The 72,089-nt window shown below is 33.9% G+C and overlaps 1 protein-coding gene and 1 non-coding gene across 2 annotated transcripts; both read right to left on the bottom strand.

Annotated features, from left to right (window-relative positions):
- Positions 1 to 25,669: 25,669 nt before the first annotated feature.
- On the bottom strand, positions 25,670 to 48,178 carry LOC129226139 (musculin-like). Its single transcript, XM_054860734.1, has 3 exons — positions 47,738 to 48,178; positions 36,779 to 37,120; positions 25,670 to 26,633 (listed from the first exon to the last, which is right to left on the bottom strand). The coding sequence occupies exons 1-3, from the start codon at positions 47,994 to 47,996 to the stop codon at positions 26,509 to 26,511; spliced, it is 726 nt and encodes a 241-aa protein (XP_054716709.1). The 5' UTR covers positions 47,997 to 48,178; the 3' UTR covers positions 25,670 to 26,508.
- A 9,052-nt stretch (positions 48,179 to 57,230) lies between these two features.
- On the bottom strand, positions 57,231 to 57,312 carry Trnas-uga (transfer RNA serine (anticodon UGA)). Its single transcript has one exon. It is a non-coding gene; the product is annotated as a tRNA-Ser (tRNA).
- Between the last annotated feature and the right edge of the window lie 14,777 nt (positions 57,313 to 72,089).

Below are 72,089 nucleotides of genomic sequence, written 5' to 3'. Positions count from 1 at the left end.
TTCAAAAATGTGCACGAATCCAATGCTTTCTTCTATATATTAGATATAGAAGAAAGTAAAAATCAATGTCAAGTATTTTATTTGCTATTAAATAGAAACTGGCAACAGATAAAAATTTTAAATCATTGCGTATTTCCTTGTCGGCCAACAATGAATTCGGTGATCAATCGCGTGAATAAAGACTTTATTAAAATCTGCTTTAAAAATAACGTTATAATTCGAATTCTATGAAACATGGAAATTCCAAACACATTCTATCACACGCGGAAAAAAATCTCTTTATTTTGGTATTAAATTTTAAAACTTTTAAATATGTTTTCACTGGTAAAATCGCGAAAAACCTTTTAGAGGGTTTTAATTAATGTCTTCGTTAATTAATGTCATCCACAGATGCAACCTAGCTAAGAACACTCTCGATCAACTCTCCTTTCGAATAATTTTTTTTTCAAAATCGGTTCATCCATTTAGGCACTAGAGTGCCACAGACAGACACACAGATACATAGATACACAAATACTTCATACTTATAACCCCCTTCCTTTTGTGTGTCGGGGTTAAAAAGGCTTAGCCGTATTTAAAATCTGCCTTAAAAAGCGTTATAATTCGAATCCTATGCAACATGGAAGTTCTAAACACATTCTATGAGGCGCAGAAAAAATATTCTTTACTTTGGTGCCAAATTTTAAAATTTTTAAATATAGTTTCACTACAAAAGCGAAAAACCTTTTAGAGGTTTTAAATTAATATCTTCGTAAATTAGAGTCATCCAAAGACGCAACCTAGCTAAGAACACTCTCAATCAACGCTTCTTTCGAACAAAATTTTTTTTTTCAAAATCGATCCATCCGTTTAGACGCTAGAGTGCCACAGACAGATACACACACACACACACAGACGCGTTAAACTTATAACCCCCTTCCTTTGTGTGTGGGGGTTAAAAAAGGGAATGGCATAAAACCGAATAGCACATTTAATAGCAGAAGGCAAATAGTCTTATTCATAAAACAGCTTCTCATCAGGATCCAATACATAATAAAAATTAAAACTTCCTCATAATAATTGAAGAGTTTCCGAAATTTTAAAAGCATTTTTTTTTTCTGAAAGAGCATACTTAGAAACATAGGATTTAACCATTTTTGAATACTTTGACAAACTTTAATATTTTTTAACAATTATTTTCCTCGGTGCGCATATTCAACTTCATTTTTTTACGCTTCTGCACATGACATCTCAAGTGATAAAATGCCATTCACTGATGCCCTTAGCACGGAGAGCAATATTTAATTCGCTCCTTAATTACCATAATCAGGATACGCGGTAGACAGCAAGCGTAAGCATTCAGCGCGCCAAAGTACATCACTAGTGACGTCACAAACACCACGCCGCGGTTCCAAAATCGAACATTTAAAAAAGTTAAACAAAATTTAAACATTGGGAAAATGAAAATTTTCTCGCTCCATGGTTTTTTTCCTTGCTTATTCTATTAATTTCAGTGACTAAAAGTAGTACTTTTGACTGAAGGAAACAATCCCATTTAAATGAAAAAGTAGAAAAAAGCTAACAACAGCGTACGGACGTCTTCCCTTTTTTTTTTTTACCATTTCTGCTCAAAATATTCTCACGAGTCGAGTGGTACGATGCGTGTAAAATTACATCTATCATAACTTGACGATAACTTTTTTTTAAACACAAAAGCCGACTCTGTTCGAGGGCCACTTGAATTGAATAGCGGAGAAACAGTATCACCTATATATTTGACGCCCATACTCGTATTTCATCGACGAGCGCCTCTCCAATCCACCAGTCCGCGACACGTGGCGATGAGAACTTCTCCTCTCATGCGCGAAATTGGCGCATTACGCTCAATTTGGCGCTGGTTTGGCGGTTTTCACGCGTCGTGGGAATCCCAGAACCATCAAATTGGTTACGCTATCTGTAATCACGCGGGGTTACTTACTTTGCATAGGTATCGCCTTACAGGTAAAATACAAAAAGAGCTCTTCACATGATTTTTTTTCTCTTTCAGAAAGAGGAATGCTGTCGTTTCCGAAACTTTAAAAGTATTCTTGTGTGAAAACTGCTTAAAAACATAGGATTTGACCATTTTTTTAAATAATTTGACAAAGTTTACTATTTAAAAAAAAATATTTAAATCGCTGTGCAGACTCAATTTCATTTCTTACGCTTCTGCGCATGACATCACAAATGATGAACTGCGATCCACTGCTACCATTAGCGCAGAGCGCAAAATTTAATTCACTTCTTTATTATCGTGTTCTGGCAACGATACGGTTGATAGCAAGCGTAGAGCGCAATATTTAGTTCGCTTCTAAATTATCATAGCGTGGAAACGCGATAGACAGCAAGCGTAATAATTCAGCGAGCCAGTGGAATACGCGCCTAAGTTCATCATTTATGACGTCATAAAGACCACGTCTTGTTTGAAAAATCGGACATTTAAAAAAAAGTAATTAAAAAATAGCTGTTTTGGAAAATTAAAGTATTTTGTGGGTCCATGTTATTTTCTTTCTTTTTGCTCATTCTTTCAACTTCAGTGACTAAAAGTAGAACTTTTGAATGAAGGAAACAACCCCATTAAGTGTTGTTGAACGCAATAAAATTCAGAAAACAGCACACAATATCCAGCATCCAACCCTGACATTCATTTGAATTTTGACAGTCACAAATTGCGATAGAACCCATTTAGTTCTGAACGGAACTCCTTAAAAAAATGTTAGAAATAAGCCTTTCAGTTTTTTTTCTGTAACTTTATTCTGTTCAAAAACGATTACATCAGTATCTCAAAAAACTCAAAAGAGAAGGTTTTGTCTAAATAAATATATAGTAGCAATTTGTGCCAAACTCACAGTTGAAATTCTTTTACTGAATTTCTCTCACATCTTAGATTTTGTTAGTATTTAAAAAAAAAAGAAAGAAAGAAAAGAAAAGAAAAGAAAATAAAGGGAAAAAAAGAATTTGAATAAAAGACATTGTGAAAATACACAAAATGATGCTTATAAAGTAAAATGTCTTAATTTTTGTTTGAACATTATTTATTTTATTGTTAAGAGATCCCTTTTTGTCAACTCAAAATGCCAAAATTTGAGCGCTTGAGGTTTTGATTTTTACAAAAGATCGAATTTTTAAAGGAACCTTGTTTATAAATTTAAATACACGAATAAATATTTTATGACTGAAAAATACATTCCAGACGTAAAAATATTTTGCCATACAAAACAATCACGGCCAAGTCTTTAAACAAATTTTCCTATTGCTAATTTGACATCATTTTAAATTGTTGATTTTGTTCATTATTCGTAAAACATATTTTAGAAAACGAAAGAAACAATTATAGTTTCCTTATTAGTAATATCTTCGTACGATTCACGTATTTTAAAGTATTTGTATTGAGTGAGTAGGATAAATATTTAATATTCAATTTTTTTTCTCCTCCTTGATTAAGAAGTTCATTTTCAAGAAAATGCTAAACTCAAAGGGTTAAATATTGAACACCCCTGCTTTAGCATATTTTATGTGCAAGTTACAACACTCGATATGAAAAATTGCTCCACAACTTAGCTGTAACTTATTTCTAGGGTTTTAATTACTAACAGTTTTTAATAAAATATTTTTTTAACTCATTTTAATTATCTATACTTAAGCTGTTTTTTGTTTCTAAGTGAGAATATCAAATAATAATAAAATGAAGAGATCAAAAGAAAGTTTAATGATATAGCTGTAATTAAGCAAAAAAAAAAAAAAAAAAAAAAACGCAGAGTTTAGGAACATATTCATTTAGTTTTTATGGATGATTTCTTCGCGTTTTTAGTTCATTACACATATCGATGGAAATAATTTAAGAAACTGCTTCTTCTTTACGCTTTTTTAAAAAAATTCTTCATTGTATCTTCTATTAAAAACGAAAAGTAAAATAATAAAAGATTTAAGTAAAAGGTGTATGAAAAGTCTAATGAACGGGGAATAAATTAGGAAGATGAAATCCACATCAAAACTTATATTTGTAATTTATAACATTTGTAATCAATTTTAATTCGTGATTTAGATATATTTAACTTGTCATTTTATAATTTTAAGTCTTTATGTTCTAATATTTTAAATATATAATTTGTTTTAATTGCTATTTTTACATCATTGTTGTCACTGTAACTGGATTTTTTCTGTAGTGTGAAATACTTTTAATAAATAAATGATAAATAAATAACATGGAAAACATATCATTTGAAACTCAGTGAAACTTCCGAATCAGAAGAGCTCACCTTTCTGCCCAAATTGGCTTTATACCCTCCTCGCCAACTCTTGAATTCAGAGCCAAGCTGCTGTGATAGGTTTACCGCAAAAGAGGAAGATGCGACCGCATCCGATGGGCACGTGACTTCCTGCACGAGGAGTATTTTCTTTCTGTGGCGATACAAAAACAGCTTTTGGATCCGTTTCTGATTTCCCCTCACATCGGAAGGGGAAATGTTCTTTGGTATAAACTCGGTTGTTAGAGGGGATGCTAGGGGGGATTGTCAATGCATCTAAGCACAAACAGTGCTGCGTTTGAGAGCAAGTGGGAAAATTAAAATTAACGGTATTTCATTTGATAAGAACAAAGCTAGTTACTCAGTCAGGCTAACTTTGTTCCACCATTTTGCTACTTTTAACTGCCTTAGTCCTATTTTAATAGAGGTGTTGCATCTATAAGCATAAAACCTAGGAAAAACACCTGAAATGTTGTGCAGTCATCCAAAATTACAAATTAATATAAGCATTACAAATAAATAATAATAATAATAATAATTCAGCACACAACATCAACATCTAGCATTTATCCCCGAGCATTAATTTGAATTCTAATTGAAGCAGTGAGAAGCAAAGGGGCAATTCTATGTCAGATCAATCAATTTTTGACCTCACCATCTCCGATTTTAGCGAAAATTAGTGTGAGGGACACATATGTCAAGATAAGTTATCCTGCCAATTTTTAGAATTCTACTTTAAAAATTTTACGAAATGCAGGGCTGTTAAAAAACTTAAAAAGTATGAAAAAAAAACGAAAAGTTGTGACATTCAGTCATGTTTTACATCAATAGAAAGCTCTATTCTTTAGCTTTACTATGGTTTTTGAATTTTTATTCTACTATAATTAGGAGAGAAGTTACAGTCATTTTAATTGGAATTCTAAAAATTGGCAGGATAACTTATCATGGCATATTTGTCCCTCACACCAATTTTCTTTAAAGTCGGAGACGGTGAGGTCAAAAAGTGATTGATCTGACATGGAATTGAACAAAGGGATATTTGGGGCAAAATTTAAAATTTGGAGAAAACCACTACAAATGGTTGGTGAACTCCTCCTCTGTCTTGGGGCAAGAGTAATAGTAGCCCTGGTAGATGATGTTATACTAGCATCATTTAGAAAAACATTTTAATGAAAGCCTACCTCAGGATTTTATCTTTAAACGTGCTTTACTCAAAACTTAAAACTGTTCACTTACATCCCTCTGCTTCTCACTGCCTCAATTATGTTTTTCGTAATTATGAATTGCCATAGGAGCCTACTCATTGAGTTTCTTGCTTCTACAAATGGCTCTTATCGCAACGCAATCATAATTGCGAAAACAATAATTTGAATTCAAGACGCCAAAATAATAAAGAAATCCAGAGGCTGGATGACGACTGGACTTTGTGTGCTGGATGCTGTTTTTGTCGAAAGAGGATTGTGTAAAGTTGAGACGGTCGAGTATCAATAAAGTCGATTCTGGGGAACATGGACGAAGAGCGGCGATGTCCGCCACCGCCACCACCCAGGAGAAGCACCCGTGCTTGGAGGTTGATGGACCTCCAAAAGAGTAGGACATCAACTGCGGTCAAGTGTAAACTATAAGCAATTGTGATTGCTCAACAAGTTACAAAATATTTAAAAATGATTGTTGCCAAAGAATGAATTTAAACCATGCAAGTACTTTACCATGCAAGTACTACTTTTGTTTTATAATACAATAAGGTTTCTATAATTTATTATATTGCACAGAATATTACATTGTAGGATAAAATTTTCCCCAACCTCAAGTTAGCCCTTAAGAACATAAGTAGCTTTTATCTTTCAAACAATAACTCCAGAATAAATGAATTATGCAATCAATTACATTTAGTGTTGCCAATTTAGTGTGTAAAATAAACAGTAGAAAACTGAATTAGCTACTTTCGATCAAAGTGCAGCCGTAGAGGTCAAAACTCGTGGTTGCCATTCACTACATAGTGACTAAATAAAAAACAAAATGACTATTACATTACTATCACTTTCTCAACCGTTTTATCATTATCTATTCCGAAAGTACTTTTGTATGTTTTCAGATTGTCAACTTTTTGTTGCGAACTCTAGAGAAAAAATAAGAGAAATAATAAACTGAATTTAGCCGTGCTTTAAAAATTTCTGAGCAATTCATTTTTATGCTTTGATACCGTCGCCTCAAAGCAACAGTAAAATATCTTAGTGCTATTTCTGGGATTAGATATCTTACTCTTGCTCTGAGACGACGATTTATCAATTAACTCTTTAAGGTACGAAATTTTTAAGGAAAAACTTGCAAAAAAATTATAGGTTTTTTTTTTTGAGCAATTAGGATTGCTTATCGTTCTCACTTGACTGTTTTTGGCGTTACGCTGATTTTATTTTCCCTCAGCAGCACCATTGTCGACCGGCCTCACGATGCTGCTCCTCCAGCGAAAACAATATCCAGGTTGCGTCCATATCCTACACGCATACATACACACTCATACCTACACACAGACACAAACACACGCCGCCTACACACACACATACACATACACACACACACTCACACACATACACACATACTCCTCAGTATGACTTTCTTCAATACGAACTTTATAAACAAGTTATAACAATTGGATTAACGTGACCTCCAAAACTGAAAAAATTTGCTTGCACCTGAGTACATTGTGCAGTTCCTTGAATTTATTCACAGTATTCCTTTTCTTTGTCTTTGAATTTGCAATCTGTTTTTCATCTTTGTCTGTCGCTGTAAGGACACCTGATTTACGTTTTGTTCTCTATGCATCTTTAGCTGAATGTAATAGATTGTGGATGCATGTGGTATGACTTGCGTCATGGAGCATGCTGTAAATAAATTATTTTATACTTAAAAAAAAAAACATACATACCCACACACATAAACATATATACACACCCACATACCCACATACACACACATGCCTGCACACAGACACAAACACACACGCCTACATACACACATACCCACACACACACACATGCCTGGTGCACATACGCAAAAAACACGTGATTGCGAAAAACATAATTTGAATTCAAGATGTCAAAATTCAAAGTAATTATTTTTTATTTTATTTTATTTTATTTTATTTTTATTTTATTTATTTCTTTTTTTATTTTTTTTGACAGAAAATTAATATTTATGCATAGCGCAAGTTATGTTTTGTAATTTCAGTTGTGTAGGAAAAAGGGTTACTAACAAGCGGAACGCGAGCTAATAAGTATTTTTAACAAAGTGGTGTACAAACAAAACGCAAACGATTTGATTATGCGTTTATTTTAAGTTTCAAAATAACAAAATCATGTTCATTCAAATTGCTATACTTGCAAGAATAAGAATGGATAAAAATTGAAAGAAAATGGATGCGTCACCTTTTCTAAACTAAGCAACTGCTTTATAATAAAACTAATAGGGTCAGGTGGGGTAAAATGGGTATAAAAAAGCCAACTTTTGGATTTTGACTCGACTAATTTTGCCAAAATATTTTGTTTCTATTTTTTTTTTTTTTGTTTTATGTATACATTACATATGTTGAGAGTAGAATTAAATGATTTTCACACATAATTTGATACAAACTTATTTTTGAGAGGAGTGTTTATGACTATATGTTTTCTATACCCATTTTAACCCACGCAGGTGAAAATGGGTAGCCTGTGGGGTAAAATGGGTATTGAAGTCTAAGAAGTGATAAAAAAGCATACTATTTGTTCAATACAGTGTAATAATATAGACTTAAGACTCAGTTAACAAAATTTTACTATTTAATTTAAAAAAAAGAAATAGTGCAAACAGTAAATTTGACAAAATATTAATGAGGTTCCTTTCAATGCATGATATCCATACTTGTCATTCTTTTAAAAAAAGTAATGGCCTCTATTGTTAAATTGTGGCTCATTAATTTTTTTTATTATTTGATGTTTTTCAATGAAATCCATGTCGTCTATATCAGGAAAAATAAAAATCCCCCATCACGGATTTTTAAAAAATATTTCATCTCATAATATTTCCCTCAACAGCCATATATTTGCCAATAAATTCTTTCTTGCTTGTTTCTTCTAAGTTTATACCCAGGCACCTGTGATTAAACTTTGCTTTATAAGCATATTTTTAGCAGTTTCTATTCCAGATACTTCCTCTGAATGGAAACTTTCTTTTCCACTATTTTTTATTTTCTTGTTTTTTAATTCATTATTGTTTTCACTTTCAACTCTTAGCCTTCCTGAAACATCTTTGTCAATATTTCCTGTATTTGCCAGCATACATTTAAGTTGTTTTAAATAACTCATGCAGGTAGTTGTCAAATCTGAAGCTCTTATTGAAATTGCAGACAATTTTGCACTTTTCAAATCTTTATAAGGTGCCGAAATCGTGCTTTGTGACGTATAATTTTCGGATTGAAACGAGAATGTGTTCTGAGAATTTAAAGGTACATTAGAGAAGTTGGTAGCATCTGATTGCAATCAAATACAAATGTGACGACCAGCAACAGGCTGGGCCCAGCATATTCTGAGGAAATTGTTATTTTGTGCGCAAATGCACAAAAACTCTAAAATAAGTATACCGCTGGCTTCTTATTATTTGTTATGATGGAGCGAAGTTTATTTTATAAAGTCATGACATTGCATACTTTTATGTTTCAATCATTTTAAATTAACCACAAATGAATTAATGTTCATTTAAAGGAAAATATGATGTTGTATCTTTTAAAACAACTTGCTGGAATGATAAGCCTAACCATATACCCATTTTACCCAATTTTCAAAATATGAGATTAAAAATAGAAAAAAAAATTTTTCTTCCCTGTAAGTTGAAGCAGCAACAAAAATGTCCAACTAAAGATATTATGACACATTAATAAAAATTTATCAAAAATCAGGAGCTGGAGATAGAAGTTTAAGCAGATAACATGCGGCTTGAATTTATCTACTTCAATATAAAGTGTTTCCTCTCACTAAAAAATAATCTATTGAAAAAATATATTTTGTGAAACAGAATTCAGAACAGCCAAATATAATGTCCCCCTCAAAAAAATGCAAATTTAATAAAAAATAATTTGTTTTTAAAACCATATATTTTGACTACTCATTTTACTCCACTACCCATTTTACCCCACCTGACCCTACCTACTTGAATAAGTAAACGTATATTTTCATGAGTTTAACGGGAAAAAAATATTTTGGCATTTACTTGGTAACACACGTTGTTAGCACTGCATAAAAAAATCTGTTATGACTCATTTTCGATATCATTTGAGGCAGTGAGAAGTAAAGGGATGTACTGGAAGGACATGGAAAGGCTAATATCCGGTTTATAGGCGGAAATGGACGTATATATTATTTTATAGGGATGTTAGTTGGTTTGTTTTCACTAGTGCACTTTTGCCTCTCTATTATTTAGCCTTAATTTTGTAAAAATGAAAATTTGCTCACAGAAACATTTTTTAAATTTAAAGTATATTCGATCTATATTCTCACGGAAAAAATTAATTCCTTTAGTTATTCGCACCGAAGTTTTGAGCTTACCATTTTGCTTTTACGTTCCTGAACGAAATGAAAATATTTTATTTTATTTTTGTTGTTTCCATGGTAACTGTTTTTGTTTCCCCTTATTTTATTTTTGAGAATGCAATAAATGAATAAGGCACTTGTGACATTATAAAACGCGTGCATCAAAATCCCATCGTTATTTTCCCTTCTCCCCTGTTAGATTCATTCAGATGGAATCGTCTTTACTTGGCAGATTGCCAAATTACATACAATCCGTGGTCAAACAGTAAGTGGACATTTTCAAGTTTTGAATAAAATGCGTTTAAAGATAAGGTCCCAGGTAGGTTTTCATTGAAAAGTTTTTCTGAATCATGCTGTACAGCAGCACCCACGAGAGCTACTAGTACTACCTCTTGCCCCAAGACAGAGGAGGGGTTCACCTACCATTTGTACTGGTTATCTCCAAATTTTTAATTTTGCCTCTTACATTCCTTTGCTTCTCACTGCTTCATTTCTATTTTAAAATTTATTCATCTTGTGAAAAAAAAAATAGCTCCGTTATCACCTGCGTAATAGTACATATTGCATTTATTCCTGGTTACTATCGATGTATAATATCCATGATTATTTAAGATTAAGTTAAAAGTATTTCTGTAAATTATATATCAAGATCCAAATTTTATACGCTTCATTAATGAATGTACACCCAAACCTGTTTTTATGCGGTGAATAGGGACCGCATAAAAAAAATCGCATAAAAAAATTGTTCGAAACTTCACGAGTAGCTATAAAAAGTTGTTTTCGTAACATAGTTTAAAAAAAATTTTCTATGCGGTGGATAGGGACCGCATAAAAAAAGTCTCACGTAGAAAATAACCCGAAAAGTTATTTATAAATGGAGTCAAAAGAAACGAAGTGATGATAATTTTGCCAACTGCCGAAAGTTTCCCGAATAAGGAAATTTTTGGGAGGTCACAGTGACTTCTCATCGGGATGCCCCTATCGTTACTTGAAGATTCTACCTCGCACTAGTTTTATAAATAGTTTCCGCTCGTTTTATAAAGAATCTTGATATATCGCACAAAAAAAAGAAAAAAAAAACACACACACAAAAAAAAATCGCACAAAAAAAGACTGCACAAAAACAGGTTTGGGTGTATCAATTATTAATTGAACTATTTAGCATTTTTAAGACATGTTTATTTTCATTTACTATATTAAGTTCAAATGAGTGAAACGAAAAAGAATGTTATTCATTTATAACGTAATTGAATTTTGTATGTAATACGTTCTATATCCATGTGGTCAGAGAATTTAATAAAACTTTTTCCAAAAAAGTTTTGTCTAAGATACATTTTGTTGTGAATAAACTATGCACACTAAGAATTTGTTGCTGGCAAAAAAGAAAAATAAATCATTGCAGAAAAAAAGAATTTGTTAACAGTTTCCTGATATTCAGCTTTGCTGCAGTGTTACTCTGTCGACTGAAAAACTAGTTTTACAGAAAATAATACTGACGACGTTGAGTGCGATTCATAGTTCTATAATTCTCCCTCACTAATTCGTCAGAGCCCAGTATGTTGTTATAAAAACTAATGATTTCAATTATACTGCATTGTGCATTACGCTGTTATTGATTTTTCCCTTGATTTCTTATTTTAATTACAAATGTGGAGATCTCCTAACTTTCGAAATGTCCCTGAATTACAATACGTATCACAGAGTCAATAAAATGTAACCTATTCTTACATATACTGCCGTGGGCAGGTAAACGGAACTGCAGATTTTTCGATTTTCATTTTTTTGCATTTTTGATATCTATATTGATATAGTTTTATGGTACAAACATGTTTATTTGGTTGCCGCAGAAAAAAAAAAACTACCAGTGGTAATTAGCAGTAACTGCTTTTTTCGCAACATTTTGTAGGTAATCGGCAGAATGCACTTACTGCTCTTTACCTACACACGGAAGAACGGAAACTTTCTCCCGTGGACAGGCAAACGGCAGTAACTGCAAATTTTTGATTTTCATTTATTTGCATCTTTGAAATTTTTTGCCCATAACCGTTCTGCCGTGGGAAGATAAACGGCAGTGACTGCGAAATTTTCCATTTTCATCTTTTTTTGCATTTCTGTAATCTATATTACTTCAGCTTTATTGTGCAAACATGTTTATTTCCTTGCCACTAAATAAGAGCATTTTTTTAATCAGTGGTGATTAGCAGTAATTGATATTATCGCTGCATTGTACAGGTAATCAGTAGCATGCATTTACTGATCTATACCGGTCCATAACCATTGCTCGAAGAATGGAACATAAATGAATCGCTGCCAAAATTGTCACCAAGACGCAAAAACTGTTTTCACGATTTTTTTAATACTCAACTAAGCGCAATCAATAGTGCCCCGATTGGAGGTCATTGTGTGGCCTCTCAAAAAATTCCTTTATTCTGCAAATTTAGAGACAATATTGCATTTTTAAAAAATATTCCAAGTCGCTTCTCATCAGATGTAAATATGCGTGCCAGGTCGTATTTTATCAATCGGCAAAATTGGGAATTATCGCATCTCAAAAATTTACCTTCGGGCGTCCTTCAATGCAAGAGAGACTTAAAACCATTACTTGAGGAAAATAACCATACTTTATTTCAAATAAAGTCGAAGAAAACGTTTTGTGATTTCACAGGCATCAGACATTTAAAAAAAAAGTTCTTTCATTCGTCATATTCGTGTTCTAAAAACAATAAAATAAAATCAGTTCTTGCTAGAATATAGTTATAAAAGCTAACATACGAGCAAACACAAGCAATACTTGGCAGACGATAAATAAACGTATAGCAACAGAACGATTTTGTTCCATTTGTTTTGTTTTGTCGCAGACGATATTTTCCGCAATTTTTAATATTGAGCGGCTGCAGTTTTAGTTGTTCAATGAGAGCCATTGTTAACATAGGAAGCATTTCTTTTGCCTAAATTTTCATAGAAATTTATTGGAACATTAAGCGATTTTTCATTAAAAAAAAAGAAGAGAGAGAGAGAGAAAGGAAAATCTACTAAAGTTTTTTGATATTCAACGTTTTATTAAAGTCAAAAAATATAAACTAGAAATCTGAGTTTGTTTAGCAAGGACTGTTTAAATAAGCAAGTATATCTGGTATTTGGGTAGCTACGTATATATTATTGCATTAAATTTCTGTCAAATGTATGTAGGTCATTTTGTTTGATACATATTTAAGTTATATCTTTTTTCAAAAAAAAAAATAAACCAACATATATACAAAAAGGCATTTATTTTCAGTTTTAAATGTAAGAAAATAAAATTTTCTTTTTATTTTCAAGTTACATTTAATTCATTTATTTTAAATTTATGTCAAGTGTATACATGGTATTTATTTATGTTTTAAAACAAAATATATTATTCACTTTGCAATGAATATACTTCGTAATAACGTATCTATTCCGTATTATGTCAGCTGTGTAATTATTGGTCATTCAATAGCATATTGTGCAGTTAATGCTAACTACCAGTCAAAAGTGGATGAAAAATACTAGTGCAAAGAGCAGATAAACGGCAGTATCTGCATTAATCAAAATTTTTATTAAAAAATCAAAATGAAACAGATTACCCAAAAATATTTCTATATAAACATATAGAATCACCTAAAATCAAACTTTAATATTTTAATAATGTTTGTGGGAAATCAAAAACGCGTTTCTTCAAATATTTCAAAAACTCATTTTTGTAGATACTGCCGTTTACCTGCACACGGCAGTATATTCGAGCACAATTCTATAGGTCCAAAGCCATACCATCCATTTTTAATTGCTGAAATTATGAACACTAAGCATTCAGGCAGAGATTCTCTATTGAGATCTGATTACGAGATTTTTCGCCGTATTTCTTGAATTTGAAGGTTAAGCCTTACTGGAACAAAATGTATCAATGTTTGCCCCGTCTATTTTTCTATACTTTTTCTTAAATTTTATCCTCTTCTTTTTTCCATTTATTGTATTTCTGCTCTTCATTCTACTATAATTTTATTTCGATATTGTATTTGGTTTTTTTAACCATATTCTACCATCTACTTTTTGTTTTTTAAACCGATTTTGTTTTACGTTTTCTTGATCTTCGGCAAAATATTTTTCTGAAGAGCCCAAAGACTGTACTATGTACGTGGGGGGGGGGGTGGAGGGTGTAATATATTTCTATAACATACCCCCCTCCCCTGAAAGAAAAAAGAAAAAGGGCGGAAAAAAGGACATGTAAAGTTAAAGTAAATTTTTTCCCCCAAAATAAAATCTGTACAGCCCTGTTTTTTTTATTTATTTATTTATTTTTTTTTTTTTTTGCAGTTGTTTTTAGCAATTTATTTTTTGTTCATAAGAAATAGCTGCCGGCAACGTTTGATATTAATGATTTATTGGGCTTTGTTTTTCATTTAAAATGGTTTATAATACAAGGTGTTTCAAAAAGAATGACCCGATTTCAAAAAATCATATAAATTCAGATTTTAATCTGTTTCATTAAATAAAGGTATCGTTAGAATGGAAAAAATTTCGAGTTTTACGGAGTTGCCGAAATATGTAGCGCTAACTCTCTTTTTTCATCTGCGAATTCAGTGTTTGTGAAAATGGAGATTGCACGACAAAAATCGTATTGTGTTCTACGCTTCGCAAAGTGCGAGTCCGTAACAACTGTTCAGCGTCATTTTTGTCGAGAACACCCTGGTTTTGAACCTCCTGCCCCGAAGAGCATTAAAAAATGGTATAAACAATTGAAAACACGCGTTGTTTGTGAAAGCAGTGAAAGCAGTTGATGCAGACATGCTTGTAAAAGTCTGGGACGGATTTGACTACCATGTAGACATATGCCGTGTATCCAAATGTGGACAGATTAAGCACATTAAAATTTTGTGTGTAGAAAAACTTTATTATTTTCTGTGTAATACAAACTTTATCAGAAGTGTCTATTTTCAATAGTTTTCATAATATACGCATTTCAAATCGGGTCATTCTTTTTGAAACACCCTGTATTTTAACAACGTTTAAAAAGTAAAGTTTCTTGTTACAATACAGGGTGTATCAGTACAGAGTTTACAGACTTTCAGGGCAAATAGAGTACACCTAGACGTTGGGAAATTAAATAGCAATGCATGGTCGGAAACGCTTCCCTGGCGTGATAGTGACGACACAAAGCCCAAGACAGGACACGAGTAAGAGGAGAAAACATGTTTATGATTTTTAATATAGCAAAACTTCTGGTTAGTTTTTGTCGATAGATATCGTTACGCAAACCGAAGCATCAGATAACGGTGCATGCTCACAAGCAGTTTTTGGTGCCGCGCTCGCTTTGACGTTCGATTCTGAATGCGCCGGAGATGTGAGGCATTCATCACGGCCCGGGGTCGCAATTTCGAACACCCACTTTGATGACGATCGTTGGGTTCTTCATGTTCGCTTTTCTTAGTTTTTTGCTGTGCTAAGGATAATAAACATGTTTTTTTTCTCTTATTTGTGTCTTGTCTTTTTGGTGATTTGTGTTGTCACTACCGCGCCGGGAAAGTGTTTCCGACCATGCATTGCTGTGTGATTTCCCATCGTCTAGGTGTATTCGATCTGCCCTGAAAGTCTGTAAACGCTGTACTAATACACCTCATATAATAACAGCTCGGTTATGACATCCAGAGACTGCAGTTTCATCCTTGTTAATGAACTCATCAATTTGGAATAGTCAATGATCATGCTTCAGACAGATGTCCTCTCATTGAAGTTGAGATTATCACCAATGAATAAAAGCAAGTATAGATTTGTGGATTTAGGTCTTTTGAAACTTTTCAAATAATTCTTTTAGACTTTCCTTGATTCAAATCAGCAGTTTAAAAGCGTTTTTTTTTTCTGGGGGGGGGGGGAGGTAACGTGAACTAGTAAAATATTTTCATTTTGTAGGGACACCTCAATAGCAATATTTTAACTATATTCTTATTCATATAGTTAGTTCCTTGTTCTGTGCATTGTGTTTGTGTTTTCTACTTTAGTCTCTGTCTCTTCTTCTTCTTACTGCCAGCCATTTAAAAGAAAAAACATTACTTAAAAACTGCTGGTGTCCAGTGCATTACTTATTTAGTTAATACCCGGCATTTCTTAATTTTAAATGCTTAATAATATTCGTCAACTGCAAACGGGACAAAGTGAATAGAGCAAAGTGAAATAGTTTATTTCGTTTATACTTATTCATTTGTAAAACGTTCATTAATTTATAAAATCACTTATAGGGGAAACTGGGGAGGTTTGACCCACTTTTTACAAAGTTTTTTTTAAAAAAAGTTTCCATAAGAAAAATTCCCAGTTGACTTTTTTTAAAAGAAAATATACCTGAGCAACATTTTACATTGCTGTTTTTTATTTAAATTAAAAACTATTTTTTTTATTTACAATTTTTCAAAAGTGTCCAAACTGGGTCAAACCTCCCCACTTGAGGGAGATTTGACCCACCATTAAGGAGATTTGACCAACAGAGGTAAAAAGTTATAAAAACTACCCACTCTTTTCCTACTGAAATGCATTTAAAAAAACTCAACGAAAACAACGTTCATAAAACCTGTCTGTTTATTTACAATATATCTTCGGTTCATATAAACAATATCAGCCCTTTCCCTTCAAATGATGCATTTTATTATAATTTAAAGTACTACAATATATGACTAGAAGTATCAAAGTATTGCACTATGTACGTTTAATACAGACTAGCATTATTAAACGCTTTTGAAAACAAAACAATAAATAAAATAACATCTGAATAACACATTGAAAACAATATTTTCTTTTCCAGTTTTGCCCTTATTTACATCACTGAACAATAATATTTACAATTAACTTGCCTATGAAAGAAGTACATTTTACATTAATATTCATAATTCCATAACTACAAAAGTTTTTTGACACACATGAATTTTCCAAACCCTAAAGTAGATACATAAAATAAAAATGATTTTAAATGTAAAGGAATGTACCAAAAGAATTCATAACTGTATATTTTAGTAATTAGTTGCCTTCTGTAGATTGCATCAAAAAATTTTAGCTCATGTTTTTTTTTTTTTTTTTTTAAACATTAATACTTGAAAAACTTTTTTTTGACAATAATTACTGAGTTTCAAAAGTACATTTCGGCAAAATAAAATAAATAGTTATAATTGGGCATTATGTTTCCAGAAAGCATGAGGAGTAGCTTCAATATATTACATTATTGTAGCCGAATAACTGAATACAAGAATTATAAATCGACAGAATCGTGTTTTTAAAAAATAAGCGATTATTGAATAAAAATAATTATTATTTTTAAAAACTAGAAATAGAGTTATTTATATTTTTAAAATAAAACATTTGGGCCCTAATTTGAAGTTACTATCTATACACCTACACCTTCGACGAACTAAATGCCTGTTTGTATGTCTGTACAGCGGCGAATCCAGTATAACTACAGCTCTTTAGAACATGAATTTTGTTTTGCATAAAATAATACGCATATTAGCAGACTAATATGTACAACAAAGTAATTTTACAAAAAAATATTTACATTAAACAATGTGCGTTTACAGTAACAGATAAAATTTTAAAGTAAATAGTTATCAACATGCAATATACTGACTGCTCGGTTATGTCATCCAGAGACTGCAGTTTCGTCCTTGCTTAATACCGAAGCTTTGCCTTCAACTGACGAGCTGAACCGCATCACTGCTGTGAACTCTTGCTGGTGTGCTAAATTTAATTTAGTTACCAGTTTCTTGGCACTTTCAGCTTCATTGCGATAACATCTGCTTCAGCTCGGTTATTGTCTATTTCAGACTGATAAGTACCAAACAAGAACGAAATCGTAGTCTCTGGATGGTATAACAGGGCTGTCGGAATATTGCCTTAGCCCTGGCTTAAGGGTGGTAACTTACTGCGGAAATAGTTATCAACTTTTGAATTGAAGCACAGTCGGGCAGAAATAGATCATCGAGATTAATTTGAACGCTGCTCTTATGTTGAAACAAAACATGAAAAAATATTTCTAGCTTGTCCAGTAGATGCAGCAGATTAGAATCAAGCAAGAGTCTAAAACTGCTACATTTGCTGGACAAGTTTTTTTTTACTGTTTTATTATTTTTTAGTTTGAAATAAATGCAGCTGTCCCACTCCTCCCGCTGTCCCATTCCTCCCGACTCTCTCCTACATAATATATGAAATCAAATGACTAAGAGAATATTGATCCTTATACATCAATTATTACCAAACTGTTTTTTACAGACAGACATCACTTTTCTGTTTGCCAGATAGAGGTTCTGAACAGGATAATCATTAGATTTCATTTCAAATAAAACTGTAAACACAGTTTATCTTACGGGCATTCCATCGAAATTACATCAGATACTAGAAGTTAGTTCATTAGCATTTAGAATGTGACGACATAGTGATATAAATTGAATCGTTTATTCCAAAAACCAGTCAAACGACAAAATTTCAGAAAACAGTTTCTATCATCACATTAAATTATTCAAATGCGATTACAGTACTTTTTACCGAAAGAAATGTATCTAAATATGCATACATTTAAGAATGAAATATAGTAACCCTTATTGATTTTCTTTAAAATAAAGTTAAAAATGCTTTTTCAAAATTTTAGAGCTTGCCGCTTGCCTGGTTTTTGAAATAAACGGTTCAATTGTTACAGTGTTTACCTAATTACTGTTTCCATTTGCGCGTTTCCTGTTTTTTTTTTCTTTTTTCTTTCCCCGTAACATTCTTCCTACTGCACAACGATTCACAATTCACTGTTAAACATTTGAGAAAATGTCAAGGTAAATATCATGCAAAATGATATTATTATAAGCATGTTGAAACATTTACCGGAAAAGTGAAAGGTCACTTCACTAATTGGTACACTTTTTAGCTTTTTTTTACCACAAAATTTTGCAGTGAAATAAGAGTTTATGGCGCAAAGTTCTGACGATATGTGGTTGCACTGCTTTTTATCGTACATTTTGATTTTTTCCTTTTTCCTTTTACTTAATTTGCTTCTGAAGTAGAAGATAAAGAGCTGAAGAAATTAGAGTTGAGCACGTTCAACTCATCAGCAGCGATAGAGGGAGAAAGAGAGAGAGTTGAGTCAGCACTGATAAACTTCTTAACATTTAAATTTTTGATGCCATGGTGTAGGCAGCTAACAGTTGGAAATTTTTGATGCCAAGGTGTAGTCGCTAAAATAGAAAATTTTGACGCCATGGTACATGCAGCTGCATCGAACTGGGATTTTAATGAGATCTCATGCTATAAATAAAACTTTTTTTAAAGTTAATTTTTGAAAGCATAGGGATTTTTTTTAATACTGTAGCAATTTTGATTTCTCAAAGCTAGTTATTAGCACTACAATTTCAGATGAAATTCTTCGTTTACTAAGCTAGGAACTATTTGAACAGCGAATATGTATACATTAGAAAATCGCCCGTCAAGGTATGACGGGTGAAAATTGCTTCTACATTTGAACGAAGCCATTGCCTGTTTGGTGATATTTTCATAGTTGAAATTGTGACCCTAACTCCAGTGGATCGAACCCTAAACTCCAGTAGGTAGCGTTCATTGTTGACCATTTTTTCGTTTCTTCATTCCCCCGAAATGAGTCTTACCAGTAAACAGTTAAGTTACCGGATCGAGTTCAGCCTTGTCACAATAAAGTCTTTCCTTGCATGTCAAACATTACTAAAACTTATTATCAAATTATCATGCCGTGGCGCGAGTTTTGTTGTTGAATCACACGGGTTACACAATCATCGGCTGTTATTTATATGAGGATGTTTGTTTTGTTCTTTGTGTGCATGATTAGTTTTCTGTAACATTGAATTTCTAGTTGGTTTTTTATTCTGCTGTACTCTTAGTTATCAGCAGACACAACTAAATTCGTGGACGATTGATCGTTCTATTTTCACTTACATACGTAAAAGTTGAACTATATTAGTTTTGATATAGATAATTATTAGGTTGAGCTTAGGTTCGGATGGGTTTAAGTTAAACTATTAGTTTAAGATTTAACAGTAAAATATTATAACGAACATCCTTTTAAGTTAAAATTTCAGTTAAATATTTACATTTTTGCGTACGCATCGGAAAAGAATTCGTACGTATACACTGTTAAAAATTTTCCGGAAAATTTACGGTAATTGTTACTGGCATCCATGTTGCCAGTAACTATTACCGTAAAAATCAAATGTTGCTGTAAAATTTTACGGTTTCCTTGGTAGGCCGCAGCAACCAATTGGTGCTGGGATCGCTTATTTCTCCGGTAAAAATTACCGTAAAAATCAGCGATGCGTTAGCCCGCCATTTTACAGTAACAATTACCAGAAAATCTTCCTGAATTTTTAACAGTGTAGCATTTCGTGTTATAATTTTAAAAATCATGAAAACTAAATACAGTAAAACCTGTCAAGTTGACCACCCTTGTAAGTTGATTACCTGTCTATGTTGACCGCCAATTTACACTAAATTTGGCTGAGAATCATATAACAAACCACCTGTAAGTTGACCACCTGTCTAAGTTGACCACTAAAGTACTGCACCGCAAGTGGTCAACTGTAATTATTCACTGTAATTATTTTCACATCATAAGACAATTTAATATATTTTGCTTCCTAAATTTTACCTTTAATTCAAAATCACAATAAAATTTACAGTTTAGCTAAAAATGATTGATCATACGATTTATTGAAAGGTTTTCTTTTGAAAATATGAAATGAAAAAAATCTTTTCAGTAATTTCATTTAACAACGATTGCATAAACTGCAGTTGCGGATCCTCGAAGTAAAACCAAATATATGAACAAAAGCAGAGACGTGCCTAACTCTCTTGGAGCAAAGAGAAGCTCATCTAGGGGCAACTAGGGAGAAAGTATTTCATTCTGTGATTAATCTTTATTTGAAATATCTGTTGAAGAAAGTGGTGTTTGGGTTTGGCATTAGAAAAGCGAAGCGCTTGAGAAAAGTTGTGTAAGACGTTCTCTCAAATTGAGACATCTTTATGGTACGGGGAGACATGAGAGTTGCTGGAGCTGGACAATTGTATGCATCTTAAAACAATGTTTATTCCGCTTTTTATCAAGATGTACTGGATTACTCCATGATACTTCTGAGGCACAGTAGGGACACATTCAGTGACACATTTATTTTTCAGCAAGATTCCGCTTCGTATCACTTCTCTAAATCGACTCACAGATTTTAAGCAGAAAGAAGGATTTCGGTATTAAACTGATCAAGCAACTCTACCGATCTCAATACCATTCAAAATTTGTGGCAACGTCTCATATAAAGAGAAAGGTTCAAAACATCGAGCCCGTTAACAAAGCTGAACCCATTGCCTCATTGAAGAGGGTATGGAACCCGCATCAGTAGCCTTGAATGTAAACAGCTGGTGGAATTTAAATCTGAAAGGATTAAAGATGTGATTCTTCAAAAATATGAAGTTATAGAATATTAAAATTGTTTTGTTTAAAAATGTTTTCCAAATTTTAATTCTAATATTCTATTTTTTTGACTCAGTGTAACATATCATTATTATAAACTTTTGGATAATTCTGTCGAATAAGATAATTTTTAATTAAGTTTATTTGAAGTGTTATGTGCCCTTTAATGTCTAAGAAAGGCGGCACGTTCATTTAAATACCTACTCTGTTCATATATTTTGTTAGCTTAAGCTTTTTTCTCAAAAAATAAAAGTATTCTATTTTTTTGAATTTGGGTTGTATTAGTTTTTTATGGATGTCAGCTTTTGCAGATGTATATTAGCCTCTAAATTAAGCAGAGTCTCATTCAAATGAGCGGAACACGTGCATCAAATCTTCACTTTTCCCCCCTCATTCGGATAGACTCATCTTAACTGGACGTTTGCCAATTCCATGCTATCCGTGTTTGGGCAGTAGTTTGTCTGGCGCCTAAAATTTATTCGACACTTAAGATTCCCCAATTTTTGTCTGATTCTGTAAATGCATATTAAAATAAGTAACTTCAAAATTAACATTGTATACACATAAACAAAAGAAGAAAGGAAATTAAAAAGTTTCAAAAATAATCAATACAGTGATTTGTAAATTTAACTGATAATAATATTGAAAATCCAAAAATGTCATAAAAAAATATTTTAACATTTTGGAATACATTTTAGAAAAAAGATTTCCTCGTTCAAAAAATAAGAATTTCAATATATTTGCATATTTTTTTTGCTATATATGTATCACATCCGCTTGATCTCATTATTTTTCAAAGAAATAATATTTATAATATATGCAACCAAATTTGGATTATTCCATCTTTGTGTGATAGTTTGGGAAACAATTAAATATTCAAATTAATTTCATCAAAAGAAAAAAAAAGAAAAAGAAAGAAAGAAAATGACATGCGAAATAAACTCTAAGTTATATAGTTTCACATTTTAAGCTTTAGAATGTAAATTGGTTCTAATTTACAAACACACAAATTTGTAAAAATAATGGGACATTGCTAACCTATTCATGAAATATCATTAAGTATTTTTCAAATCAATTATTTGATCTAAAAAAAAAGAAAAATAATTCATTTCTAAATAAATAATGTTTACAATGTATAAAAATCACAGGCACTCAAAAATGTATACATACAGATAAATGAAAGACAAGAAATCGATAAAATACCTTTGTACTGAAAAGTAAAAGTCAATATGCAAAAATTTTCAAGATAACTGCAGACACATGTTTCGGAGTTACTAAAAACCTCTTTTTCAATACAAAACAAAGTGAGTTTATGGATGAATGAACGCCCGACAAAAGGTTCCTTGGATGTCTTTTCATGTATAAGCTCACTTCTTATGCATTGAAAAAGGAGTTCCTTGCAAACCCGAAACACGTGTCTGCAGTTTTCTTACAGTTTATGCATATTAATGCTGAATTATTACTATATTTTGGATGTAAGACATTTCACATAAAATAATGTTTCATTTCTCATTTCAAAAATAGCAAAGTGGGGAAAGCAGTTATTGTAATGGAATGAAAACAGGTATATATGCCAACTTTCAATAACATTCTGCTCGGTAATAATAATTCCGCTATGATTTTAACAAGTTTAACATGGAATAGAATGTCTAATAAGGGCGTATAAGAAAATAGTTATCATTTATATTTATAAGTTGAAAAAATAACCAATATTTTAGACAGAATTGCATTTAAAAAAACAGTAGTGAGCACGAAATGTAAAAACTCAAATTGAGTCCTAGTTTAGTAGTTTTTAAAAGCATATGATTCAATTTTTTGTAGTTAAAAGGAAAAAGATATGTACCAGATAAATGTTTTTCCAAACGATGCCTTGCTGTTTCTGACAGAATATAACTTAAAATTGCAGTCATGTGCTTTCTTCAGGAAGATATAATTAAGTATGACACATAGATTTTAAACTATTCCTTACGTTTTTGAAAAAAAAAACAAATAAACAAACACATGAACAAGTTCCTGATAAAAGTCCTGCAATAAGCATCTAAAAGTACAAAAGAAGATTAAGTAAGAAGGAAGATCTGGTGCAGTAAGTTAAAATTGTGAGTTAATTTAATAAACGCAAATAAGTGCTCATGTCTGTATAAATATTATGAATGTTTTTTAAAAAATATTTATTTATTTTTTTACTTTTGAAATGGAATCTTTCACTCAAACAACTGATATAATTCTAAAGTTCTCCATCGAGTTCTGTGACACCTTCTCGCTGAGGAAGAATGTTAGATTTTTTTTCTGGTATGTAAGTCGAATTTCAAGCTCCTTAAATAAAATCAAAATGACGGATGAACTTAAACATTAAAAACTAAACCTTTGGCCTCTGTTAATTGACGATATCTGAATTTCTGATTGTCAATACTTCATAAAAATTTTTAGTCATAAAAATCGTTGTTTTCGATACGCTTTACCTATGCTTTGGCTCTATATGTTACAAAAACTCTTTCGCATGTTATATAAATTACGTCTAATTTAAACAGAAATTAAGGCAGCTGAATAAGTTTTATTTTTATTTTTTTAAATTGCATGAAAGTTCAGCAAAAAGCGCTTTTACAAAATACTGTCAGGCAGACAAAATCCGGTACGAATTTTTTTTTTCCTCCAAAAAATGCTTCTTTACTTTGTTTACTTTAAAAAATTATTTTCGAAGGAATGTCTTTCGATGCCCACCCCCCCACCTTCATTCCTACACCATACCCTCAACAATGGCTACCCTGTCATCAGTTGCATGTACTATGACTAACGTAACAGAAACACCACCGATATCTTTGAAAACAACAAATATCAACGTCATGAAGGTACAAATCATTTTAGTGTAAGAAACTTCCAAATTATTTTTAATATTTATTTGTTTTGCATTTGAATTTAATTTATGAATTATTTTGATTTGAATTCCCTTAGCAACTACGGAGATAAGCTGTTAGAGGGTGTGTCCTGCATGCCCCTAATGCAACCAAATATTAATAGCTAAACTTAAGCAATTTCATAAATCATTTTTAGTAACTAAAAATATTTCTTATTGTTAAAAACTTAATAAAGTTGCATTAAAATAAGTAAAATTGAAATTAAATAAATAATTATTTCTAATAACAACATCTTTTGAATATTAAATGAAGCTAATTTATATGCTTAAATTCTGTTGTTAACGCATTTGAATATCTTTGATGCTGTCTAGCAAAGATAGTCAAATATTATCCGGCTCCGGAGAGGTGAACCAGTAACAGTGAATCTCCATTTAAAGGAAAAAAAATGAGCAATTCCGTCTAAATTGGAAAACATTTTACTTTACATTTACTTTACATTCTGAGTACTAAGTTGAAACTTCAGAAGCTTTAGATACATAACTTATCTGTTAAATTTGGCCATGGCTTTGTTTGTTAGTTAGTTGTCTTAGTTTACAGCGAAATTTACAGCGAGAAAAAAAAAAAAAAGAAGGAACGAAAAAAACAGAAAATATATCTGTCAAGCTTCATGTATTTTTCTATCCCGTCTCTTTTTTGAAAATTTCAAAAAAAAAAAAAAAGACAGTACAAATGCAATACAGAGTTGTAATTATCACCATTCATTAATTTTGTTTTACATCATTTTTTCTTATTTTTCTTTTATCAAGAATAATTTTATCTAGAATAGAAGAGGATTAGAATAGATAGAACAGAATATCTATTTTATAACGTTTAAAAAATAAAAATAAAAATATATTTTTTTATTTCATATTAGTATATCCGAGCAAAGTTAATCACTGACGTTATGGTTTTGCACAAATTCATGCAGAATTTTTTTTTTTTTTTTTTCGACGAAACTTACTCGTACTTCCACTTTTCTGAGACATCGTTTCTTGACCTTTTCCTGACCTTCAGATGCAAGGTATTCCAATAAAAGTTAAAAGATACCCAAACATCTTTTAATTAAATACACTAATTCTAAATTGCAATGAAGTATTACAAAGTTCAATAGCACTAAGTATGAAGAAAATAATGTAATTAACTAATGACTGATAGGGGTTAAAATAATTAAATATTAAATGAATAATTAAGTTATTAACGCGAATGTTCGCTTTCCTATAACAGGAGTAAACAGGGTAGGAAAACGTTAGAGTAGAGTCGGAAGGAATGGGACAGACATTCATATGCCGATTTAAAATGTTAAACATTATTTTCAGCCTGTTTCAAAGGTGTTTGTGATCTGAAGTTTCTGAAAATTTGGGTTTCCGTTTCCGAAAACTTTGGGCTGACAGCACATTCTGAAACTGAAAAATTATTTTAAAAAAAGAAAAAAAAAGAAAAAGAAACTTAAAAAAAACATTTTAATGATTTTTGTATGCATATTTAGAGAGTTTTTACGGGGCGGGTAGAGGGGTTGAGCTTCCTCATAGTTTCTGAAACTTTCACGCTGCTTTCAGGAAATTTTACTTCAGTCCACTATCACCCCTGGCTCTCCCAGTGAAACGATACCTCTGAGGGTGCTGGACCATGGATTGTTCGGTTTCTGGTCTGGTTCAAAAAATCAGAGCTGTCTTCAGGGTCCCTTTAAACTGATTAAGCCACAAACAATGGTTGGTACGGTGGACTCTGGTGTGAAAAAAGTGTCACCCCTAGCCTATTCAATAGATGTAGCAGCTTTAGACTCTTGTTACTACATCTACTGAACAAACTATAAACGGCTTTTCACATTTGATTTCGACATATAAATGCAACTGTCCCATTCTTCCCATTTCTACTCCCTCCACCCATTCTTTTTCTTTCTTTCTTTTTTTTTTAAATATTCAAGCGATTGCATCTTTCACAGGTTAAGAAACGATGTCTTAAGGTGTAATAGTGTCTCATAAACATGTAGAAAATTCTTCATTACGAACAAACTATGAAAAGGCAGCCAATTATAACTTGTTAAAATGCAATTGCACCATCTTTTTTTTTTTTTTTTTAATGTGACTTGCATTGGTTGCGGTGGAATATACCATTGCAAAAATTCTGTAACATTTAGACTCTATTATCCGTGCACTTCTGTGTATACCTCTCTTTAAACCATGTTCCGTTTTTCAACAAACTAGTGTTTGTTACAAATCAAAAAATTCGGTGACTAGAAATCATGTTTTAGCTCTGCTGCCATTCGAAGCATTTGCAAGCAAGTTCAGCGAGGTGGAAATGCAATCTTTGAAAAAGGACCTTTAAGTTCCGTTATGACATGCTGCCAGGGTATCCGTTGTTAGAGACAAAGTGGTGAGGACACTCCTGCGGTTGGGATTGACTCCTAAATTTTCCCAGTTGATCCAGGATAATCGAGCAGTCAAATCTGGGGACGAAAAGTAGACATTTAGTGTACTGAAGAAAGAAAGAAATGGCTAACCGCAGAAACAAATGGTTTTAGATTTTACAAAACGTTTGGTACAACACAGCTGTTAGAAACGGAACGTTAGAGAAATTCATACATTTAGGAGACATTTGATATTCTCTGGTTTTGTTTTTTAAAACACAACGCTCAGGAACTGAGATTTCGAGAATTAATTTAGACACTTAGAAGACATTTGATATTCTCTGGTTTTGTTTTTTACAACACAACTCTTAGGAACTGAGCTTTAGAGAATTAATTCAAACACTTATATATATAGAAGACATTTTATATTCTCTGATTTTGTAGCTTTTAAAGGCGTAAAGAACTATTACCGTTCTGTTTCATCTTTCTCTTTTTTTTTCATAAAATATCATCCACTTCATTGTCAAAAAAAAAAAAAAAAAAGCTGTATGTAGGTACCCAGACTTGTATAATCTGGTATTTTTTCTATATCTTTCTGATAACTGAATTTCAGCTTTACGAGTGTAAAATAGTGAATAATTAATAATTTTTTTAAAAAAAAATTACTGAATCAATTGGAGGAAATATAATTATAACTCAGACTACGGAAACAGAAGAGACATTCTGAAAGCTCCAGATATTTTCTAACTGAGTAGGACATCCTTACTTCCAGCTGACACCAAGAAAAAAGTAGTTCATTGAAGTCCTTTACTCCATACACCAGTGGCGGATCCAGAAATTTTTGTTAAAGGGGTCAAGTCTCAATGGCCAGGGCTATAGCTCCTATGTAAAAAGTATCTATTAAGCCTAACCCCCCAAGGGTGATGGAGCACCCCCCCCCTTCCCACAAATGAGATCAAAATCTTTTCTAATTGTCCCTTCTCCTCTAATTTTTCCAATGGCGTAGCCGGCGCTATGGATCATATTCTTTCAAATTTTCATCAAAAGTCATATTACGTTCGGCAGACAGGCTGGTCATGTTACCGTAAGCTTTGAATAGATGAGATTACAGTTATAAAATTGTTGAAAAAGCATAAACAATACACAAATACACACATTGGTTTGAGGTGGAAGGGTGCTCTGGAAAAACGTTTAACTCATTTGAAATGATTGTTATTTTGAAAAGGAACAGAAATCTCAAAATAGCAATAGCCCAGTAAATGAACCCAGTCAATCCTTTGAGTTTCGACGTTCTAAGAAGAAATTCCTTACAAAAAAAAACTTATTTCCACTACATTTTCGGATCTAAAAAATTGAAGTAATAGTAATCACATTATAAAATTCTTGTCACAGGGGGTCAGCGGATCCTTTGACCCTCCCCTGAATCTGCCCCTGCCATACACATTCTACACACTGGGATAATTGGAAGAAACTTTTTTTTTTCTTTTCTTTTTGAAAGATAAGATTTTGGTGAATATCTACTTTTGTGTGCTTTACATAAATTTATCGTTCAGTTTAATTTTCGGGCATGCCTTTCCTCTTTAAATGATTTTTCATTACATTTGGAGGATTCAACGGGCCTCAATCTGCGATCTATGGGCCACAGATGAGTATTGTTGCTGAAGATTTTTTTTTTATCTCAAACTTTAGATTCGAGTCACTACATGGACTGGAAAATCATTGCTCGTTTTGTATTTCATCATAACCCTCTTTCAATTGTCTTTTTCCTCCTTACGTCCTATTTCCCAAGTACTTTCCTGTCAGCTAATTCCTTTAAGTTCTTTCTTAAGTCCCTCAAGAGAGGTCTTAAATCGTGCGTTATGTGCAACGAAATAAGAGTATCAGACTATTGTCATCCACCAAGCTCATCCACTTATAATATTAAGCCTCATTTATGGTACTAATAATAAAACGGTGACGTCACTTACCGAACGCAAGATAAGTTAAAATCTTATCGATTCTTGCTGCACATTCGCTAGCTAGAATTACGTTTTTTGAATAAAAACCAACTGCGCATGGGTTAAAAGCGGCTTGCGTATTTTAACGAATCAGTCTCAATATTAGTTTATAATGCTTAGAACTCTCTGTTTCATGTTTTGCCATAAACTTTTTAAAAGGTTCATTAAAGAATTTTGCTGATGTGGACAGCTACTTTTTTTTATTAACCCACTGTAACACAATTGTGCGTTTTCATAACTTTGCTAAAAAGTAATTAAAGTTAAAATGATTTGTTAAGTCTACATCACTAACTAAAATTAGCACAAGGCTAAACCAATGATTTAAAACTTTTATCCGTTGCCAGTTTTTACTTGTTAACAAATAAAATACTTGTAAATCATATTAATAAGAAAGGCTTTTAAAAGGATTTTCAATTTCCGTTCTTGATTCTGCTTTTTGTGACTAGCAAATTTACTAGTTGTGATTATCTTTCTTTTTCCGTGTTCCTCATGTCATCTTGGGAAAAATTAAATGCATTTAGTTTTATATGAGTTTCGACCCGTGAAATTCATGTATGCGGTCGGTAATCAGGGTCAGGGTTTTTTTTAAAGAAACCTCGAATTGCTTATTACTCTCACTTGATCGCAGTTGGTGTTCCTTTGATTTTTTGACCTGAGTCTTTGCGATCATCTCCTGGGCGGTGGCGTCCATGCCCTACACCCACACGCTACCGCCCAGGAGGATGGACATGCTAGCGGAGGTTTGTTGTGTGCTGGACGCTGTTTTTGTCTAAAGAGGATTGTGTAAAGTCGAGAGAGTCGAGTATAAATAAAGTCTGTTCCGCTAGGACGGACAGAAGGGATCTGAAGAAATAAGAAACCCAACGAGCAGGATCCTAGCACAACTCGTGATTGCGAAAAACATGATTTAAGGTAGGCAAATCCTAATTTAATAAAACTTCTTACACAAGACAAAGAAATACAGGATAGATGGAGAGAACATTTCAAAGAACTTTTGAATGAGGATCATGGTTCGGCTGGTTCGGACATTAATTCGTCTTTTGATGAGGAAGGAGATCGATGAACTGGACTTGGATTTAAATGAAATAACAAAAGAAGAAATTTAAAAAGCGATAAAATTGAAAGGAATGGGAAAGCAAGCGGAAATGATAATTTAACTGCAGAACTTTTCAAAGTGGATCTTGATTCAAGTGCAAACACGCTACAAAAATTATTTAATTACATCTGGAAAAATGAAACTCTTCCCGAATCGTGGAAAGAAACCCAGATTGTTTGTATACCTAAGAAAGGCGATCTTTTGAACAGTAAAAATTGGAGAGAAATTAGCCTCCTATCGGTTCCTTGTAAGATATTGACTCGAAATATAATGAACAGAATGAAGGAAAGTAATGAAGGCAGGTTAAGAACCGAAAAGGCAGGCTTTAGAACCGGTAGAGAAGTACAATGAATCAAATTTTCATACTTCGAAAGATAATAGAGCAAAGTATTGAATTCAACTCAACATTATATCTTAACTTTATTGATTTTGCTAAAACTTTTGACAGCATAAAGAGAGAGTGTCTTCGGAAAATTTTGAAGATCTACGATCTGCCGCAAAAAATAGTTAATATCATTGAAAACTTATACCAAGGAAGCAAAGGCAGTGTTTTAATTAATGGAAATAGTTCAGAAAAGTTTGAAATTAAAACAGGAGTCAGGACTGATATTCAACATAGTAATTGATTGGACAATGAGACACACCCTGAAACAATGTAAAACTGGAGTAAGATGAACTTTGATGCAGATCACATCGTACTAGTGTCATCAAACCTTGAAACTAAGAAGTCAGAAACAAGTAAGCTGGAAAAAAATGCAAGAAAAATCGAATTGAAAATAAATGAAGCCAAGACGAAGATGATGAAAATCAAGTGACAAAAATGAAAAAAAATTGCATAAATGGAAAGGAAATACGTGAAATTAACCATTTTATTTACCTTGGGGCATATGTTTCATCAGAGGGAGGTACAAATAATGATATATTAATAAGAATTAAAAAAGCTCATTGTACCTTCAAATCTCTGTATAAAATATGGAGATCTAACAACATACACACAAAACTCAAAATACAAATTTTCAGTTCAACAGTTAGAGCAGTCCTATTCTATGGTAGCAACAGTGGCGGATCTAGAACTCGAGCAAGGGGTGGGGTTCAAAGACCCCACCCCTTGCTGGTCCAAAGCCCTCCCCCCCCCAGATCTCGGTCCAAGTAGAGAGTTTTTGCGGGCACTCTCAATCTCGAGGGTGGGGGGGGGGGCAGAACTTGATTACTAAATAGGCTGACTAGGCCGTGGCTTAGGCCTCCACTTTTTAGGGGCCCCCAACTGACTAAAAAAGTTTAGCCAATGACTAAAATTGTATGGTTTAGCTACAGGGGGCCTAGGGTCCCCTGATACCTTAATCGAGCCCTGGGGGAGGGGCATCGCTCTTAGAGGAACAGACACCCCTGTTTAGAAATTTTATCTACTAGGGGGTCCCTCTTCCGAAAAATTTAGGACTTTAAAATCGGTTTTTTAATTGAAATAAATTTATATAGTATATTGAAAAATATAAATAATTTCGCGAACATTTTAATGGTCTAAAAACACTATATCCACCTCAGTTGGATATAAAGCTACAAATTACCGCCCCATAGCCAGAGCTAAAATGGAGTTGCAAGCAAACGCCGGAAAGGCCAGTTACAGCATCCAGAGATTGCAGCTGCGCTCTAGCTTTATGCTCATGAGTCTGCAATAGCTAAAACCACGCTCAGGCAAAGAACCTCATATAAAGCTGAGTAGATTATCACATTGTAGGTAAAAATACTTTCACATAACAGAAAGAGGTGTGCAAACATGATATGACTCTGTATCAAAAAAGTGAAGATAAAAGCTAGGGTATAAGCATGGTACCCGACAGTTCTCCTCCGGAAGTATTTCAACATTGAACACTCCAATTTAGGCTATAACTGGTGACGTTTAAGAAATGAAGAGGTTTTGGAGGCACTCCCTGGAAAAGTTTCGTCAGTGAAGTCTGAAAGACCCAATTTTAGTCGAAGTTTGGTTAAGTTTAGAAAATGGGAAGTTTTGGAGATTTTCCATGAAGATAGTTTAACAACTAAGTCTTCAAAAGGTGGGGTTTTGTTTGGGAAATGAAAAAGTTCAGGGGCTGTCTCTGGAAGTTTTCTGACGCTAAAGTTCGAAAAAAATTCAACTGTACGCCTTCTTCGTCAACGTTAGGGGGATCTCCTAAAGTCACAAAAATGATGTCATGCCTTTATTCCGAATTTTTTACAAAATTGAGGTCCTAATGATGTGACTTAAGGTTTAGGTTTGCGAAAGAGGAAAGAGGACCCCCTGCCTTCTCTTGACTCTATCGGCCTCCCTCCCTCCCGAAATTTTATTCAAGAAGTCATTTTTAGGATGTATGAAGAAAAAAAGTTCGGGGATTCTCCCGAGGAATTTTTTAAAACGAAATTTAAAGCTATCTGTGCTGATACAAAAGGGAGGTGCTTGGGGAGAACCTCCAGAAATTTATTAAAAGTTGAAGTCTTAGAAGCGCAAAAATTTGGCTGTGTTTAAAGACGTTTAGCGTGTAGAGAAGAATTTGGGTATCTTCTTCGGCTAAATTTAGAAATTGAAGTTTAAAGGCGCAATTTCTTCTATCTTTTATAGTGATATGAGGAAAAGAGTGAGTGTTCGGAGATCTTCTCCAGTATCTTTAAAACGCATTTCAGGCTTTCTTGGACGAAGCTAAAAGACTCGTTGGGGTTCAGGGGCTGTCTTCTCAAATGTTTTGAAATTGAAGTTCTGAAAACAACAATTTCAATTTATATTTTGACAGAATGGGTTGTCTCCAAAGAAAATGTTTCAAGCTTGGAGGCCTAAAGATGAATCTTTTTTTAGTCACGTTAAGGGAACCAACAGTGTTTGAGGACTTTCGCTACAAAATTTTGACATTAAAGCTAGAAAATCAATATTAGCCTTTTTTCATGGTATTGTTAGGGGAAGGAGATTCGGGAGTCCTCCGTTATAAAAACATATTTTAAAGCTCACTTAGGCGACGATAAATATAGATAGGTGTAGTTTCACACCAAAAGTAGTTTAAAATTGAAACGCCATAATAAAATTTCATTCTATGTTTGTCAAAAAAAGGGGTGACGATTATGTTAATTGGAAAGAAAAAGCAAGAAAACTTTCTCCCGAAATATTCGAAAATTGTGTATTGAAAATGCAATTTTAAGTAATCTTTGATGACATTAGGGGGAGGCGGGGCTCACTCAACAAAATTTTTTAAAATTTGAGGCCTATCCACAGTTTTAGGCTCTCTTTCTAAAAGTATTGCAGTATGTAAAATCTCCGAAAATTCGATTTTATTAGTGTGAGTTCTGACTTCATTGGAGGGGGGGATGGATATAGCCCCGTTAGCCTGTGCAAGAAGTGAAATACAGGACTGTGTTAATTTGAAACTGATAACTTCAGATTAAAAAACCTTCGTAGAATCAGGACGAAGCTATTTCCTACAAGCCCACCCGTGCTATTGAAAATCACATTGTAATCTGTTGTACGTTTTGATCTAATGGAAGAAGGAGTTACAGTTCCTTTAGGCCTCCCCCTCCCCCAACTCACCATTAATGCGCCACACTGTATATATTTATTTAAATATAATGCATATTTAAATTCGGAAAACTATTGAAGTATTTTTAAATCTTTGAAATTTTGGTTTCATTTAGAGTTATTTCTGACTTCATGGAGGGAGTGGAGGGGGGGGGGGCTATAGCCCCCTTAACCTGGGAAATGGCTTGTTTAATTTGAAAATTATAACTTTCAGATTTAAAAAAAAAAAACGATTGCAGAACGAAACTTTCCTCCAAACCTTTCCATTCCATTGCAGATCCCAATTGTTTTACGTTTTGACCAAATAGGAGAATGGGCGGAGTTACAGTCTCCTAGTCCCCCCCCCCCCCGGGCATCTTTTAATATGCCACTTTATATTGTAGTTATAGTAATGCATATTTAAATTCTCAAATGTATTGCAGTATTAAAAGCGTCAGAAATTTCGATTTTATCTAGTGTAAGTTCGGACCTCAAGGTGGGGGGAGCTATAGCCCCCTTATCCCCCCCTCCGGAATTCGTCACTGGGCAGCAATACATGGAAGCTAACTAGACAGCAAGAAAAAGATCTTGATGCCTTTCAAACTAAAAGCCTGAAAAAAATGTTAAACATATACTGGCCAACTAAAATATCGTACGCAGACCTATACAAACGTTCAAATTGCAAGCCGATAACCACACTGGTAAAACAGGGTTCATACTCTACTTTGAAAATTAAAAGTAAGGAGTTTTTAAGGAGTTTTGCAGGAGTTCATTTCATTTTTTAAGGACTAGTTTCTTGTTTAAAGATGCATTTTTTAAAACATATTTCAGAAAAAATATTTACAGCTCTAATATCATTTATTTTTGCTTTCATACAATATATTAAATGCATAAAAATACTAAATTTATAGTTTTACTGCTACTTAGAGGTGAGCCGTCTCCGAATAAAATTCAAATACGGGGGGGGGGGAGGTAACCATCGAAATTTTTTTGTTTTATTTTGAAAATTAGTAAAAAAAAGTGATATTGATTGAAAATTAGCATTTTTTTAAAAACAAAACAGGTACTATCAAATTCCTAACCAAAAGAAAAAAAGACTTTAAAATGTAAAATAATTGCTAAAATAAGAACTATAACAAGCCGACTGAAAGTAGTAGAGGCCAAAATAACTGCCAACTATCAAAATAATTGAAATATTTACAGGATACAAAAGGACTAATTTCAAACACAACAAACAATTTTCTGCGAAGCTTGTGTTTGATTTTGGCATAGAAAGATAAGGTAACTCATATGAGATTGAAATATAAAAAGTTCAATTTAAATATCAGGGATCCTTTTGAAAAAATTGTACAATTTTTTTTAATCTTCAAAAAAGATCAAAATTTTGTAGACCATTTCAAAACTTTTGTGTGATTCTACGCTGACAAACATAGAAAACTGACAAATTTTAAGAATTTTTCTTCTAAAAAGTATGAAAATTATAATTCTAGGAAATAGTGCTACCACTGTTTAGCTATTAAGTTGCTCTTTCTTCTATTGTATAAAATATGTTTCGTTTATTCATGTTAAGTAATTAATATCTACAAGTTTTTAAAGTAAAAAATGATTTAAATAATAATTAATATTAGCGACCTCATCCTCATGCGACACTAGGTCAAAGTCATGTCAAGTCAAACCCTAATTTGCGAAAAATATCGATTTTGAGGTTTTGAAAAATTTAGAGAACCCTAGTGTTCTTCTTTCTAAATCCGCAATATTTTTTTAATCGATGAATTATTGAGAAAACTAGAAGAAATTTATTAAACTCAAATGCACTGCTTATAATTGAAATTTACTTTTTCCTTCTTGATTTTCTCATAATCACGTTTTCAAAGTTTTATTTAAGCCAACAGATCTAGCAAAACAAGTATTCACTCTAAAGATTTGAAATTTTTCAAAAACGGTGATGGAGTCGTTTCCAAAATTTTAAAAGTATTTTTTTCTAATAGAGCATGCTTAAAAACATAGGATCTGACCATTTTTTGATAAATTTCGTTGCGTTTAATATTTTTAAAAAATTACTTAAATCGGAGCGCTTTCATTGTTTACGGCTTCTATGAGGATGACATCACAAATGTTGAAATGCCATTCAGTGTTGCCATTCTCAGTGCAAAATATTTAATTCTCATCTTTACTCACGTGTATTGGCAACGATATGGTTGATAGCAAGCGTAGAGCGCAATTTTAATTCGCTGCTTGATTATCATAACGTGGAAACGTAGTAGAAAGATGCGGCAAAGTGCATCATTTGTGACGTCATCAAGACCACGCCTTGTTTGAAAAATCGGACATTTAAAAAAAATAATTTAAAAAACCGTTGTTAAAATAAAAGTATTTTCTGGGTCCTTTTTTTTTTTTTTTTTTTTTGCTAATTCTATCCATTTCAAAGACTAAAAGTAGTACTTTTGACTGAAGGAAACCACCCCATTGAACATATTGATATAAACCTCGAAAAGTTAATATACTGTCTGACCACGGATTGTACGGAAAGACAAACATCTGTTTCACAGCCGGAAATGGACGAATCTATTATTTTTTACCGATGCCAGCTTTTGCAGAAGCACAGAGTCTCATTCAAATGAGTGGAATACCTGCATCAAATTTTTACTTTTCTCCCTCATTCAAATAGATTCATCTGGACGTTTGAAAATTCCATACAATCCGTGGTTGGACAATGCATGCAATGTATGGTTCTGAAATGATGATCAATTAAACTTAGAGAGCAAAAAGCACGTTTTTCAGGGGAATTTTTAGAACATTTACCCATAAGATCTGTTTTTAGTTAATTACTTCCAAATTGCAGGGTTATATCACTATCTGGTATCTAACGAAGAGATGGACGCAAAACGTATTTAAAATATTTAAAAAATGAATGCACTTGAGGTGTTATGAAAATGGTAATTTTTTGTTAAAAATATAACTTTTTTATTTAAAAAAAAAACTAAAGAAAAATTTTTTTTTCAACAAATAAGTTGTCAAAATGGGCTATTTATGTCATCTTCTTTATCTTTAATAATAATAAAGTTGAAAGTCTCTCTGTCTGGATGTCCGGAGGATGTCTGGATGTCTGTAGGATCTCTGTGACGCGCATAGCGCCTAGACCGTTCGGCCGAGTTTCGTGAAATTTGGCACAAAGTTAGTTTGTAACATGGGGGTGTGCACCTCGAAGCGATTTTTCGAAAATTCGATGTGGTGCTTTTTCTATTCCATTTTTGAGAACAAAACTATCATAAGATGGACGAGTAAATTACGAAATTATCATACCGTGGAGCCGTAACATGGTCACAAGCCAATTGGCGAGATACGAAATTATCATACCGTGGAACCGTAACATGGGTACAATCCTATTGGCGAGAAAATTCTCCATACATTATTTGTAAGTATACCGGCGAACCAAAGGATCTTTTAATTTTTCTATTACGGGCAAAGCCGTGCGGGTACCACTAGAATTGAATAATCGTATAAAGTTTTGGAAAGGTGCAATGAGTATTGAAGAAAAAAATATTTAGGGTGTTCGCCTACCTTGTTTTCAAGGCATCAAAATTCAAATTAGGTTTTTTGTTCGTCATTGTTTGTGTTTACTTATAAAGGCACTCACCGCTGGTGTTCCACATCCCTGCGTGCTCGCCCTTGAGCTCCCCGCGCAGGCACTTTTCGATGTGCGTGAGCGGGTCGTACTCGGAGGCGAGGATCTCCCTCAGCAGGGCGATGTAGGCGATGGCCAGGCGCAGCGTGTCGATCTTGGACAGCCGCTTCTCGAAGGGGAAAGTGGGCACATGGCAGCGCAACTCGTCGAAGGCGCTGTTGATGCTGAGCATGCGCTTGCGTTCCCGGATGTTGGCCGCCGCACGCTGCACCTTGTACGGGCTGCCCGGCGGGAAGGGCCCGCCGTACTCGCCGCCGCAGTATTCTCCGCCGCCGCCGCCGCCGCCGTGGACCCCTGCGGGAAAAGGGGAACAGACTTCTCTCAACTGAGTTAAAAGATTGTGCTCTTACACATTATATCGTCGATTCAGAGCAATAGTAAGACATCTAATCCCAGGAATAACAGCAAGACTGCTGCTATAAATGTTGCTCTGAGGCTACGAAATACTGTGAAGGATAAAAGTAAAAACTGTTATTTGAGGTGTGTAATTAGAGATGGGAACAGTCAGAAAAAACCCGAAATTTCGGGGAGGGGGAAATATTTTCCGTTTTTTCAAAGAAGTTTATTTCTATTCGGGGAAAATCTTATATTCCTATGCTTTTTTCGTTCAAATATTTTTTTTCTTTTCAGTATTTATCATGAAAACACTAACTTTGATAATGTACGTTGTAAGAGAGATAGCTCAATTTTTCAGCACCATAGTAATATTTGCTACTTTTCTCATTAACACTAAATGTATACACAGAACAGAATCAGAATATCAATAATTTCAAAAAGTGGAAATGTTTATTCAAAAAAATTGATATATTTTCATTTGATGATGTGTGCATATTTGCTCACGCATGGGTATAAATACATGAAACAAGCTTATTGTAAAAATAAAAACAGCAAAAACCTCACACTTTACAAAAAAATATAAATAAATAAATAAATAAATAAAAATTAGAGAAAGTGAAAGGAAGAAAGAAAAAACAAATTTATCAAAAAAAAAAAAAAAATGATTTAGCAATTTTAAAGAATGACATCTTACTCGATTGATTGATGCTTTGATTAGATTAGATAAATTTGGTTAGAACAAAGGAAGCTACTGGCTATTTGTTATAAATTGTAATAGTTATACGTTATTATGTAAAAAAAAAAAAAAACATGAATTGCATATTTCTTTAAATATTCATCATTTTTATGTTTTCTAAAAGAATATAGCTATTAAATACTAAGAAAACGTAAATACATATTAATATGTAAAAATCAATTTTTCCGGGGTTTTTTTTCCAATTTTCCCTGAAAAAATCGGGAAAGACTGGATTTTTTCATTGCCTCCAAATTTCCTAGCATCTCTATCAATGATTTTAAAAGCTTTCACAAAAGCTACAATTACATAAAGCTCATCATATCTTCAACTTCTCGATAATCAAGAAATTTATTTCCACATTATAATCATTTTTTAAACAAAAAATTTTTTTAGGTAAAACATAATTATTATTTCCTGGCAATGCGTACAATTTCAAATAGAGTTAGCAATAACTTATTTCGCGCACTTTAAAAAATTTCGAAGACGTGCCTACAATTTTGACTCAAAACTGCAAGAAAAGCCGCCGGAGGACATCGAAGCAACGAAAACTTCATTATTATATCAACAACAGCAACAATGATAAAAACGATGATAGTCATAATAATGACAATAATAACAATAGCAACCACGAGGACGATGGTGATTATGATGTTGTTACTGATCATAATGACGATTATGATAAATAACGCAAAAATTGTGAACGTCACAATCACAATGGAGAGTTGAATCATGAAACATGAAAAACAGAAAAGAATTAGAGCTTTGAATTCTGACAGTAAAGAACGTTATTTGTCCTATTCAGATGATTATTTAACTCACTAGAAAATTTCGCCTATTTGTATTCAGACACACAATTTACTGCAAAAATAATATTTTACGGTATTATTTTCTTTTCGAGTTGAGCTATTCTTTTATTGGGTGTAATTTTGATTCATCATTTTTCGTGATTTTTCCCTGCTGATGTACTTTGTGACAACATCAAATAAAAACTGTTTACCAAAAAAAAAAGAAGAAATAATTTTTCATCAAGTATCGTTACTTGAAAAACACCTAAAATGTTGTGAAAAGGTCAATGAAAGCCTTTAATTACCCAAGAGCTAAAATAAATTAGCAGCTCAAACTTGTTTAACTTTTTAAAGATACAGTGTGCTCTCTGTTGATCTTCCATTATTTCTTTGAACTTATCGAATTCTGTATTCTTTAATTTTTCTACCATTTTAATCCACACATGATATAAAATAAAAAAGGTGCGAAATCTCTCCGAAGGTTCTTTGCTCGCACAATGCTAAAACTATAACCCTAAACTATAATCCCACTATTTTGGCGATGAAACTTATCAGCGTTAAACATTTTTCATTTCGTTCTACGATAATGTATTCAAGAAAATATTTTGCATACTGTCCATTCCAACTAAATGCTGCAGTAAAATTAGGTTAGTTAAATGAATTTTTTTTTAACTAGGCGGAGATGAAAGCCCTAATTCTTCTGTTAATGCTATCAAATCCTTCTTTCAAGCTTAAGATTAAAAAAAACCATATTCTTACAAATTCACACAAAACAATAAAAAAATATGTACCTGGTGTAACGTTATCCTCTTTCAAAAAAAAAAAAAACATCAAACAGACGAGCATATTCGTTGATAATTTCATGCAAATGCAAAGTTTGTTAATCCATAGTTTTCTTCTGTTTACCTTTTCGCCATTTACGACAATCATCTCACTTTTTAGAGGGAAATAATGAAAACTAACATTATTTTGAGAAGCTCAAGAATACCATTAAGGGGCAAAACAATTTTTGTTGCTGAACGCAATCTAAGACACATCGAACGCGTTAATAAATACTCATAACAAATTGCCTATGTTTATCAACTGACGCACGTGGAACGCAATGTTTTACCTTTTTCTTTAATTTTGTGAATCACCGCAAGGTAACGTATTCGAGCGCTGGAAATGCGAATAACACCCAGGGCACCGGCGGGAATCGAACCCACGACTTCCAGCTTAAAAGACGAAGCTTCTACTACAGAGCTTTAAGCAATGATTTCTATTTCTTTCTGTTGCCATTTTATATTAGTGTTAAGAAACAACATTTTAGCATTCTTTTTCAGTGTGACTGATGTCATCAAAACAACCAACCGGGTTAATTAGTTGCTCTATTCGGACATAACCTTTACTTGTCGTCTGCCCTTTTATATTTTTTTACAGCCAACGTTCTTAACTCTTTTCAGAATATGAAAGTTATTTCTTCAGTTATGTTTATTTATTGTAGCGTAAGTTTATCATTACCAGCCTCATATTTTGGTAAATTTAGGATGTTTAGTTAGGATGGATTAGTTTATTTTGTTGGACTTTTCCCATTCAGGTAAGTCTTCGAATTATAATTCGGAACTCCAGCGCTCGAATACGCTACCTTGCGGTGATTTACAAAACTGCAAATGAAACTAAAACATTGCCACGTTGCGTTCCACGTGTGTCTGTTGACGTAAACACAGGCAGTTTGTTCTGAGTATTTATTAACGCAATCGATGTGTCTTAGTTTGCTTTCAGCTACAGAAATTAATTCCTCCCTTAGTAGTATTCTCGAGCTTCTCAAAATAATGTTAGTTTTCATTATTTCCTTAATAATTGGTGAAATCGAAAATTCTGGATTAACAAACTTGGATAACGTTATACAAGGTAAAAAATTTTATTGTTTTGTATGAATTTGTAAGAATATGGGGGTTTTTTTAATCTTAAATTAATTAAACTTACCATATTTTACAGCAGCATTTAGTTGGAATGGACAGTATGCAAAATATTTTCTTGAATATATTATCGTAGAGCAAAATGAATAACCGAGAAAGAATTTACTTTATTCCTTTTATTCTCAGCTGAAAGGTTTCGCCAAATTTGTTTAGGGTTATAGTTTTAGTATAGTGCAAGCAAAGTAGCCTTGGCGAGATTTCGCGTTTTTAGTTAAACCATTTTTAATTTTTATCATGAGTGGAATAAAATGGTAGTAAGATTACAGAATTCGATAAGTGAAAAGAAATAATGGTCAATCAACTGAAAAGAAAACTACCACCATATATCCGTGAGAATTTTGTTGATGATTCGCATAACATGACACAATTAAATCGTAACTCAAAAATTAGAAAAATCGAAACAGAACATTTTTAAATTAACCGATTCGGGAATTCGAGAGAAATAACTCAGCTACAAATGGAAAATAATAAGCGCTAGCCAAGCAAGGCAAAAAAGTATCATCTTTCGATAACAATTTGTAATGTCATATTGAATTTTCTAGCTCTAATTCTTATTCTTGTCAGGCCACAATTATTATTTAGTTTTTTCAAGAATTGATAAATATCGAATTCAACATCGTGGAAATAGCTGCTTAGAACTACGAACTACGTAGTTTTGCATTAATCTTTGACGTTTAGTAATGCTTCTTGAATTCTCATTTCTTTCTACGTGGGCCAGAATATCCACAAGACTTTGAAAATTAATTTAAAAAGAATAAAGCGAAAAAATCATACGTACGAACAAAAATCACAACACTTTTAGCATTTTCTTCGTTACCATGTGCGTTTGTTTTAGTTTTTAAGTCCGCCATTAGACAGTGACTTCAGTGCCCCTATAGTTCGTTGGAGTTGCGAATAACTCTCTTTTTCCTTCCTGTTTTTACTTTTAGAATACATTTTGTATAGTTAAAAGAGCACGCTAAATTAAGACTGTTCGGATTTCTTTAAATGAAACAGAGTTGAACAAAAAAGTTCGCTTTTAATGATTTAAACTAAAGTTTAATCGAAATCTGATGACTTGGTATTAAATTAATGCTTATTGGTATTTATTAAGCCTTGATACTTTAGTTTCACGTAATCAACCAAGCAATATGTGTCATTTTATGTAAAAAGCTGATTTTTATCCCACTCGGGTGGCAAAGTGATAAGTTTCACACCTAACAACAATATACTGTCGGTATATTGCAAGTAGTTCTACCTTAGCCTTTGCTTGGGCGGTAACATAAAAGGCATGCTGTTTTCCTTTCAACAACGCTGTGTTGGTAAAGAAACAACTTCTACAAATTTTCGTTTGAAGTATTAAAAAAAGTACTGTAGAACATCACTAGTAGGCCCTTTTGGCCCTTAAATAGAGATGTAATTTCCTTGGAGTTGGAAATCTCTCCTTGGGGGTATATTAATTGATGTATGCTGTGTATAATTAACTTGGCACATCTTTACAGAGTATAAAATAAAGTCTCCAAAAAGCGTCTGTGTGTTTTAACCCGCAAAACTCGAGAGCTATCAACACCGATTTCGCTGAAATTTTCAATTTATTTCTTTAAATCCGGAAAAGGTTTGCATACTGGTTCGAAAAAAACTCGACGAATAGTTCTTTTTTTGTTCCAGTTTAGGCCCAATTTTCGCATAAATTTCTGAATATGGGGACGAAACATCACTTGCACGCATTAATATCATAGTGTGTCGTTGGAAAGATTAGAATTTTCCGCGTTCTACGCAATTTGCTTTAATGCTCTAACTTGATTACGGCGGGAGTTATTTACGTTTTCAGTTCGATTTTTTTTTTTTTTTTTTCAGGAACTGTCCCACAGTTTTCTTAAATCAAGTTCGAAAAATCTCATCTCCATTCAAGTTGTTAACCATTTTATTTTGCTTTTCCATGATTACGCTTTTTGAATTCATTGTTTCTTTCCGACTTTCTCATTTTAATTTCTTAAACTTATTTTATTTCGTGCATCCATCATGGTTATGCTTTTTAAATCCATCTTTCTCATTTTAATTTCTTAAAATTATCTTAATATCTGTCGTCATAATTCGGAAGGGAAATTATTTTTAAGGTAGACCGGGTAAAGCCGGGAAATGCAGCTGGTTTCAATATAAACGTGGAATATTAAAACATTTAGGATTAAATGCTGAAAATGTTTCATATTTGGTAGAAGTTTAGTTTCATATATGGTACTAAATAGAATTTAGAATTATTATAAGAGAAAGACGTTATTATTTCAAAATTTTAATTTTAATCAAAATTTTGTAAGCTGAAAGTTTTAACTAATAGACGTTATTTTGAAATAATTTGTTAAAATTAAAATCATTAATGAGTCGTCAAACCTTAAACAAAACTGCCGTAAATAATATCTTCATGGGATAAATAAGATGCGAAAAGATTTATCGTTTGACGACAACTAAAAAGTGCTAGTTAATGATTTTAACTGTGAATTAGAGCCAAGACTTTTAACTCCATCAGCACAAGTTAACTTCGAAGCTCCAAACGAATTCCATCCTATCCAGAAGATTTTGCTCATTCAATTGGTATGAACATTTTAAATATACGAGTGTGTTTTCACCAAAAAGTTTGTGACAAATATTATAAGTCTTTTCAATTATTATCTTCGCTAATTACAGAACTATAAAAATATGAGGCAGAAATAAATGAGCTCCTTGGAAAACTATTTTTAACAATGGAAATTTACGTCCGTTCTCGATGAAATAACATACAAATTAAAAAACGTTTGCTTATTTTATCTGACTCACTATCGATCAATTACAGAGCGAATAGATCAGATGCCAAGTCCAGGCAAAATAAAATTATAAAGCAATACTGATTGCTCAAATAAATAAATAAATAAATAAATAAATAAACCTCGAATATTCAGTAATTATGAAAGGTACAAATAAGCACTAACCAGTGCCAAACACTTTGGAAAGAGGATTTTCTTAGTAGTAAATAAGAAAAACAGACTTCATGTAAAAAATTCAACTTCCTTTTTGCAGACACTGAATAATAGATAGTTTCAGGATATAAATAAAATAGTTCTTTCTCAATAAGATGAATTAAATTTTTGTACATTTTTTAGCCTACTTTCCCAGTAAAAGTCAAAGAAAGAAGAAAAAGGCATGAAAGAAGGCTTAATGCATCTTAAAAATATCCCGAAAAACAACAAAAAAAAATCAAAAATAAATAAAATAGTTAGATAAATATTGAAAAATTAAAAATTGGAAAGTAGGGTATTGAGATGGGGAAAAATGTCTGTCGGTCTGTCTGTCGTTCTGTCTGTCTGCCCCCCCCCCCCTAATAACTCTTGAATGAATAGTCCGATTCGAACAATTTTTTTTTTTTTTTGTTCGAAAGATCTCGGCGAGTACACCTCATTCCCATATTTCACTTTTTGATTTTAACTATTTTTTGTTCAATTTAGAACAGTTCAAAAAAACTTAACATTAGCGCCTAAGGGGAAATTCAAGGCAATTCCGAACTGTGAGGCGAATTTGCTTCAAACAAACTTTGTAGGAAAAAGCTTTTGATGAAAAACTTGTATATAAATTATCTTTTTGATTTGAACAATTTTCCGTTCAATTTTGAACAGTTCAAATCCCTTAACATTACGCCTACGGGGAAACTGAAAGTCGATGTAGATTCCGTTTGAGGGCGGATTTACTTCAAACAAATTTTGTTGGAAATAGCTCTTGACGCCAAACTCCAAACTCTGACTCCGAGAATTTAGGGGCACCTGACTCCGACTCTGACTCCTGTGCCCGACAATTAATCGGACTCCGACTCACCGACTTCGACTCTGACTTCGTAGCTTTGGCAAACATTTATACACGGTGGACAAATGACGGACTCCGATTCTTGGATATTCGACTCCGACTCTTTTATCCCAAAATGAGATTGACTCCGACTCCGATTCCGCTGCTGTGGTTTTAACAGTGAAATAATTATTGTTGATCTGACTTGTTTTTATTTTCACGCTAAAGTTTTAATTTAGGTATTCAGTTTTCGGCGAATAAACTCGAAGTCATTTATGTTAAAGATATTCGCAGACGATTTTTTTTTTTTTTTTTTTTTGACAATGAAAATTATTTCTTTAAGTTGACATTTAATTGTTTTTATTTATTTTGGCAAGTGCATTAATTCATTTAAAAAATTATTTTTGGCAACAAGGGAAAAAGAAACGATTTTTTTTTTTTTTTTTTTTTTGATATGATGTATTTATTTTAATGAACTTATTATTATTATTTTTTCGTTTTGAAAGCTGTTAAAGATTTTTTTTAATGGAAAGAAGTGTGTTAGTTGCTTTGTTTAAAAGGTGCTACTATTTTATTTGTTCGTTTTTTTTTTTTTTTTTTTTTTTTTTAAGAAAAGTAAGGAATATTTTATTCCTAGAAATCAGCTTAAAATATTTAAAAAATATCTTGGAAAAATTTGGGATTTTAGCTATTTTTGAGAATATTGATCAGGTACTAGAAAGTAGTATGGGTATACGGGAAAGTAGGCTCGTTTAGTTCTAGACAGAACTTCTTGTTCCTGTTAATGTTTCGTATTCTAAGTAAAAAACATGTTAAATCGTTGCAAAAACTAATACTTGGGAAGTATTAGGATTTTGAACATACGAATCTATTTCAATAGGATAAGTAAAACTTTATAAAGTTATTTTTTATGATGGCAATTAATTAGCCCATTAATTTAATCGGTAACTTCTTAATGCTTTATAAACACATGTACTGACTTTAAATTGGATAAGTATAACTTTTTTGTACATTTTTTTATAATGGTAGGTAGCTAGTCAACTAATTTAATCATTTATAAATTCATATTTAAGTGGCAACCAAATCACAATTAGTTGAGCTTACCCGCTTTGGGTCCACTGGTAAGGCAAAGTGGGTTTTTCAAGTGTTTGTAAGCTTTGATAATAAATAAATATTGGGTTTGAAATTATACAAGAATCACTTTTTATTTTGAAGTTCAAGAACCATGCTAGGAAATAAAAGCGAAATTGTTGCTATAAAAATACCAAAACTACAATTTTCGAGCGTTCTTCGTTAACCTACCCGCTTTGGGCCACCCTCCCCTATGCATCGAAATAAATTAACATTGAGCTTATTATGTATTTATCTATCGTTAGAATGAAATGATTTTTTATTTATGAAACTTAACCCCTATTTACCCTACTATTAAGTCTTTATTTACGCAGCATTGTCGTGGAACGTAACCCACGCCTAAAACGAGAATCTACTGTACTTTGTCAACTCTAAAAGTTGAGTACAGTAAATTTTTTAGAGAAGCTCTAATCGCTATCCACAATGTAATTAATGCCCAACATTCATGGTTAGACTAAACGCAGCAGCAAAGTTTGGTTGTTTTCTCTGCAATCATGCTGTTCTGGCAAAGGAACGTCTTTTACAATGAAGCGAATGCGGTTTTATTTTCTTCAAGACAGGCTGTTTTCTTTACATTGGCACTGTGGTGGCAAAGAAACCTTATGTACAGAATTCTGTTTTGATGGTGTCTCTAGACTGAAAAGTTGACGCGCCTCGACAAATACCCATTACTTAAAAGCTTGTAACTAAACTTCTATGCAAGTTATGACTAAAATCTTAGTTTTGAATGAAAGCTGAAAATTTGAGAAAGAAATCATGTTGTAACATGCATTTAAAGAGTGCGATTTTATTTTAGGAAAAAATAAATAAAATAACGTAAAACGATTTCACGTTCGAAAAATACATACGTAACAGTGCACTTTCATACTGTAAAATGCATATGTAGTTCTAATATTAATTAAGTATGACCATATACTTTCCCCAGGACTTAAACCTAAGCATAAATTAAAAAACAATATTATTATTATTTATTTATTTATTTATTTATTGAAAATTTTAAAAAAAATCAAAATTTTGGGACAGGTTTTTTTTGTTTTTTTTTTTTAATATTAAGTGTGATTTTTTAGTTAAAATTGAGGTTCGGGAAATAAAGACAAGCCATACAAAACAGTACAGGAAAAGTTTAATGAAAATATATTTAAAAAGAAAAACATTTTTAGATATCGTACAAGCAAAAGGAAAAACAAACTTCTGAGAAAAAGAGGATTTAACTTTAGCAAAATGTGTTTCAATACAGAGATAGGTTTTTTTTCCGATAGCTCGAATCTTGTCTGGTAATAAATGAGATATGATTCAGAATATATTGTTCAAAATTAAATTATGCATAACATTTTTTTCCCCAGAAAATCGAAAATTTTGAAAGTTAAATGTCTTTAGACCCCTTAAAAAGTCACGGGAAATAAGTCTTACTGCACGGTTAAAACTAAATGAAGAAAAATGACGAAAGAATAATTTGATTATTGTTAAATAAGTTAAATAAAAAATAAGAAAAGCTAAAGGATACATGAGCCTCTCTCTTCACTGGAACTTTTCCGACGAAACAAAAAAGTGAATGAACCATTGAATTGTCTCAAACTTAAAGACGAAAGATATGCTGAATTGAAGTCAGACATTAAGTTTTAAATGACGAATGTATTACTGACCTAATACGCTGCTTATCGAGGGACGAAATGAGTAAAAGATGATTCATTGTTAACTACTACCCAAATGCGTGATTTATCTCCGTATAAATGATGAAGATAACATACTGTAATTTTCGTATGAGCACATCAATGCAAGGCAAACATAAATTATAGCCATCTAATGAATAGAGTGTCTTGGATGCTAAAAATTTGAATTTGCATATTTACTAAAAATTTATAGCTTTGAATTTGTGTCTAATTGAAACTTATCCCTATTGGCAAATACGTGGAAAGATGTAAAATAAGATCAGACAATCTTGACAAGACTCTTTTGTAATAACCGTTGTTACACTTTTGCCTGCCAATAACGAACTGCTTGTTGATAACGGGTTATCATCAGTTAAGTTTTCTGACGACGATAAAATCACGATCTAGCGAATCTTTGCCATCCTATATAGAAAAAATGGGGTTGGTCTTATTGGTCTTCAAGGCCTTATTTGGCCTATCCACCTTAATGGAATTTGTTCTCACCTACCCCGACTTTTGTGTTTTCTCACCTGAAATGCAGGAGTACTGGTGCAGAGCCGATGCTGCCATGCCATGCGACACGGCGTAGTCACAGGTGGGTCTGTCCTCCCCGCCGCTGTGCCGATGGTCATCGGGGCTGTCCCGCGGGGAGGCCTCGTCGTAGCGGCAGGGCCGGGGGGGCATCTCACCCCTGGGGTAGTGGTGCACAGACGAATACAACTCCCCCTCGAATTCCGGTGACCCTCTCGCGAAGCTGCCGGAATACGACTGCTGGGCCAGCGATGTCATAACCTTCTTTTATAAACGGGGGGATATGGCCCCCGAATTATGAAAATGGCGGCCTGTTCCTTCGACCCTCGAGGGTCCTTTCAAAGCAAGCTGACTCTCTCTCACTCTCTCACTCCCTCTCTCTCTCTTTCACTCGCGTCGAACCAACAGAGGGTTTAAAGGGCCTCGGGGCTTTCGGGAGGTTTGTGCTTGACAGCAATGGCTGCTGGCCTGCGGAACGGGCACATTTCTCATTTTATACTTGAAAAGAGGACGTGTCACCGTCAGCTGGCCAATCGCCGGAGCGGAGTGAAGGGCCACTCTCATTGGTCGAGGGGAGGGGCTAAAGAGTTGTGAGTGAAAGACCGAGAGAGGTGTAGGGCGGGGCTCGTGCATTAATCGATCAGATCGATGCGATTCCCGGAGGTCCTTTTCATTATCAGGCTTTTTGGAGCTTTCTTTTCTCATCTAAAGTCGATCGTGCTCTCCGGGACGCAATTTAACTCGCTCGAAATCGGAGGGTTTTTTCCCCTCTTTAATAAGCGATTTCGTCTCGATATTTATTGAATAGAATAATTCTGACAGCGATTTATAAGAAAAAGGGTTTTTTTTTCTTATTTTCTCTCGAACAGAAAGTAGCAAAAAATGCTGAATTTGTAAGGCTTTACCTTTGTTGTGTTTTAGAGGAAACAAAAGTTTTCTTTCTTCTGCTATTTAAAAAGAAGCATGTACTGTGCGAAATGGGTGTTATTGGTTGTGAGCTAAGGTGCGACTATTAGAAATGACCGCAACGATTTTAAACCTTTTCCCTGGTAATAGTTGGCTTACTTACTTGAAGTATTTTATTTTTACGCTACTTGATAGTGCAGTACAGTTAAATAACAACATTAGTTCACTCGAATTGAAAAGCGTAATATATGCACCTAGAAAATTACTTCGTACTTAAAAATTACTCCGAGACCAGGTAATCCTTTTATTTCGCAGCATTTTTTTTTTTTTCTTTTTTTAATAGAAATATTTTTACAATACTAACCACCGTCTTCCAAAAAAATAATAAATAAATAAATAAATAAATAATAATACTTAATTAATAAATAAAATAAAAGGGAAAAAATGAACTCCTTAACTCAAAAGTAAATATCATTATTTAAATTCATTTGTATTTGAAAATATTAACAGAGAGAACTGAGCAGAAGTGAATGCTTTGGTGTTATAAATTATATGCCATGAAATATACAGGGTGAGTTCGATCGAATCTGCCATACGAAAGGGGGTGATAAAAGAGCCCAAATGGAACCACCCATTATCGTGTTCAATCCTTAACCGTAACCGAGTTATGGTGGATATAAGGAAAATGAGTAAAAAAACAAAATTCTGAGAAAACGACCGATTTCTGAGATTCCTGTAAGACTTACAAGAAAAATAAGTACACATTTCGAAAGAACAGGTTAAATCCTACAAAATTACACCTTTCCCGTCAAGATAGTAGCATTTTACAGCGAACTACAGCTTTGAAACGTTTGACACACTCAGAATTGAAATGGCGCCAAAGTTTTCAAGCGATATTTTCAAAAACAACCGTATGAGCTACAATCGGTCAAATCTACCAAAAACTGGCCCATTTTAAAAGCTTTCAGATGATACAACAAAACATCATTTTGATCTTCAAGTTCAGCAGAAATTCGGGCTTTTGTTTAAAGCAGTGTAAAAATTTGCATTCGTTGAAAAAGGAAAACCAGCGAAGAGTCGCTCCTGTTGTGTTTTAAATTTTTTGTTTCACGAAGCTTGCTGCTTTCTTTGTTTAACAAAATGATAGTTTTATATGAAAATAATAATTTTAGCATTTTTATTAAGTGAAAAAACACAACAAGAGATAACGATAAGTAGAAATTACTCTCCCTTGCTTTTCACAATGGAAAAAACAATATTAAAAAAGTTACCCTAACATCAATGAGCACATTTAATCAATCTCCAAAATCTACAAAAGCTGCTGAAATTGGTCGTCGCCACACCTGATACACGCTCTTGCCCTTCAGCGAACGGAAACAACCGTTGCTCTTTGTGAAATTTCATTTCTTAGTTTCACTATACTGCTTCATCAAGCTGGTCGCTCAATTCTTGCAAACTGGCTACTTCTGCTTTGTAAACTTCTTGTTTTAAGAATCCCCAAACAAAGAAGTCCACTGGCGTCAGGTCTGGGGATCTAGGTGGCCAAGAAATGGAACCCGTACGACCAATCCATTTGGGATACTCTTCAGTTTGAAATTCCCGAACGGCATTTGAGGAATGTGCTGGGTCTCAATCGTGTTGGAAAATGACTTTCTCTCTCTCTCTGGAACAGGAATAGTATCACGTAGGCCAGGTAAATGATGTTCAATGAACTCTAATATGGGCATGATAATTTTGCATAACTGGCATCAGTCTGCTGAACAAAATCCATTTTTTACCCCAAGTTCCAAACTCGATTTAGTTTAAATGTTTGACTGGTCGTAACCAGCGATTATTTGATAGGTCTGCATATGTTTTAAGCAGTGGTATTCCCATAGGGTATACTTCATATACGCCGTATACTCTCAAACTTTTTTAGACACATAGCGTATACTCTCAAGCTTCTTAAATTTTCATATTATGACATACTATATGATCACATACACTTATTGTGCGTAATGGATTAGTGGGAGTATACCCTCAGAAAAAATGATGGGAACATTACTAGTTTCAAGGTGTTTTAATGCAGGAAGCACATATTTAGAGTTCATGGAACATCATTTGCCTGGCTTACTGGATGCTATTCCTGATTCGGAGAGAGTGGAAATCATTTTTCAACACGGTGGTAACTCTGCTCATTTTCAAATGCCGTTCGGAAGTTTCAAACTGAATAGTATCTCCAATGTATTGGTCTTACGGGTCCCATTCCTTAGCCACCTATATCGCCACACCTGACACCAGTGGATTCCTTTAGGAGCTCTAATAAGAAGTATACAAAACAGAAGTAACCAGTTTGCAGGAACTGCGCAACCGGTTTGATGGAGCCGTAGTAAAACTAAGAGATGAAATTTCATTAGGAGCAACGGTTGTTTCAGTTCTCACAAAGGCGAAAGCATGCATCAGGTGTGGCGGCGACCAATTTCAGCATCTATTGTAAATTTTGAAGATTGATCAAACGTACTCATTGATGTTAGTGTAACTTTTTTATTAATGATTTCTCCTTTGTTGAAAGCATGGGAAAGTGATGCTTTTTTATTTCTACTTATTGTTATCTCTTGGGTTTTTTCACTTAATAAAATGTAAAAATTATTATTTCGATACAAAAATATCATTTTCTTGAACAAAGAAACCAACATGTTAACGTGAAACTGAAAGTTTAAAACAGAAAAAGGGGACTCTTTGCTGGTTTTCCTTTTTCAACGAATGTAGATTTTTACACTGTTTCAAACAAAAACCTAAATTTCTGCTGAACTTAAAGCGCAATATGATTTGTTGTTGTATGATCGGAAAGCTTGTGAAATGGGCCAATTTTTGGTAGATTTGACCGATTGTAGCTCAAACGGTTGTTTTTGAAAATGTCGATTGAAAACTTTGGCGCCATTTCAATTCTGAGTGTGTTCAACGTTTCAAAGCTTGTAGCTCGCTGTAAAATGCGGCTATTTCGATGGGAAAGGTGTCATTTTGTAGGATTTAATCTGCTCTTTCCAATTATGTACTTATTTCTCTTGTAAGTCTTACAAGAATTTCAGAAATTAGTCGTTTTCTCAGAATTTTGTTTTTTTACTCATTTTCCTTATATCTACCATAACTCGGTTACGGTTAAGGATTGGACACGGTAATGGGTGGTTCTATATCCACTTGGGCTCTTCTATCACCCCATTTCGTATGGCAGATTCGATCGAACTCACCCTGTATACATTCATGTATGAATTTGCTGCCATAAAATACATCAGATGAAATGCATTATTTCACAAAACTTCTGCTATTAAATGGTATTTATACAGTATGAGGGGCTTTTACAAGCCTTTTGCAATTCAATCACTCCAATAATCTCGGTTTCTGCTGATTGCTACTCCCATAACGTAGCTCATTTCTTATAAGTTCGTGCACAACTAAATGAGCTAACTTTCTGGTAACTTATACCAGTTTCTAGTTTTTAACGTCGTCAAAATCCTTCCCATATTTATAATAAACTATATTTGGAAAAATCAAGTAAATATAAAGTGGTTGCACCAAATAAGGCCACATAAACAAATAAGGCCATCCCTCCATTCTTCTATGCAGGATATCAAAAATTCGCTAAATCGTGATTTTATCAGCAGAAAGCTGAACTGATGCTCAAGCGTTGTCAACAGCAAGTTTTCTTTTTATCAATAGACAAGAGTGTAGAAGCAGTCATTACAAAAGAGTCTTGACAAAACTGCATTTTACTTTAGGGAAAATTTTGTTTCTTCTTGGTTCACTCGTAGTTTAAAAGTATAAAAACTTGTTAATTTAGTTTGAACAGCAGACATAAGGTTTCTAATTTAGCGAAAGTCCTCGCCTCAACTCAATTCAAGCCTGGAGCTAATTAGCGCAGCCTCGAATACCTTCTGGAGGGAATATTTGATCAAAAATACCTGCTGGAAGGGGATTTTTTGATCAAAAATACCTTCTGAAGGGATTTTTTAAAAATCAAAACAGCCCTTTCAGATGCAAAAACTATTGTATTAGAATTGGCATTTATGTTAAAACCAATGACTCCGAGGGGTGTTTTCAGCCCCTCCCCCCCCCCCCCTTCGCGGCACCACAGTGCGGAGCTAAAGAGCAAAATATTACTAGAGACCACGAGTTTGAAAGTGACTTTTTAAAGACCATTTTGCTATGTATGAGAGGCAAGAGTCCTTTAACCTGTGAAATTTGGTAAATTAGTTTGGACCCTAGGCGAGGGTCCTTAAAAGGGGACTCTTGAAGCGGTTTTTTTTAAATTTAATTATGTAATTTGTAATTGTAATACTTATTTTTATCAAGTTATTTTGCCTTTGGGTTGTGTTGTAATATTAATTATTTAAATATATTTCTAAATTTAATGAGCTCTTTGCTGAAACTATTTTCTACGACAAGGAAAGCGCGATTTTTATTTAGTTCTAATCATTCTGTGTACTTTAATCTGATTCTTTTTACCAAGCACTTATAATCTTCGTAAATCAAATAAGATTTTGAAGCAGTCTTCGGGGGTTGATGAGCGGCAGGGAGTAGAGATCCTAATGTGATGTTATTGTTATCTTGGGTCAGCTAGGCAGGCAACTTGGGGTACGCTAATTATCTTTTCCAACTGTACCGTAATTTGGTGTGAAGTCCGATTTCTACAGTACACATAAGACCCGTTTATAAGGTAGGCAACCATTCACAGCACAAAAACACATTCACAGAAAGAAAGAACTAGGATAGGAGAGAGAAAGTATAACCATGCCGTAGCCGGGATTCGAACCCGAGATCTCTGACAACTAGACAAAGTGGCCGGCCCCTATTGTGATAACAAATAAAAATAATTCTGCTTTTTAGGAGTGGAGTACCAAACGAACACTGGTCATTTTAGGCTCACTTACCTTATATCTTCAATGTGCAATACTATTCTTATTGACAACACTTCAGCCATATTTTCAAATATGACAACAACCATTGCTGCAGAAAGATTTCGTCTCCTGCAAATTCAATGGAGTTCAGAAAGATTTGAAAATGGGGCCGAACAGTGATTCATCATCCACAAACTCGACCCCCTTGTCGCAAGAAAACCAAGCGATCGCAATTGTCCCGACCAGTTTGCCGGAATTGACACCCCAACATCGCTCAATTAACGCATGCAAATCTGCCGGCAAGCCCTAAAGCACTCCAGCCGCAAATCCTCTGCAGATCGTTAGCGGCTTAAGAGGGGTGGGCACGTGACCACAACAGCCCTGCACGCGCCGCCCTTCAAGCGAGGGGCCCGTCCTTCCTCGTCACTCGGGACCCTCAGAGAAAGGACCAACAGTTTTGGTTTCCTACCGCGATGGGTTGTTTCATCGCAATAGCGGACAGGCGCCGCTTAGCTGTTGTTCCAGAGAATACCGTACCGGGGGTTCCTTCCAGCCCGTTGGATGAATATATTTAGACATGGCGGTTTGTTTCTTTATGGTATCTCTCATCAGACTTTGTGAACTGTGGCAGGCAGCGACAGTATTCAAGCAAACAAGAATGTGAATCGGCTCCAAGTCTGAGTAGCTGCTTGCAAACTCTTCAGCTCTTGTTATTAAAATTAATAATAATTACCAAATAAATAATAGTGCTCAGTTTTTGAAAATTTATCCTCAACATGTTAATGGATTGGAAATTAGGGAGTCATAACATCAAAATACAAGAGAGCACCAATCTCAATAATATGTCTTTAGGTAAAGACAAACAGTTACATATATGGCTGTTTTTCGTAGACGCGTCCATAGTTAATAACACTATGGAATGGATAGACTGGGTTCCACTTCCACGAGAGGTTGGACTCCTTTATTTATTTAGACAGAGGGCAAGAAAGATTTACAGCACAAAGAGAGGATAATATATAGGGTACCTGCAGGAATTGAACCCATGACCTCCGGTATGTGAAACGAAGCCTCTACCCTAGAGCCACGAAAACCCTTATAAACATCAAGTTATGCCTCAATAAAGGTTTCATCTATAAAAACAAACAATTAATGGGAACACGCATAAAGAGCCTTTAAATCAGTTCCTGGTAAGAACTGTTGATTCGAACACATTTTTTTCCTCTCAATTTTGAACAATTCAAAAGAATAGTCTACACTAGCGTCTACAGTAGAATCTAAGGCAAACAATGCTAGCACACTTTTTGCTTCAAACTTAGTTGGAAAAAGCTCTTGATGAAGAAGGTATATAAAACAGATTTTTTGATACAGCTATTTTATGGGTTATTTTATGGGTAGAAGGTATCAAAATAGCATTGAAAAATCGTGCATATTCTGAATATGTTCCAATTTTTAGTTCCGAGAAATAAGAAAAAACTTATTAAGAAGAAAAATTATGCAGTCATGAGACTGCCGGTGCCGACAGAAGTGAAAACTTAAAACTACAAAAGAAATTTGGTGCGTTTGTGCACGCGCGCGTGTGGTGTGTATTTAATTTTCATTTAAAATTAATTTTAATTTAAAAAATAAAAGTTTTATAACTTGTAAATTCAAAGTACACAGTCTAGTTTTTGCGTTGATCATTAATCCGAACATGAATTATGTAAAACAACAACCTTTGCAATTAGCTTTCCATTTTCAGAGTAGCAACGGCAAACGCATATCTCACCGATATCAGAAGCTTTTTTTATTTTTTCTCATCTCAAAAAATGCCCAACGCGAAAATGCTCAAAGAAGTTTAACTTTGCTTGCTTAAACATGTTTACTTCTGAAGAAGTAATGAAATGCCCCGAGTGAGGATCAAACTCACGTTCAACTCAGGGAACGGATTATGAGACTGACGCGCTGCCTACAGCACTGCCCACACACAAAATTTTATCAAAAACAACGCACCTAAAGAAGCAGAGAGAAACCGCGTATTCGCTGTTTTCTAAATGTTGGTGAGATGAGGTGACGGTCCCGCGAAGTGGATGGTTTTTCCCCCACCTAAAAAATGCTCAACGCGCCTATAGAAGTTTTCACTTCAAAAAAAAAAAAAAAAAAAAACTAGTATGTTGTGACTATCACGAAATTTTCTTCTATTTCTTTCTTATAATTCTGACCCCCCCCCCCCCCCCCCATGCTTGACGAGGAAACAATATTCCCAACAAAAACAAAATTACACACGCCAAAACTTGACGACCATTCCGATTCCCGATCTATCTCAAAAGCAAAGCAAAGAATGAAAATTGAAAATTATTTTAAAAGCCTTGCTTAAAATAATTACAAACATTTATTTGTTAACACAAGATGGCGAACACTTAAAAAGTTTAAATCATCGCGATTTTCTGGTCATTTTCCGACAATTCAAATCACGCGTAATTAGCCGACGACGGTCTATTACGATTTATCTTTCTTATTGTTGCAACTATAAAGCTATTTTTATCCAGAAACCCTCCCCCCCCCCACCCCCCCACGGAACGATTGGCGCCAAAATTGAACCAACGCCTGTTTACATATGGATTCACATTTATTCCAAATTTCATCCAGAACATAACTTTACTTCTTGAGGTATGGCACTCACAATGGAAAATAAAGAACGTTCGATTGCGCCACCCTCTTTTCAGCTGTTGACGCCAAAATAAAATCAGCTCTTATACCCTCTAAGGGCTACTTATCGACAAATTTTTGATTGATTACGTTCATTATTTCTTGAGATACAGCAGTCACAATTGACGACAAAAAACGTTCTATAGCTCAACCCCTGTTTGAACTATTGACACCAAAAAAGAATCAGCACCTGTACCTGTTAGGGGAACATGTGGACCAAATTTTGTTTGATTCCTCCAGTTACTTCTTGGGGAATAGCAGACACGCATAACTCAAGAAACGTCCCACTGCTTCACCCCATTGGAGGAATTCGCGCCAGAAACCAATGGGCAGGGCACAAGTTCACATAGATGTGTACCAAATTTCGATCAATTTGATGCGGTAATTTTTGCTGCAGAGCGCCCACAAAAAACTGGTCACACACACACACACACAGAGAGAGACAGACATTTTCCAAAAATGGTCGAAATGGACTCAGCACACCTCAAAACGTTCGAATCCGTCAAAATTCGAAAATTTGCACGAATCCAGTACTTTCTTCTATATATTAGATATAGAAGAAAGTAAAAACATCACTTACTTGAAATAAACTTGACATTGACACAAGTCAGAGATAAATTTAACCAAATCAATATAAAATGAATACAAAGACGCAAATATTTTCACCATGGCTGAGGAATAAAATAACCTGTGACAAAATCAGTCCAACTCCACGACTCCGACTCTGACTTCGAGCCGTGGCAGAAATAAGACTCGGAGTGAAAATGACCGACTCTGATTCCTAGAATTTTAGGGCCTTTGACTCCAACTCTGACTCCTGAAAATCAATTGTACTCTGACACCTAATTTTTTTAAAACCAATTTGTATAATTACCAGGCGCAGTTTCTTAAAGAAGTAATAAACGTGTATGGTGATTGGATATTAAAAACTTAGCATGAATTTATGTAAAAATATCTTTCGTGGCAAATGACATATTATTTCATTTCTCAAACATAAACAAACTCGAACGAGCACGCCAAAAGTTCTCGCAGCCGGTAGGATTCGAACCTACGCGGGGAAACCCCAATGGATTTCAAGTCCATCGCCTTAACCACTCGGCCACGACTGCCTATTGCTCCTAGCTATGATTCAAATCAAAATATTAACACATTTTACCATATGCATAGAATGAACCTTTTCCCCCCCCCCCCTATATTTGGAATGCGAGAAAAAGAATTTTGAAATTCTTACATTAAAGAAAGAATTTAATTAATGTAAAATTTTCAAAATAATTATTATATGCTATCATTATTCTGCTTTAGAAAGAAAATAAAACTAATAAAATTGAATGATTCTGACAAGTTAAGGTTTTGTTAATCAGGGAATGCAGTCTGTTTATGAAAAATTCAGTTTATTTATTCATTTATTTTATTTTTTTTTATTTATTATTATTATTATTATTTGTATTTATTTTATTTATTTAGTCTGTTTAATTCTTTTGGAACTGCTATGTGGTCTATACTATAGTTAATTACGTACTCCATTTTTCTAACACATTTAGTTATGCGCAAATTTCAGTCCATCATTTCAGAGAAAAAGCTCCTGTCCGGTCGGGTCGGATCTTTTCCTTCACAATTTCACTTCTTTTGCATTATAATGGGGGTTCCTTTGACCTTTAAACACGTGCATGTAGGTCTCTACAATTTTGTGTAAAATAATTTGCACTTTCTTGCTCAAATTTATTTCTTAAATTCTTATTCCTCACTTGTACACTACACACTAGTATTCACTCACTCACTGTCTTTCTTTTTTTTTTTTTTCCCACTAAAAATAGTGTCGCTGCATAATAATAATTGAATGGTGCTGCTATCTAGTGGAAATAATTAGACAAAATCTCAAATTTGGATATGTTTCCCTAATGGCAAGTTAATTTTTGGTTGACCGCAAAACTTCTGTGACAGGACAGGGTCGTCCAAGATGGAAGAATTACGCCACAGACATTAAAACGAGTGTTCGAGTGTTTTAAGGTTTTTTTCTCATCTTTGTGGAGGGGGTTTCGATTTTCGGGCAAACTCCGCAGCAGTGGCAAATATATGTTTTAAAAATGCTGTTGGGGACCAATAAGATCAAGCTTTAGTGCCCCCACACCCTCCACTGTACATTTTTTTAATCTGAAGAGGGAAGCACCAGTGCCAGATCTCAAATTTCTTTCGAGGTGGGGCAAGGATTTGAAGCTATCCTATTCATCTTTAAAAGGCTATTTTTAGACGTCTTTAATTGCTTCGGAGAAAGGACAAAAGTAAGGACATCGGAGGAAGTCCTCCAGAAAGATTACAAAATTGAAGTTTTAAAAATGCAGTTTTTAGTCAATATTTCATGGTATTTGGAAGAGGAGAGTGGTGGAAGGCACTGTCTGAAAGAAATTTTTGAAATCAAGGTAAAAATATTTAAATTTTTGGTAAAGATAGGAGGAAAAAATAGTTTATGTTCCCCAAGGAACTCTTATCAAAATTAATGTGGATTTCTTGCAATCTTTGCTGATATTAGAGGATACTAATGACTCCTCTAAGACTTTCTGACACTGAAGTTTTAGATTACGAAACTTAAAACTTTATCCCTGCTTTGTGTGTGTTTGATCCGTGACTTTTCTACTTCCTTTTACAAAAAAGGATAAGTATTGTATTCGCGAAAAAAATTTCAGTCAAAAATTGACCTTAATTTCCATTTAACTCACCCCCGAATGAATATTGAGTTTTTTTTTTTTTTTTTTTTTTTCGACATGACTACACGTGGATAAGTGCCTAAGAACGTATAGACACGCGAAATATCCATAATGACGATTCCCGAGTTGATTGCAACAAATTTTCTCGTGACGTCTGAAGGTACGTATGCATGTATGTGCGTATGTGCGGATGTGCGTATGTATGTCGCATAACTCAAGAACGGTGAGTCCTAGAAAGTTGAAATTTGGTACGTTGACTCCTAGTGGGGCCTAGTTGTGCACCTCCCCTTTTGGTTGCGTTCGGGTGTTTCTAAAGAGGTCTTTTGTCCCTTTTTGGGGGAAAATCATTGTTAATTTCGATTTAAACTCAAGTGGTGTTATAATTTGGCGGACATTTGGCGATATATCGCCAATCTTTTGGTCACCAAGTTTTGTCGCCAGCTTGGCGACAAATTTGGAGATTTCTTTTTTTTTTTTAATCTGTTTCAATTTGGCCACTGTTGGTGATAATTAGAGAGAATATTGAATCACATTAATATTGCCAGTAATGGGGAAATAACGTTAAATTGGAGTAAAAGGAAGCACATATGATGCACACATCAGCTCATTTTTTGAGCAATCATGATTGCTTATTGTTCTCATTTGACTGCTTTGAATTCCTATCATTTTATTTCCCCACCAGCACCCTCTGCCAGCACCACCGTCGCGTCGACAGGCCTCACGATGCTGCTCCTCTTGCGAAAACGGTCTCCAGGTTGCGTCCATATCCTTCACACACACGCATACACACACACGCCTACACACATACACACACTCATGCCTGCGCACAAACACAAACACACTCCTACAGACACACACACACATACACATACACACACTCATGCCTGCACACAGACTCAAACACATATGCCTACGTACACACACAAACGCCTACACACACGCGCGTACACACATAGCACTGCATACACAACACGCACGCACATGCATACATACACACACGCGCGCACTCACACACATGCGCCTACACAAACACACACGCGCATTCATACACACACACACACACGCTCGTGATTGCGAAAAACATAATTTGAATTCAAGATGCCAAAAATTCAAATTAGTATAATTTTTTCTTTTTTTTTTAATTTCAAAACAATTGATAAATGAAACATTTATTGAAATTCTGTCTTATATACAACAGTCGCAGCACAAACACATCGTCGTGAATTTTAAAAAGTTTAACATAATTCGAAAATAAATTACCTACTTTTTTCCCAAAATTTATGATAGTTTTTGAAAAATTTATATTATTAAAATTTACTTTTGATAAATGAATCACAAATTTCAGTTTTTCTAATGTAAAGTATTCGGAAAACATTTCTGATACGTATATATAAAATTGCGCTCAAACAGAAGCTAGTTATACTTTAGGCCAACAGATAGCAGCACTAGAACTTCATTGCAATGCTCGCTTTGAAATGGCTGTGTCAATAATAGTCTCCGGCTGCAAAATTTTGAACCCATCGTGTATAAAGTCAAAATCAAATTTTTATTTTACATAATAAAAGGGGCAATGTGTTTTGACTAGGTTGCTTAGCAAGAAGTGTCCGCAAGTATTTTTTATCAAATTAATATTGTTTGACATTTTGGGGAAAAAATGACGTATTTGTTATGGAAATAAACTATATACTCTATTACAAAGAAATATACCTAAAGAACTTGAAAAGTTATGGTTGCCGTTGCGCAACTGGCCGCAACCTATTCGCAGCCACATGTAAACGGGTACTACTGGTGCACATTTATGTACTCATAAAGTACACTCGTCATTTATATATCAAATTAAAGCTAATTTTTTTCTGAACGTGATTAACTAAGGTTTCCTATGCAAAAATGGCCGCAAGGGGGGTTGCCAGCTGTTAAAGATTGCTTAGCGCTTTACAATATTCGTTCGATAGGGATGGCGATGCGATAGCCAGCTCTACGCATGTCGTATTCAGAGGGGAGCAAGGTTAGTCAGCTCCCCCGCCCCCAACTTCAAAAATAAAAAAATATTTAGAATTAAAAAAAATAATAATTAACGGTTGTTTTAATTTGTAAATTTATCAAAGAGTTCAGATGTAGTAACTTGTTCCTAAGTTTAAAAATGTATACATCTTCTTTGGGAGCTCATTGAAAAGGGAAAGTAATTGGTGTTTAGTTGGGTTAATACCGCACTCATTTTAGAATTTCATTGCTTCCAAAATCTTGGAATAAAAATGGCGGGGGAAGGAGGGCTAAATACCAGTCTTCTAACTTCCCAAATGATGGGACTTTTCAGGTGCGCTCCGAACTTAAAATTTTATCAAGTTGGAAATTCTCAATCGGCCGAATGGAACTCCAAATTTCCCCGAATTATGATAATTCGCTTAATGGAACTCCGAATTTTGCCGAATGATATTTTTATCATATCGTCAAGCAAAACTTTCCGAATGATGATATTTTGACCTATCGTCAAACAAAATTTGCCGAATAAGAAAATTTTTGGGAGGTCACTGTGACCTCCCATTAGGGCTCCCCTACGGCCGCCCCCTCCTCTCTTCTTTCATTGTTGAGCTGAATACCCCCATGGTTGTACGAGTTTTAAAGTCATCGCTCATGCGTCAATTGTTAGTGTTCTCAACCAACAATACAAACAGTAGTAGAAACAAATTTCAAATGCTCCAAAGAAATAAAATTAATAAATTTTTGTGTGGTTACATTTAAAATCCCATACACATATAACATGTATTCCTCAATAAAAGGTAAAATTAGTTTGTATTGTAAAAATATTTAAAAAATTTTCTTGTTTTTCGGAAACATTTTCTATATAATGTAACTGTGTTATCATCAATAATTGGGGTCATATTCTTCCACAAATATTAGTATTTTATTCTAATTTTATAGATGAAAGACATTTTACCTTTTATTAAGGAATACATGTTATGTATATGGGATTTCCAATGTAACCAACAAAAATTTATTAATTTTATTTCTTTTAGAGCATTTGAAATTTGTTTCTACTACTGTTTGCACCGTTGGTTGAGAACACTAACAACTGACGCACGCGCGATGACTTTAAAAATTCGTACAACCAAGGGCGTATCCAGCTCAACCATGAAAGGAAAGGGAGGGGGCAGCCGTAGGGAAGCCATGATGGGCAAATTCGGCAAATTTTGTTTCACGATGTGGCAAAAATATCACCATTCGGAAATTTTTGTTTGACGATGTGATAAAAATATCATTCGGCAAAATTTGGAGTTCCATTAAGCGAATTATGATCATTCGGGGAAATTTGGAATTCCATTCGGCCCATTGAGCATTTCCACCCTGATAAAATTTGAAGTTCGGGGCGCACCTGAAATCATTTGGGAAGTTAGGAGACTGATATTTTGCACCAACCCCCACACACACTCTTTTTATTCCAAGATTTTGGAAGAATTGAAATTCTAAAATGAATGCGGTATTGACTCAACTATACACTAATTACTTTCCCTTTTCAATAGGCTCCCAAAGAAGATGTATACACTTTTAAACTCAGGAACAAGTTACTACATCTGAACTCTTTGATAAATTCAGAAATTGAAACAAACGTCAATTATTTTTATTTTATTCTAAATATTTTTTATTTTTGAAGTTGGGGGGGGGGGGGAACTAACCTTGCTCCCCTCTGAATACGACATGCGTAGAGCTGGCTATCGCATCGCCATCCCTATCGAACGAATATTGTAAAGCGCTAAGCAATCTTTAACAGCTGGCAACCCCCCTTGCGGCCATTTTTGCATAGGCAACCTTAGTTTATCACGTTCAGAAAAAAATAGCTTTAATTTGATATATAAATGATGACTATACTTTACGAGTGCATAAATGTGCGCCAATAGTACCCGTTAACAAGTGGCTGCGAATAGGTTGCGGCCAGTTGCGCAACGGCAACCATAACTTTTCAAGATCTTTAGGTCTATTTCTTTGGAATAAAGTATAGTTTATTTTAATAACAAATGCGTCATTTTTACCCCAAAATGTCAAACAATATTAATTTGATAAAAAATGCTTGCGCGCACTTCTCGCTAGGCAACCTAACCAAAACACATTGCCCCTTGCATAATGTAATATAAAATTTTGATTTTGACGTTCAGAATTTTGCAGCCGGATCTCGTACTATAATTAAGTAATGAGCTTTAACTAGTTTTTGAAAAAGTGCTTCTTAATTAGGAGAGCAAGATTTTCTAGTCAATAAGCATTAACGACGGAAAATAGGGAAGATAATTTGTATTTCTTTGAGAAAGAGAAGAATGAAGAAACAAGTGCGGATTCAAGGAGAGGGTCATAAGGCTCATGCCCTCCCCACCCCAAACCACACACACCCCTCCAAACCGACAGCAATAGTATCCTTCCGCGTTGTGTTCAAACGCTGTAGAATAAAATGAAAACGGTTTCAGTAGTTAACGGTTTTAAATAATTAATTATTTCTGTAAGAAAACTATTTGAAATTGTACTACTTCTTTTTATTGCCTATTAGCAGTACCCGCACAGCGATGCCCGTGCTAAAAATTTAATGGAAGTCCGTTGAATAAAAAAAAAACTGACGCCCCCTCACCCTCTGATTTAAAATAGTCATGTTTTTTTGTATAAAATGCGTACACACCTTTTCAAAGAAAAAAAAAAACCATTAAAGTTTTTTTAATAGGTTTAACCTATTAAAGAAACTTTAATAGGTAGGTTTAAACCTATTAAAATTTCTTTAAAAGTTTCTTTAATTCTTCCAAAACATTTGACTGCTACAATTATACAGTAACTTGCCAAGTTTAAATCCGGGATCGAAGAAAGTAAAAAATTGTTTTCAAAATGAACTGAAGAACACGGGGCAATCTACTACGGAACTTGTTATCCGTTGAGATCAAAATCTTGTCGGTGACACCGTCTACTCAAAACCTCATTTCAACGAACCTGGCTACTTTTCACATTGATATTTTTTTTTTTTTACTTTCTTCTATATCTAATACATAGAAGAAAGTATTGGATTCGTGCAAATTTTCGAATTTCGAATTTTGACGGATTCGAAAGTTTTAAGGTGTGCTGAGTCCATTTCGACCATTTTTGGAAAATGTCTGTCTGTCTGTGTGTGTGTATGTATGTGTGTGTGTATGTATGTGTGTCACGTCTGTGTGTGACCAGTTTTTTGTGGCCGCTCTACAACAAAAACTACCGCATGAAATCGAACGAAATTTAGTACACATATGTGCCCCTATGTGAACTTGTGCCCATTAGTTTTTGGCGCGAATTCCTCCAAGGGGGGTGGAGCAATGGGACGTTTTTCGAGTTACGCGTGCTTGCTATTCCTCAGGAAGTTACTGGCGGAATCAAACAAAATTTGGTCCATATGTTGGTATTAACTGGAACAGGTGCTGATTCAATTTTGGTGTCAATAACTCAAACGGGGGTTGAGCTATAGAACGTTTTTTGTCGTCAATTGTGACTGCTGTATCTCAAGAAATAATGAACGGAATGAAAGAAAAATTTATCGGCAAGTATCCCTTAGTGGGTATAAGAACTGATTTTATTTTTGTGTCAACAGCTAAAAAGGGGGTAGCGCAATCACCCGTTCTTTTTTTCCATTTTGAGTACCCTATCTCAAGAAGTAATGCTACGTTCTGGTTGAAATTTGGAATATATGTGAATCCATATGTAAACAGGCTTTGGTTCTATTTTGACGCCGATCGCTCCAAGAGGTGTTGATTTTTTTTTTTTTTTTTTCGAATAAAAATATTTTTATTAATGCAACAATAAGAAAGATAAATCGTAATAGATTGTCGTCTGCGTATTTCTCGTGATTTTAATTGTATGGAAATGATAGGAAATATTATCTCAATGATTTAAAATTTTTAACTGTTGCCATCTTATGTTTGTTAATAAATAAAATATTTGTAATTAATTCAAGTAAGGCTTTTAAAGTAACTTTCCATTTTCGCTCTTTGTTTTGTTTTTACAATAATTCAGACATTGGGATGGTCGTCAAGTTTTTGCATGTGTAATTTTCTTACTTTCTTCTATATCTAATACATAGAAGAAAGTATTGGATTCGTGCAAATTTTCGAATTTCGAATTTTGACGGATTCGAACGTTTTGAGGTGTGCTGAGTCCATTTCGACTATTTTTGGAAAATGTCTGTCTGTCTGTGTGTGTGTATGTATGTGTGTGTGTATGTATGTGTGTATGTGTGTGTGTCACGTCTGTGTGTGACCAGTTTTTTGTGGCCGCTCTACAGCAAAAACTACCGCATGAAATCGAACGAAATTTGGTACACATATGTGCCCCTATGTGAACTTGTGCCCATTAGTTTTTGGCGCGAATTCCTCCAAGGGGGGTGGAGCAATGGGACGTTTTTTGAGTTACGCGTGCTTGCTATTCCTCAGGAACTAACTGGCGGAATCAGACAAAATATGGTCCATATGTTGCCATTAACAGGAACAGGTGCTGATTCAATTTTGGTGTCAATAACTCAAACGGGGGTTGAGCTATAGAACGTTTTTTGTCGTCAATTGTGACTGCTGTATCTCAAGAAATAATGAACAGAATGAAAGAAAAATTTATCGGCAAGTAGTCCTTAGTGGGTATAAGAGCTGATTTTATTTTGGTGTCAACAGCTAAAAAGGGGGTAGCGCAATCGCCCGTTCTTTTTTTCCATTGTGAGTGCCCTATCTCAAGAAGTAATGCTACGTTCTGGTTGAAATTTGGAATATATGTGAATCCATATGTAAACAGGCTTTGGTTCAATTTTGACGCCAATCGCTCCAAGAGGTGTTGATTTTTTTTTTGAATAAAAATAGCTTTATTAATGCAACAATAAGAAAGATAAATCGTAATAGATTGTCGTCTGCGTATTTGATCCGATCATTTCCATTCAATTAAAATCACGAGTCGTGATTTTAATTGAATGGAAATGATCGGAAATATTATCTCAATGATTTAAAATTTTTAACTGTTGCCATCTTATGTTTGTTAACAAATAAAATATTTGTAATTAATTCAAGCAAGGCTTTTAAAATAACTTTCAATTTTCGCTCTTTGCTTTGCTTTTGAAATAATTCAGACATTGGGATGGTAGTCAAGTTTTTGCATGTGTAATTTTGTTTTTGTTGGGAATATTGCTTCCTCGTCAAGCATGGGTAGGGATCAGAAAAAAAAAGAAAAATATAGAAGAAAGTTTCGTGATGGCCACAACATACTAGTTTTTTTTGGATATCATTCAGTTTTGAATGCTAAATCATAGTAATGTTCTTCTTTAGAATTAAATGTAAAAGCGAAGAAAAAAAAGAACTTCCATCCCCCCTGCTTTTACGATGCAATGGTTTCTTTTCATTTGTAATTTCGAAGATATTTCGATAACTGGGGGTTTGGCGCTATCGTCAATTATGGGCTATAATTGTTAGCTTCTGTCACTATCAGCAAGGCCATGGCCGAAATACATTAGCCCTTGATCTTTGGCGTCTACAAATTTGGCGACAATTGGAAAAATTGCTAAGACTCCTATTTTTCAAACTCTTCCCGCAATTTCTACATTGTCTGGCGGAATTATCATAACGTAGATCGTAAAATATGCAGAATTGGCTAAAACATTTCCTCATCGCTTATAATTCCGTGTCACCAAGTTTGTGTACCTTTAAGAAATTAAAATGAAGCGAAGCTAAAAGACGTAACCATGGCAATGCGAAACAAAACATCAGTAATTTTAATGGAGATTAGATTTATTCAAACTTTATTTTTGACGGCTTGTAACTTTTTTTCCTTTGGAGATAGAAGGTTATTTTTCCGACCATCGGTCGAGATATCTCTGGAGTAAAAAATGTCGCTTTTTCCAACGGTGTCAAAAAGAAAGTTGTGGGACAATTCCTTCACTTTTTATTAATAGATTTAATGAAGAAAGTATTGCCAAAATTTCAGCTAAGCCTAAAAAAGTTCGAGATAAAACTCAAATTGCTCCCGTCGTAATGAAGTTAGAGCATTGAAACAAATTGCTTAGAACCCTTTTTACCCTTTTAAACGATATAAAATACTAGCATTCCCGTACCCGGCATTGCTCGGGTAATGGTATTACCTGGGGTTAACAGTGTTTGGTGCACCTAGTTTCGAAAATCCCCTGTAATAATAATTACTTATCTTAATATATAAAAATCTTCTGTGCGGACGTTTGTCACCATAAGGCTTTTAAACGGCTGAACCAATTTTGATCAAATTTTTTGTGTGCAAGCATGGTTTCGAAGCGCGATGGATTGAATCGGAAACGTTTTTGTTAATTAATTAATTAATTTAAACATTGAATGGTTATACCTCCCAAATGATTAATATTTATTTTAACCTATTGTTGAGCGAGAACTGAAATTAATATCTAACCTGTTGCCAAAGGACAATAAGAAAGCCAATTCTGCTTTTTGTAATGAAATTTCCTACTGTGATATGTCAATTGAGAATAGATAAAACGTAGAGAGAAAATGAAGCTTTCCATTTCTTAAATGCAACGATTTTAGGTCCCGTGATATATTTTAAAGTAAAGTACTGGAAGGTTCACGCAAAACGTGCGTTCTGTCGTTGTAGTTGAACCATGTGACCCTATCGTTGCTTTATGTTTTACTAACCAAATGATCAGAAAATAGCGTACCTAGCAACATTTGTTTCTCGGCTGAAATCCATCTGAGTTTTGGCACCAATGTCAAGAATACGTTAAGGATTATCTAACTAATCAGTACATTATTAAAGAAAAGATGATGGAATTTAAAGACGAAACAAATTTTATTTTCGTCCAGATAAATTACAACAGGGTAGCTCTGTACACGAAAGATCAGTGCAGTGGGAGATCTTTATCTTTGGTGGAAAGAACAAATTAGGCAATATATGAAGTTTAAAAAGTTTTCGTTCAAAAGATCGGAGCGCTAATCGGTCGGAGTTGGCTTCGCTCACTGATCGGCTGGATTACAGTAACGTGGTGGCTTGGCGACTTTGGCTGTAAACAATAGAGTTGTGTGATCATTTGTTTACATTTTAAAGCTACTGTTAATGTAATTTATTGTATATTTTATTTATTTGGCGAATTATTTCCAATTCGTTTTTAAAGAGTTTTTAGTCATTTTAGTTGAAGAAAACGTTTATTTTACATCATTATGGGGATGAGTGATTTTCGCTTCTTCAGAGAACTGTTTTTACCTTTATCATTTTTTTAAACGATAGCTTTTTCATTGTTTTATTCTTTTTCATATGGGGGATGTTGCAACGGGATTTCCTGTTTGTTCTAGATGGGTAGTTAGTTTTTTACACTTAATGTCTGAGGACGCTTTTTATCCTTTGAGTATGGCTGAAAGAACAAACCATCAAGTACGGGAGAAAAAATAGTTAATAAAACAACTGCTCAGTGGGCATTAGATAAATCAAGTTGTAATAAATATACGCATTCTGACACCAAGCAGCTTAAAACCTTTTCTTTTTACTTATTTTTTTCAATAAATCGATTCAACACACTTGATAGTTTATTGAATTTTTTTTACTTTTCAATTTACAAAGTTTGAACAGAACAACGTCTGTCGGGTCCTCGAGTTAACTATATTTTTTCCTAATTTTGGTAGGATCCCGGGGTCCCTGGACTCCTTATATATATGCCCTTGTCCTTAACTGATCTTTAACTGTTATTAACGATCCTTTTAAAGTATTGATTATCTTTGCAAACACAGACCATCCACATTTTATTGTTATACCTATGTTTAAGCAAGAACTTCTTTGTATACAACATTTTTAGTTTTTTTCCTGGTGCTAAAACTATTAAGCTGCTTGATGAACTGACTTTGGAGCAAGCTACATAACATTGGCCGTGTGAAAAAAAGTCTTCTCTTAAATCGATCTCTGCTACTTTTAATGTCTGTCCTTGTGACTTATTAATGGTTATTGCAAAGCAAACTTTAACAGGAAATTGCACTCTTCTAACTTGACAAAGGACAGTCCGCCTGTGATGATGTTCTTAAAAACTTCGTTTCTAGTTTTGAAAAAATGAAAGCAAAAGACAGAAACATTATGATTTGACTTGAGAAAAGCCTCGAAGAATCACGTGAGAAACAAAAACAATATCAAATTTATAGTTCGCTATCGACCAAAAGTTGAGATGAAGTACTGAATAATGATTTGAATGGAGGAAAGCCTTCGAAAATAAGGGATTTGAATTTCAATGACAGGTTTTAATTTCGCAGAAATTAAGAGGATTTAATTAATTTCTCCAGAACTAATTGAGATTTCAAAAAATCCTTTCTTAGTGGTTACTTTCGTAATCATGCGGACATGCCTGCTAAATTTCAAGTCTGAAGCTTCAGCGGTTTCGGCTGTGCGTTGATATATATATGTATATATGTTATTTGAGGACATTGATTTTTATATATTAAGATTAATGTGTGCAAGTAATTTTTCACCCCTTTAATAGCCAATAATAGGCAACTTACGTGAAATTTGGACCTAAATTTGAATAAAAAAAGAACTATTTATCAGATTTTTTTTGAATTACAGCCTGTGTTACGCAGTAAGAAAGCACCTTTGATATAATGAAAGAATTTTTCAAATTCGTGCAGTGGTTCCGGAGATTACCTCGAACATATAAATAGACAAAAATCCGCCCTCTCTCTTTATAATATTAGGAAAGATGAATTTAATTTGTAACGTTTATGCCCATTAGGGATCTTTTTCCTGGCCTATTTACAGAGACTCAAGCATTTTCAGAAATTTTTCGTACTCAAAACCGTAGGTTCGTTCATAGGGGAGAGGGGGCCTTAAAAACGATAGTCTATCCGCCCCTGAGAAGAATATGGGTCGTTCTCGAGAAAGTTATTCCAATTATTTTGAAATTCTTATCAATTTTGTTTATTACCACTAGCAAAACAGTTTTTTTTATTGATTTTCCATTTAATAGTTTGTAATCAAGTATCAATGTCTTGAATATAAGAATTTTATGAAGTATTAAATGAAGAAGAATACTAGACGTCCCAGTTTCAATACGTCAGGAGTTAAAATGCGGTTTAAGATCGAGCTGAAGAGCAGTAAAAATATAAACTATCATTTAAATTATGTCTCTCGCATAAAAATAATTTTAACAATGCATCTTTGGAAAAAAAATCCAGCATACATTTGAATTTTGACGCCTTGAATTCTAGTTTTTCGCAATCACAGATTGCAACAGAACCTTTCTCGTTTACTTTCTTTTATCTACAAATGGAATGGAATGAAAATGGCCAATACATTTGCACCTGCCGTATTATGACTGGTGATTTTTCTGAAATAGGTAATACCAGGTATATCCATAAAAAAAGAAATGGTGATTAGGATGCGGTAATAAAGATACAGATTGAATGGTCGGGGTACACATCTCTTAAAGATTATTTACAGCGTATAACGCAATTTACTTTTATACCTTAAAAATATTAAATGATGGGAATTGGTAATCTGGAAATTTTGTATTTAGAAGAAGTTTTGCTGTTTAAGTTCATCTACATGGGTGTTTTTTCTTGAAACGAGCTATGTGTACACCACATAACTTCCTTTTACTCCAATTTAATATCAATTTTTCATTAATGGCAATTTTAATGTGATTCAATAGTTTTACTCTCTAAATATCACCAACAGTGACCAAATTGAAACCAGATTTAAAAAAAAAATCGCCAAATTTGTTGCCAAATTGGTGAAAAAACTTGGCGTTACATCCACGTGTGGTCGAGTCGAAAAAAAAAACTCAACATTCCTTCGGGGGTGAGCAAAATGAAAATTAAGTTTGATTTTTGAGCGACAATTTTTTCGTGAATACAATACTTCCTTTTTTGTAAAAGGAAGTAGAAGCGTAATTTTTACAAACCCCAGTTTTTTAATGCAAAGTTTCCTTGAGTTGAGCTATGAAAAAGATATGGATAAAATCAAATCGCAGACGATTTGTTACTATTGTGACAGAAATTTCGCTCTTTAAATAAATATTAAGAACAAACGTTGTCGTGGTAATCTAAATGACCAGAGCAACATTAATTGCGTCAAGTTGGGATAATGAGCAATTTGTGCTTGCTCAAAAATAGAGAATTTAATTTCAGTTTCGACATCTTTACTTCAAACTAAATTTGTTCTCAATCACGAGTTGCGATAGGACCTTACTCGTTGGGTTTATTGTTTCTACATATAGTTACTGTCCCCCGGAATCGACTTTATTTGTACCCGACCCTCTCAACTTAACAAAACACTCTTCAGACAAAAGCAGTTTTCTGCACACAACAAACTTCCAGGAGCATGTTTCGCCTTCTGGGCGGTGGCGTCCATGTCCTCTGGTCCAGGAATCTCGAGCATGGGCCTCCTCTTGAGCAGTGGAATGTGTGTGTGTGTGTGCAAGGCCCGACTAACTAAAAGTGAGGCCCAAGGCCCACAATAATTTGGAGGCCCCTTGAAGGCTATTATTTTAAAAATGTGCTTATTTTTTGTATAGTTGTAATGCTATGCATAATTCTTTAAGTAATTTGGGGTCCCTTAGGAAGAGGGGGCCCCAGGTCCAGGTCTAGTAGGCCTGTGCGGTAATCAGACCCTTTGTGTGTGTGTGTGTGTGTGTGTGTGTGTGTGTGTGTGTGTGTGAGCGGGTGAGTGTGTATGCAGGCGCGTGTAGGCGGTAGGATACGGACGCCACCGCCCAGGAGAATGGGGTCGGTTCCAAAATTTTAAAAATATTTCTTTCTGAAAGAGCAGGCTTAAAAACATAGAATCTGACTGTGTTTTGATAAATTTGTTTAAGCTTAATATTTTTGAAAAAATACTTAAATCGGAGCGCTTTTATTGTTTACGGCTTCTGCCGATGACATCACAAATGATGAAATGCCATTCAGTGTTGCCATTTTCACGGTGCAAAATATTTAATTCGCATCTTTACTCATGTGTATTGGCAACGATGTGGTTGATAGCAAGCGTAGAGCGCAATTTTAATTCGCTGCTTGAATATCATAACGTGGAAACGTTGTAGAAAGATGCGGCAAAGTGCATCATTTGTGACGTCATCAAGACCACGCCTTGTTTGAAAAATCGGACGTTTTAAAAAGATAATTTAAAAAAAAAACTGTTGGGAAAATGAAAGTATTTTCTGGGTCCATGTTATTTTATTTTTATTTTTTTTTTTTTTTTTT

The sequence above is a fragment of the Uloborus diversus genome, chromosome 7 (genome assembly GCF_026930045.1).
Source record: "Uloborus diversus isolate 005 chromosome 7, Udiv.v.3.1, whole genome shotgun sequence".
Lineage (NCBI taxonomy): Eukaryota > Metazoa > Arthropoda > Arachnida > Araneae > Uloboridae > Uloborus > Uloborus diversus.
The sequence above is the reverse complement of the archived record's forward strand: the minus strand, read 5'-3'. Positions and strand labels throughout refer to the sequence as shown.

What these genes read in the sequence shown, in the direction of transcription:
- LOC129226139 (XM_054860734.1), bottom strand. Translation starts at nt 47,996, where the DNA reads ATGACATCGCTGGCCCAGCAGTCGTATTCCGGCAGCTTCGCGAGAGGG. An exon ending in CCAGTACTCCTGCATTTCAG is followed by an intron (nt 37,121 to 47,737) that starts GTGAGAAAACAC and finishes CTTTTCCCGCAG; the next exon opens with GGGTCCACGGCGGCGGCGGC. An exon ending in AGGGATGTGGAACACCAGCG is followed by an intron (nt 26,634 to 36,778) that starts GTGAGTGCCTTT and finishes TTTCGTCCCCAG; the next exon opens with ATTTGACTGCTCGATTATCC.